At 43.8% G+C, this 71,882-nt stretch overlaps 2 protein-coding genes across 5 annotated transcripts in view; one reads left to right on the top strand and one right to left on the bottom strand.

The window, feature by feature from the left end:
* The first annotated feature begins 10,813 nt into the window (after window positions 1–10,813).
* Window positions 10,814–38,809, top strand: ARAF (A-Raf proto-oncogene, serine/threonine kinase). 3 transcript variants are annotated; one of them, XM_042453348.1, is made up of 16 exons: window positions 10,814–10,876; window positions 22,687–22,919; window positions 23,623–23,729; window positions 24,599–24,701; window positions 26,256–26,410; window positions 26,524–26,628; window positions 28,603–28,753; window positions 28,979–29,006; window positions 31,902–32,056; window positions 32,349–32,554; window positions 32,692–32,868; window positions 35,190–35,267; window positions 35,474–35,675; window positions 35,850–35,981; window positions 36,462–36,596; window positions 38,235–38,809. In XM_042453348.1, exons 2-16 carry the CDS (start codon window positions 22,695–22,697, stop codon window positions 38,373–38,375), a joined length of 2,100 nt encoding a protein of 699 aa, XP_042309282.1. In that variant the 5' UTR covers window positions 10,814–10,876; window positions 22,687–22,694; the 3' UTR covers window positions 38,376–38,809. The 3 variants fall into 3 exon arrangements, with proteins under 3 accessions (XP_042309282.1, XP_042309284.1, XP_042309283.1); XM_042453350.1 differs by having other exon boundaries at window positions 35,190–35,236; window positions 35,557–35,675; XM_042453349.1 differs by having other exon boundaries at window positions 28,627–28,753.
* Window positions 38,810–48,649: 9,840 nt separating this feature from the next.
* SYN1 (synapsin I) overlaps window positions 48,650–71,882 on the bottom strand; it is an 83,949-nt gene continuing 60,716 nt past the window's right edge. Inside the window, exons 5-12 of one of the 2 annotated variants that reach the window (XM_042453279.1) lie at window positions 62,471–62,533; window positions 60,980–61,122; window positions 60,121–60,195; window positions 59,801–59,903; window positions 56,804–56,953; window positions 53,990–54,053; window positions 52,095–52,758; window positions 48,650–49,586 (exon numbers count right to left, since the gene is read on the bottom strand). In XM_042453279.1, the coding sequence (XP_042309213.1) occupies window positions 49,451–49,586; window positions 52,095–52,758; window positions 53,990–54,053; window positions 56,804–56,953; window positions 59,801–59,903; window positions 60,121–60,195; window positions 60,980–61,122; window positions 62,471–62,533 (1,398 nt within the window). In that variant the 3' untranslated portion in view covers window positions 48,650–49,450. The remainder of the gene's footprint in view (window positions 49,587–52,094; window positions 52,759–53,989; window positions 54,054–56,803; window positions 56,954–59,800; window positions 59,904–60,120; window positions 60,196–60,979; window positions 61,123–62,470; window positions 62,534–71,882) is intronic. The other variant, XM_042453280.1, reaches the window with a different exon arrangement.

Consider the following 71,882-nt stretch of genomic DNA (forward strand, 5'->3'; position numbering starts at 1 on the left):
TGGGAATTAATTTGTTTGAACTGCAAATTGTCTCTGAATTGAACCCACCACAGAAATTGTAGCATTAAGGTTTACCTACCTTCTTTTTCATGGATGACTGCCTGGTTAAGCCCACAGAGGTAGGGCAGTCCTCAGGGCATGGCCTGTATGTTCCATTTTCATGTGCATTCCAGGGGCAGATTGTCAATATCTTTGTGGCCTCAGCTCTGGACAAGAAAAAAGCACATGTGCAAGTATGCAGCTCAGCTTCCCACATGAATTTATCTTCTAAAACTAAAATGGCACTGCCCCATACCACCACCATTTCACAGATGAAACAAGACATGTGTGTGCTAAGCAAAATCGGAGCATGGTCAAGCTGGCAGAAATTATTAATGAGAAAACAAACCAAACTAGGAAGGTACACTAAGTTTGCTTTTGACTGACCCTACTTGGAATGGCAGATTCTTCTCCTCCCCTGCTGAGTTAACCGGGCAACTACTTTTGCACTTTCAGACTCAGTTTACAGCAAGTGAAGTAAGCTGAGACAAAGGGGGGAAAGTGCCAAGAAGCAGGACATTTAAAAACTGAAAGGGTAGGAATGGAAGGAAGATTGATCAGGAGGGGGGGTGATACCCAGTCAGCCCCCTCCCACAATCCCCCATGCTCTCCGCCACACAGACAGCCAGGCCCTCTGGACGTGAATGCCTCTCCCTGCACACAACTGTTTCTCTCCATGCACGCTCAAGCCTCCCTGTCTGTGTGTGCACCCACCGCTCCTCCCCCCCCCCCCATGCGAGAGAGGGAGTGTGCTCTGTCTACAGAAGTCCCAACCCCTGAACTGGGTGACACCCGGTGCAGGAACGCTATTGGTTGAAATGCATGCACCTCTCTGCTTCCCATCCACACCAAGAAGAAACAGAATGAAGATGCTTTTTAAAAAAAAATCCACAATTTTATTTGCAGTCTGTCAATTACACTGCTCACCCTCTTGCCATAAAAAGGTAACCATCACATTTTTCAGGCACCTGAGAAGTTAAAAAAGCAATAATCCCAGTGACATCTCTAGGGAGAGCCCTTACGTGTGTTGATCTAGAAAGAACCAGTCCTCAGAGCAGGTGAATCCTACTAGGGGCCAGTCCAACATAGACCCTTAACAATCCCATTTCTTCAGGACTGGACCATCAGCAAACTGGTCCACAACTGGATGTCCACTCTATCCACCACCATTCCCCATCGTTTTACATAGTTGTGCATGATTCACGGAGTTTTACATATGAACATTCCACCCAAAGGTCTTGATAAACCAGGCCCATCCAGGCCCCATTTTCATCTAAAATAGTCTCAGTTCCATCATGTGTTCTCTTACGGATGACAGCTGTGAAAGGCAGAGAGGCATTATATTTCCCGTGAATAAAAAGGAAAGCTACAGCTCTGGTTTCAGGGGGCACCTCTACCTCTTTTGTCACCTTCTCAGAAATCTCTCTCTCCACATTAATAAGATACTCATTGTGCCTGGTGTACATCACAAGGGGCATCGCTCTCTCGACAGTGAAAGGGCACAAAGAGGGCACGCCAAGCCCCCAGAGATGTTCCCAGATAACTTTGTCAAGGCAGTATGTCTTCCAAGTCATGGTGAAAGTGTGTCGCACCGGTACCTTAGTCCGATTGACATAGGCCTTTGTTGCCACAAGATGGCGGTAGAATTTCAATTGTGAGAGGTCTGTTGGCACCACATCCAGTATTTCCATGGTTGGAGGGATGAGGTCTCCGATCACAGGCTGGAACAAGCAGCTGTCATCTGTAAAAACCTTGGCTGCTTCCAACACATAGAACTGTCTGAGCACTCTTGCCAGGAAGAGGCCATTGTAGGCCTGGAATGCTACCTTATTGCCACTGTGGAAGACAGCAAAGTGGAAGGATTCATCTTCTACATAACGGGCAGGTAAGACAGGAAAGTTACTAGGCTCTTCTCCATCCTGCACCACTGCAAGATACAAACCCCTCCAGTCCTTCAGCTTAACTTTTCCTGAGGACAGATAAGTGACTGTGAATTTGCATGACAACTTCTTTGGATATATCCACACAACAGACCTTTCGTGCTGGTTTGTAAGCGAGGCACAGAACTGGCCACTGTCTGTCTGGAAAGCTACCCCTTCTTCTGCTTCAATGTAGGCTTCAAGCTGGCCCAAACCTTTGGAGACGTTTGGAAAGAGGGCCTGAAAAAAAAAAGGAAATGTGAGTGCAATTCAGGGGAGTCATTTCTACTCATGTGGATCAAACCGATCCAATCTTCCTATCTAAAAGGCTGTTCCAATTTTTTCCCTAGGCTTTAAATTACTGCTAACCTCTGCTGAGCCACAGAAGGGAGATGTGAGTGTAATTTTGGGAAGTCATGTGGGCAAAGAATTTAGCTTCATATTTAAAAGTTCCCAAAAATGTTTGTACTCTGAAAGGACCTGGGGACCAAAATACATTCTGGAATCACAGCAGACCATGAGGTCTACATTCCTTACCTCTGGCTATCTGGGCATAATTTCAACTGTATATAGTTGCAATTTCCATCTACAAGAGTGTAATTGCAATTGTACTGTGGGCAGTCACCAGATTCAAGCTTACCCAAGCCTTGGTCCAACATCTCTCCCCAACCTACTAACCCACTTGTATCCAGATGTCTCTGACACCCAGAGCCAAACAGCTCACCAGTCCTTTTTCTGGATTGAAAGAAGGGACACGGTTGTGGCTGCAAGTGAGAATGTTATATACTGGGACATCTCCATTTCCATCACCCTGGAAAATTTGCTATTTCCCCTACTATAGAGGCTTCAAATGAATTGATGAGAAAATAGGAAGTTTGAGTGTTACAGTTCGGCACTTTTCCATCACCACTGAAGTATCTGTCACTCACTTCCCAAGTTGTTTCCCAAGCTACACAAAGAGAGCCACAGGGATACACTGTTACAAGTAAGTACACTTTGCCTCCACTGATCGAGTCCCTCTGACTCACTCCTTAGAATCAAATATCTTTGAGCTTCTTAGCATTTTAAAAAGCTTCTGCAGGCCTCAAAGACAGGCCCCAGAATGCTGGAAAAGAGGAAGAAAAGAAGGGGTCAGGTTTATCTATTTATTGTTGTTGTTAAATGCCCTCAAGTCAACCTCATGGCAACCCTGTGGATGAGACATCTCCAGTTGCCTTCCTGTCTCCATCCTCCACTGCTCTGCCCAGGTCTTGCAAACTCAGACCCATGACCTGCCTATTTTGTCTAGCCATCTGGCATGCAGTCTTCCTCTCTTTCTACTGCTTTCTACCTTTCCTAGCATTGCTTTTTTCCTAATGAAAAGTTTGAAACCTCAGTTTGATCATCTTGGCTTCCAGGAAGAGTACAGGCTCGATCTGTTCATGGCCCCATTTTTTTGTCTTTTTGGCTGTCCATGGTATTTTCAGCAGTCTTCTCCAGCACCACATCTCGAATTTATTTTCTTTTTACCCACTTTCTTCACTGTCCAGCTGCCACATCCATACATGGTCATGGAGAATACAATAGCTTGGACTATCCCCTCCTTAGTGCTCAGTTGCATGTTTTTACACTTTAAGATCTTGTCTAGTTCTTTCATAGCAGCCCTTCCCATTTCTAGTTTTCCTGAGTGCACTCTCCATTCTGACCAATTTTTGATCTAAAATATAGGAAATATTTTAATATTTCAGTTTCTTGCACTACATTATTTAAGACCTTGACCTCAAATTGCATTCATGCTGTGCCATAATAGTGCTATTATTCCATTTTAAGTGGTATGAGCTGATCCTAAGAAATCCTGGGATTTGCAGTTCAAGGAGCAGCATTTAGAATTCTCAGCCAGAGAGCTCCACTGGTCAGCAGACTACAAATCCCAGGATTCTATAGAATGGAACCATGCCAGTTAATGTGAAAGAATAGTGCTTATTATAATTATATATTGTGAATGGGCCCATTGTGGGGGGGAAAAGAACAGAAACAGCATGGGGAAAGACAAAACTGCCTTAAGCTGATTCTCCTGGGACTCTGAGACCAAAAAAGCACTTACTGACCCGATCTAACAGTCTGCTTGGAGCACCTAGGAAAGAGTCAGCAGCCTCACAAGTAAGTCATATTTTTGTGCACCCCTCCCCACTTCACTGAATATGATTTCCTCAAGGGCCACAGGTTTATGGCTCAGCACATCCCTGGCATATGGAAGTAGTTAGTTCCAGGTTCAAACTATAGTTGAAAAACTGAAAAAGTTGTACAGTTCTCAGGAGGAGGTTGTTTCTGACTTATGGGTACACTAAGGTGAACCTATCATGGGGTTTCCCTGGACAGATTTGTTCAGAAGGGGTTTGCCTTTGCCTTCCTCTGAGGCTGAGAGTGTGTGACTTGTCCAAATTCACCTAGTAGGTTTCCATGGCCAAGTGGAGATTCGAACCCCGGTCTTCAGAGTCATAGCCCAGTGCTCAAATGATTACACCTCTCTGGCCCTCCAACAATCACAGATGAAAATCAGGACACATGTACCCAAGCAACATCAGAATGTGGTAAAGATGGCAAAAGCTATTAATGAGCAGAACACACAAGTGAAGAGAGGTGCAGCAGCATGCTTTTGCATGAACAAAAGATTTCCCCTCTCCTTTTTCCCTTGTTGAGTTAACTGAGTGCAAACTACTTTTGCACTTTCAACTCAGTTTACATTAATTGAAGTAAGTAGAAAACAAAAGAGGAGAGTGGGAGGAGGAAAGAGAAACTGGGACATTTTAAAAGCAGCTTAAGATGTGGGACAACAAAAGATGAATCAGGACTGTTCTTGCCTAACCCAGAACAACTGCTTACAGACTCTCAAAGTTGTCTGTTGTTCCTCATTAAAAAAAATTCACCATCTTAACTACATTCTGATATTGCCCATCCACATGCACCCAGGTTTTCATCTATGAAATGTTGCGCAGGTATGGTTTGCAGAGGTAGACAAGCACACCAACTGCACCAGGATATTATTTTTGTAATTGTTTCCAACATGTACAGGAGTCTCTAGCTTGGACATTTCAAGTCCATGACTCACATGAGCAAGCTTACTTCAGCTGATGTTGCTGGTTTCCTTAAAACAGACTAAGCCTAAGGTGTCCATTTTTAGAAACCTAAACCACATATAGAAACCTACAGGAGTGATAAACCACAAGGCAGAGAAAGAACACTTCCAGAGAAACCACCTAGAGCTGCTGTGAAGAAAGAAAAGTCATTCCTTTGTGATTTTAACAGCCCATACATTATCACTTAATAAAAATACTCACCATCAAATCAAGCAATTTACCACCAGGACCACCCCTGTGGATAAACACTCTCTTACAGAGGAACGAAAAGGAAAATCAGCTACATTTGGCCCCATTAAACTTTTTATGCTTCCCAGAGTTATGGGGTCAATCAAAGTCAAAGAGGTACAGCTGACTGTGAGCAAAGACTGCCTGCTGATTCTGATAAAATATGATTGAGAGATTTTAGGGCTGAATACGTATTTTAGGGCTGAATAAGTAACTGTTGGGGTCTTCTTCACAAGCATGAAATTTGCAGTGTGATGCCAGGTTCCCTGGTCCACGATCAGGCAGTCACCTTCTCTTTCTGGTTTGCTGTTTATGCCTACTCAGTTAGGGATTCCAAAAACAGCAGCTTTTTACCTTGCCTGTTGTAAGGAGGCACACATGGCTCTGGTTGGCTCCATAAGAGCAGAATCCTGCTCTTTCCCTACTCAACTGTTATTGGATTGTTTGCTACAGACCTGCTTCTGCAACTCTAAACTGAAAATCTGTCTTTTTCCAGCTCTCCTTCCGAATCCTCCCAGTGCCAATACTGCTAAAAACTTGTTAGCTAGCTAGAGGATGAGGAAGAAAGGGGCCTGGCCTTTGTAAAGAAGCTTCTTTCTCAGAGGCATGCCTGCACTGTAAATGTATGATCTGAAAGTCAAATAAGGATCCTTTATTTCAGCTTTGCTTACCAGAATGAGTAAAAAGGTAATCGACTCCCAGTTCCATTGGCAACCATTCAGTGACTCTCTTCTCATTCACCCCTCTGTGGCACCTACCCCATATGATAGTATGGGATTCTTGTGTTTTCGAAGTAAATAGTCCCATTAGGTTAGTTTCTCTGTATAAAATAAAATACAGTGCTGCAATAGAACTCTTCTGGTGTTGATTTATGCAGCTGCTAGCCTGGGAAATTTGGGTCTCTTTCTTACACACATGTGCACACACCTTTCTTTTTCTTTCTCCTCCTTTCCTTCTGATGTCACATAATAGTTATGCCCCGGTCTTGGTCTCGGACCTTACCTGGATTTGCTCCCTTATTTCTTGGCACTTTTGCAAGGAACAGATGTTCTGCCTCAGAGGTCAAAATCATAAACCCTCCAAGTGTTCTTGGACCTCAAATCCCAGCAGCCATAGCTAGTATTGCTAGCAATGAGGAGTTGCAATCCAATACCTGGAGAGCTGTATGAACCAACTACCTGAACCAGCTCAAAGGGAAAACTATCACCCTTGCACTAGAACCTGGGTGAATGTCCTTGCAACTCTTAACTTCCTTTTTGCTTTTAATTATTCCTTCTTCACATTCCTTACAGATCAAATGTCCTTGATGTTGGAACTGCAGAGTTCCCTTTTATGAGCCAACCCACCGTAACTGCACTTATTCTGGGCCAAAATCTGGCAGCTATGTACTCTTTGCAAGGTTTATGTTTCTACCTTTCAATTTCTGCCCTGTCAGGGCACAATCATGTGTTCCATGCAAACGGATAGCCTTTAGGGCTGAAGGGGGCAGGGTATAAATACCATAATAAAATAAATTTTAAAAACCGCATGGAACAAAACATGGCAGCTTATGCTAGACAAGGGTTGGAAGTTTATGGTCCATCTGATGTTATTGTATTGCAAACACCCATCATCCTTCCCCAGATTATTAAGGCTGTTAGGAGTTGTAGAGCAAGGACATCGTCAGAGGTACAAATTTCCCATTTAAGACAGTGATTCCCAAATGTTGCCCTTCTAGATGTTTTTCACATCAGCTCCCAGAATTTCTTTGTTGGCCAAAGTGGCTGGCGGTTCTGGGAGTTGACTAAAGTTTGGGAATCACTGGTTTATTGCAAATCAGCTTTCAAAGGTGGCAATATTGGGTGAAGCATCAGAAGGATACAGATATTTAACCTTTCCTGTACTCACTGCCATTTTGCTGCAATTTATCCCCTGCATGCCTCTGTGTGTGTGTATATGTACATGCCCCCATCTTCTGATGACTCTGGATTTCATAGTTTTCTTAGGCAAGGAATCCACAGGGGTGGTTTTGCCAGTTTGTTCCACTGAAATATATCCTACAGCACCTGGTATTCGTTGGTCTCCCATCCAAGTACTAACCAGGGCTGACCCTGCTTAACTTTCAAGATCAGACAGGATCTGATGCTTTTAGAGTAATTAGACCAGCTATTCCTGTTTCCCACCTGCAAGTTATAACACAAGGTACCTTTTCACATTACAGTTATCGCACTGTGATTCCACGTTAACTGCTACGGCCACATCCTTGGGAATCCTGAAGGTGTTGGCATTTTGTCAGAGGCACCAGACAGATTTGTCTGGCTGAGGATTCCCAAGGCCTCTCCCTCCACTGGCAATCCCAGGATTTCATAGAATGTTGCTATGACTATTAAAGAGGAATCATAGTGCTATAACTGTCTAGCATGAAAAGCCTTAGAAGGGAGGGACAGCAGCTGGAGCAGGAAGCGGCAGTACAAAAGCAATGGGCAAAGTGAGATGTAAGCATTCCCACCATCCTGTCTGCTTCAGATCCTCTCCTGAAACTGCTTTGCCCTCTTTCTTAATTTAGCTTGTGTTGTAGCATTACACTTTATCTAACAGTGTCTTCATAATGTAACTTATTGGCCTTTGAGGGAGGGACACCTGTAGTGCGCTGCTCTGAATGACAGATTTAGGAGAATGACAGAATAAATATCAATCAATCAACAGAAGTGATGGGTGGGTCTTATGATATGGATCGCTGCCTAACTTGTTATTCCATCCTTTATATATAGTAAAATCTCCTACCCGCCTGCCTCCCAGACATTGCAGCTTTGAAGTGTATACTTTGCTATAATGATGGTCTGCTTCTAAATGTAAGATATCACAGACAAATCAGATGTCCATCACTTTTATGAACTTCTTTTGTGCTTTTTCAGATGTTACTCAGTGGCCTTCAATGGAGACAGAATGCTGGGATACCTGGATCTTGGCCTTACTGGATCATACCATACTTATGTGGCCATGACAATGTGGCCAGAGCAATGTGACCATACTCATCTGGTCATGCAATGTGGCCATGGTAATGTGACTATACTTATGTGACCATACCTATGGCAGTGGCCATGGCAATGTGGCCAACCCCAGCTTGGCTGTCATGGTTTATTTTTCCATAGTCGGCACATGATGCTTTGTGCCAGTAACTGTATTGTACTGTGACTGATGTGATATCTTTTTACATTTTAGCTGGCCCTTAATAGCAGCCAACATGTGACCTGGAGCTTTTTGCTGTGCAGCCAGCAATGTTTCCTAGTACAGTAATGGGATTGTCTTGTCAGACAGATTCAGAAATATGGCACAATACAGAGTATGATGTATTAATGGCACAGGTGAAGCATGTGTGCCCTCCTCACATTGCTGAATTACAGTTCTCACATATTCTTTTTCTCCTATGGCTGGGTGGCAGGCAGGCTGATGGGAAATGGAGTTCATCAGCATTTGGAGAGTCCTGTTTTTGTTGTGTGCCTTCAAGTCGTTTCCAGCTTATGGCAACCATAAAGCAAAGCTATCATGGGATTTTCCTGGAAAGTTGATTCTTAGGAGGTTTGCCATTGCCATCCTCTGAGGCTGAGAAAGTGTGACTTGCTCAAGGTCACCCAGTGAGTTTACATGGCCTTCCCCTGTTAGGGAGTGTATCAAGCTGCTAGGCAGTTCCCTGGTCCTTTTCAAACTATTCTTTGGCAATTCTAGAACAGAAGCCATCCCCCAACTTGCCAGCTAAGATATATCGGTGGCTGCATCTGCATTGCCGAATTAATGCCGTTTGATACTACTTTCACTGCCATGGCGCAAGGTGATGAAATTTGGAGATTTTTAGTTTTGTGAGATATTTAGCCTTCTCTGTCAGAGAGCTCGAGTGCCAGAACAAACTACAAATCCCAGGACTCCATAGGATGGAGCCATGCCGGTTAAAGCTACGCCAAAGTGCATTAATTCTGCAGTGTGGCAGCAAGTGTAAGACACTCCAGTCCAGATCCCAAAGCTCACTGCCTTATCACATGGAACTCAAATTGTCTCTCAGTTTGAGATGAGATAAAGCTGTCTCTGGGCTGTCTCTTGTCTTGTGTGGAGGCAGGTAAGATCCAGCACATATCTGACATGAAACTGTCCAGAAATATGTGCTTGGTTTTATGTTTCTAGCCCCACTTTTCTTCAAGCTAGTACATGTGGCAGCTACAGTATATTTTCCACGCTACCCTCAAGACAACCTGGTGAGGTAGGTCAAATAAGCTGATAAGGAATGGCTGGCCCCAGGCCACCACTCAGTGAGTTTCATGGCTGGATAAAGAAGAGAACTCAGCTCCTTAATTGCTACACCACATTGGCTCTCCACTGCATCTTTTCCCTGGTAGAGCCAACTGTACAGTATAAGTGTTTCCTGACTGATCTTGGGAGTTAAGCAGGGTCAGCCCTGGTTAACACTTGGACGGGAGACCGCCATTCCATACCAAGTGCTGTAGGCTACATTTCAGGGGAAGAAGGAACTGGCAAAACCACCTCTGAGTATTGCTTGCCTAAGGGTATTTCCATACTGCAGAAATGAAGCTGGTTTGACACCACCTTAACGGTCAACACACTCTCTTCCAGTAGATCTTGGGATGTGTAGTTTGGTGAGGCGCCAGAGCTCTATGACAGACCAGGTTGAATACCTCACCAAACTACAAGTCCCAGGATTCCACGGGATAGGGCCATGACGGGATCTAGGGCCTTTTTTAGTATATTTAGGTGAATAGGGTTTCCTTAGACATGGAAGACTCAGAGGTGGTTCCTTCCCCTGAAATACAGCCCACAGCACCTAATGTTCATTGGTGGTCTCCCATCCATGGACTAACCAGGGATGGTCCTGCTTTAGCTACCAAGATCAGATGGGATTTTACTTCTTTTAGGGATTGAGGTGACTAGGGCTTTCTTGGACAAGGAAGACTCAGAGATGGTATTGCTAGTTTTTCCCTCTTAAATATAGCCTACAGCATTTGGCATTCACTGGCGGTCTCCCATCCAAATACAAACCAGGGCTGACCCTACTTAGCTTCCAAGATCAGATAGGATCTGCGTCCTTTAAAATATTAATGGCATAGGGTATGTTTCTGTAAGGAAGACACAGTTGGCTTTGCCAGCTCCTTCCTCAGAAGGCTCCAGATATTCATTGGCGGTCTCCCATCCAAACACTAACCAGGGCAGACCCTGCTTGGCAGCCAAGATCAGACAGGGATCTGGTGCCTTTATTTAGGTGAATAGGGCTTCCTTAGGCAAGGAATAATCAGAGGCGGCAGTGGCAGTTTCTTCCTCTGAAATACAGCCTACAACCCCTGTTTTTCGTTGGCGGCCTCCCATCCCAGTGCTAACCAGGGGCGGGCCCTACTTAGCTTCCAAGATCAGATGGGATCTTAACAAGTGATTTTAAAAAAAGCCTTTTCCCGCTTTGCTTGGGAGAGAAAGGGTTAAGTTCATCCCTCCTTCCTTTGCAAGAGTTTCCGCCCTCTTTATTGTGACGTCAGCGTTGGGCGCCCCGCCCCTTTGGAACGCTGATACAAGATGGTGGCTGAGTGGCGGCGAGAGGTAGGAAGTTCCCCCTTCCTTGGTTTTTCCTCGCATTCCGATGGACTCCTCCCTTTCCCGCAGTCCCTTCGCCGCCGCTACCAAAACCACCTCCATAGGGGCCAAGTTGAAGGATGAGATCCCCCCCCCTGTGCTTTCTTGGTATCTCCCATAGGGGACCGAACGCTGGAGGAGTGAAGATTCCATTCCCCCTGGCTCTCCTTTGCCACTCGCTTTCCCACGCGGTTCCTGCAGGGGAACCCACCCACCCACAGCCCTTTTTTGGGTGTGGGAGATCGCTGGGGAGGAGGAGCTTCTTTGGGGCTGGGGTGGGTCCCGCGTCTCCCCAGGGGCCCTTTGGTCCCCCCAAAGGGGGAGTGTCAGCTCCTGGGTTCAGCTGCAATTAGGCAGCAGGGATGTATAGTTAACCCCACTTGTGTCAGGGGGAAGCATTGCCTAGTGGTTAGAGCAGTTCTGCACAAGATATGGCCACAGGGGCCACATGTGGCCCACCAAAGTATTTAGGGAGGCCCACAAGGATGTGCTTGGCCTCCTTCTGAGGAGAGGGCCATGTGGAGGAAAAAGAGTCGGGCAGAGGAGGATGGAATAATTGATATTAATAATATTAATAATTGTTAATAATGAATAGTAATAATATTTATTATTAATAGTAATAATAAGTAATATGTATTATAAGTATTACAATTAATAATGTTTAATATTAATCTTAACATATTAATAATAATCAATATTAATTATACTAATTTTAATAATAATTAATATCAATTATATAGATTATTATTGATTAATATCAACAATTATTATAAATAATAATTAATATTAACCATAGTAATTATTATTGTTGATTAAAATTAATAAAATATTAATGTTTGATATTGATAATATTAATTATCATTGTTATTGATTAATCTTAGCATTAATTATTAATATTAATATTATAAATAATAATGATTAATAATAATTCATAAATTAATATTTAGTTAAAACTTGTTTGCAGCCCAAAGAAGTGTAGCCTATTTTAATTTTGACCCCTACCAAGTTGTGCAGGTCTGTGTTGGAGCAGTGGGCCTCACTAGGGTTGGTGTGGTAACTCATGGAGTCAGCCCCCCAACCCTTGATCTCTTCCCATCTCACACTATACAGAATCAGTAGTAATGGTCTTTTATATTAATGTTATTCATAAATAGTAATTCCCACATATCACACTGCATGCAATAGTGAGATCTTGCAGGGCTTTTGAGACTAACGGGGGGGGGGGGGGGTGTTGGCAGCATGAGCTTTCATAGGCTTCAGCCTACTTCCTCAGATGCACTGGGTGCATTTTCTCATAAATCATAATTCCCATATATCACATTGACTGTAACAGTACCATAGCTATGACATGAAACAACTAGCCAAATTAAAACGATACCTTTAAATTACAATGGCATATCCGCAGCCTAAATGTATTGAGATTTTGAATTTTTATTTCATAAATATAAAAAAACCTTGTTATTTCAATAGTAAATAGTACTGTTATACAAATATCCCCACTTACTTCCTATTAATATCATTGATGTCGATAAACAGTGTAATAAAATATACTGTATTCACGAAATGTATTGACGCAGAAATAGTTTCATGTGGCTGAAGTGAAAATTTGGTAACAGATGATGTTAAGAACGTTGGTGGTGTAGTGGTTAAATGCCTGTATTGGAGCCACTCACTCACAGGCCACAAGGTTGTGAATTCAATACCAGCCAGGAGCTCCATGTTAACTCAGCCTGGCATCGTTCCTTAGGTCCCTACAATGAGTGCCCGGCCTATTGGGGGCAGTTAGCTTTACGCATCGTAGGGAGTGTTTAAGTCTACTGATAAGCAGTATAGAAATTACTTGCTATTGCTAAAGAAAATTAATTAAAAAACAATTTTTAAAAATTAATTAAAACAAAACCTGGGGCCTGGCCTTTCTCCTCCCACCGACCTTCACCACACTCACACTATCTCTTCAGTGTTATTAATGGCACACGGGCAAATGCCTGTTTCTGCTAAAAGGCAGATGTTTGAAAAGCATTAGTGTCAGCCCCCCTTAGGGTGTCATCTAGTGTGGTCTGCACAACCCTAGTGACACCACTGGGTTAGAGCCGCTTCCAAAAATGTCCCCTTGACCTGGGAATGTGGTCAGACTGGCCCAGATTTTGCACCTAGCTCTGGTTTAAGTTGAGAGGTATGGACTTCTTGCCTATTTGGATTCCTTTCTCTCTCTCCCAACATCAGCCAGGTCAAGGGCCAGGGCAACCAGGTGTCCCAGTGGTTCCCAAACCAGTAGATTTCAGCCAAAGCATGTAGAGGGAGAAGAGTTCTTTCAACTATCAAGGTCTCAAGCTGCTTAAGGCATTGCTAGCACCTTGAATTCAACCTAGAAGTGCATTAGCAGCTGGTGAAACTCCTTTAAGATCAGCATTTACTGCATATACTCAGCTATAAGTGGACCTCATGTATAAATCAAGGGAGTTTATCACACGGAAGGAATTTCTCTTAATTTTGAATGAAAAGAAAGTGGGGCCAGAACGCATTCATGTGAATTCGCTAGTTCAGCAAATTTACGTGAATTCGAATTGTGTTCAAACTGACTTCCCATTGCTCAAAAATAGCTTGCCATTGCCCGAAGTTGCGTGTGGCAGTCTATCAGGATTGCATTCGGATTGCCATTGGATTATACTTCCAATTTCCCTTGTCTGATAAACTTCAAGGACAGGTTTTGGTGCCAAAATTAGGGATTTTACTATGACCCCATGGATAAGTCACCAGTAAAACTTAGGGGCACATAACAAAGGATGCAAAATTGTTTGTGCTCTCACTGAATGGATGGAGAGAGTTGGGGGGGGGATCATTGTTTCCAGAAGGTTACAGTCGTCCCTCCTAATTCGCGAACTTGGAATTCACAAATCTGATTATTCACGAGGTCTCTCCTGACCCCTCAAATGCCTAGAAGAGTTGATCGAGGCATCAGAGGTGTCAGGAAAGAGCTCCAGCATCTCCTTCTACCTACTCTGCCATACTTGAATCACCTGATCCAGGCATAGCCAGGGTGGAGAAAGACCTCTGCGGGTCCCCTCCGGACCCTTGTCATGCTTGGATTGGGTGATTCGGGCATGGCAGGGGGGAGAAAGACCAAGAATGATCCAAACATGGCAGAGGTCCAGAGGAGACCCACAGGGGTCTTTCTCCCCGCTGCCATGCCTAGATCGGGTGATCTAGGCATGGCAAGAGTCCGGAGGGGACTGACACAGGCCATTGTGTGGAGGGAGGGGTTATTTGCAATTTTTCCATATTTATGGGGGTCCTTCACCCCTAACCCCTGCGAATATGGAGGGACGACTATACACTCTTGTCTTTCATCAGAGAATGGTTTCTTTTTTGTATGGTACTTACATTGGCCAAAGAATTGGGGGTCAATCTTATGACTAAAATTTCTAGTTATACATGAGTACTTTATATGCAGTATATGGTATCAATGAGATGTCCCAGTCAACAATCTGCTGCATCTTGTACTTCATACAGTTTCCAAATGATCATCAAGGGCAGCCTGTTGCATTAGTCTAGTTGAGCAGTACTAGTACATGAACTTTAGAAAAGGACATAGTTAATGGATCAGCTGGTGCTGGCTTTCAGTACTCTGTTCATGATAGTTGATGTAGTGTGCTTTCAAGTAATTTCCAGCTATTACAGTGTTTTCTGGGGCTGAGTGTGTGTGATTCACTAGGGTCATTCAGTGGGTTTCTATGGCCAAGCATGGACTTGAACCATGAGCTCTAGAGTCATAGTCCAATGCTCAAGCCACTGTACTGCACTTGTTCATTAATGATACAAAGGTGGCTCACAGCGCACATAGTTCTCTTTCTGGACAGGGTGCTGAGGTCTATTCTTTAGTCCTTCGCACGCCTCTAGCAGGTGTCAGTGTGAGCAAGGGATGGAGGGAAGAGACAGATCAGACAATGAAAATACAGCTGCTTTGGGCTTCCTGGGGAAGGAAAATACACTATGATTTGAATACATCCTCATATTCCTCTCCCTCAAATCTGAGACCAGCTTCTGCTCCATCATCTTAATTGCCTCCCTGTCCCCATTGGTAAGCAACAGCACAGGGACACACACCCCTGGCATCTCACAGCTGCACAAGTGCGAGAGAGGGCATGGATGTGACCAGATAGAATGTTATACTATGCCTGTTATGTGTCAGATCCTGACTTGAGCCACAGAGTCCACCTGAGCTTCTGGAGACAGGTGGATTTGGGAATAATTCCAAGCTCTGCCCCATCTTCCTTTGGGGTAAGGGTGCAAAACAGTCCAGGAAAAGTTCCTTACCCCACTATGCACAATTAAGAACTGCCAATCCATAGACCCTCTAATTTACTGGGATTGATCTTCAGTTTACTGGCTCTCATCCAGCCCATTACACCATCTTGGCCCCAGACCAGCTGATTCTGACAACAAGGGAAAAGTAATGCTGAATGTCATCAGCATTTTGGTGGCACTCAAAACTAATGACCTCATCCATCAGCTTCGTATGGATACAGGACAGCAGAGATTAAAATAGAATGAGTTAGAAAAGAACTCTGAAATGCCCCATAGCTTGGCAACTGTGGAACTAAATGGACATCCTCTAATACTACTGTCTCGTCATCAGCATCATCGTCTCTTACCTGCCTCTCCTTAATAATTGAGGCAAGGAACAACAGACCAACAAATACACAATAACAATTAAAAACACATCAGTTTAAAAGAACAAACGAGACATACATATTAACACAATCCTCATTTAAAATTCATCATCATCATAAAACCAGATCTTTTGATAGATGTGGTGTTACCATAACACAGTGCCTCCTAGCATCATCCTTTAGAGCCTGTCACATGTCTGTGGTCTCCCCAAACTGCAGATCCCAGGATTCCATAAGATGTAGCTATAGTAGCTAAAGTGGAATTATAGTGCTATAATTGTGCAATGTGAAAAGTCGCAGATAGCTGAGGGTTTTGCTGCTGGTGTCTCTAAGACTTATCCCAATAGGCTCCTCACTTCCCAGAATAACATTGCTTAGCAAGAAAGTATGACCTTTTTGCCAAGTTCACTGCTGCATACTGCAACCTTTGATCATAGTTGTTTCATGTCCATTGTCATCTACTCTCTGGCATTTCGACTGGCCAAGAAATCACCTGCATGGAGCACATCCCTTAGCCTAAGGCAGGGATGGGGGCAAGTCTCTTCAGGTCATTAGACTGAATGTCCTAGCAGCCTTAGGAAGCAGTTTCAATGACAAGGAATGTTGAGTGTTGGAGCCCAATATCTTCTGGAGGGCAGCTTCCTTCCCACCTAATAAATCACAGCTACTGTTGGGTTCTGAGTGTTGGACTATGACTCTGGAGACCAGGGTTCGATTCCCAGCCCAGCCATAAAACCCATTGGGTGACCTTGAACAAGTTACACTCTCTCAGTCTCAGGGGAAGGCAAAGGCAAACCTCCTCTGAACAAATCTTGCCAAGAACACCCCAACAGCCTGCATTGCAACGCAGTGGAAAGTCTGGGCTGATTCTGTGGTTAGGGAAGAGGAGGACAAGAGAGTTATGTGGCCACATAGACTCCCATGCCAACCCCAGCTACTCTGCTGTCCTTTGGTCTGATGGAAGCTGCTCCCATATCACCAGTTTTAAAGAAAGATTCAAATGCCAATTCAGTCAGCTCTTGCACATTGAATGGATGGAGTACAGTTTGTTATATATCTCAGTCAGCACTGTTCGGCCAACCATGGGGGATGTGCTCTGCAACATTGGCACATGAGAGACTGTCTCTCCTATTCATCTTCCCAAACTGCAAATTTTGCCACCTGAATAAGCTGTGAAGTAGGGGTGACTGCAACCTTTAAGACTTTTTTTTAAAAAATCATCAAAATTCTAGCTCTATCTTATTTTAACTTGGTTGCAAGCCACCTTAGGTCCTGTGACAGGAGAAAGTCAGGATATGAAAGAAATACATGTCTCTTTCTTTCAGTAGTGGGCAAGCTGTGACCCTCCAAGGCCTTGTTAGATGGCAACTCCCTTGAGACCTAGCCACTATGGCTAATGGTGAACTCCATCTACATGCGGAGAGCCACAAGTAAATCACTCCTGAGTTGTTAGCTGCCAGTTCACAGTGACAGTCCATAAAAAACAAATAAAATACAAAATTCCTAATGATGATGAAAGTTAAATTTTCAGTATGATCTCAATATCAGTTGAATAAAGTAATAAATAAATAAATAATAAAGTAAGCAGTATAATAAAGTTAGCATGTATGGCCAGAGCAAAAGAAAACATAGTCAAAAGCCATGAAATTTTCAAACATTTGGTTTCCCCTTTATACAGTACCGTCTTCCCTTCCCTTACATGGACCACCCCCCCATGTAAGGGGAAAATCGTGTATGCTCGCTCCCCATTGAAAATAATGTGTGCACCATTCATAACATTGTACCGTGGCTTCAATGTTTACAGTGGTGCGGGCTCACTATATGAACATGCGTAAAGAAAATAGGGAGCCACCAAAGGTGGGTATTTTCTGAAAGTTGGGTTGAACACTAGAGGTGTCCCTTGTTCATGCAATGCAGGTAAGAATTTAGGTCCATTCTCTTCCCAACTGCAGAGCTTATCCGAATATATTATCATTTTTGAAGATGTTCTCCAACATATATGTGTAGTTCTGCATGGGAAAAGAAGGACAGCCTGACGTTTGTAAGGACAAGTTGCAGTTGCTTAGTTGGGAGAAAGAAAAGTAGGCTGGATGGGCTTGTAGATGCTGCATTACCTATTCATTAAGAAGGTGTGGAAATGCAACATATGTTGCTGAATGGCAATTCCCATCATCCCTAGCCACCATAATGAGTGCTATTACCCAGCAACATACATAAGGCACAGATTATCCAGACCTGAACAATAATATCAAGACCAAGAATTATTTGTCGATGAGACCTTTTCCTACTTGATATTTGCTGCCCAAGTTCCCAATTCTTGCATGTTACTATCGATAAAAAGTTTGTCTATTAAAATATTTCTATCCTGCACTATACAAGAGAATCTCAGAATGGTATACACAGATACAATCGATTTAGAAAAATTTAAATTTAAAACAGGAATATTTTGAGCAGTCTATAAACATTCAGAGACACAGTCACATTAGTTTGGATCATTATGCCATGAGTTGAAGTTGATGCAAAGGCACCTAACAACAGTGGCCTCTGGCAGACCTCAGTCCTCAGGCAGGCAGACTATCAAGATTCCAAGCCATTTGGATTTTGAACATCATTGCCCATACTCTGAATTCAGACTCCTGTTGAACACATTTCCAGTCTAAATTAATAATCAGATCACAGCAGTTTATACGCTGGTGACTTTCCAATTAGACTGATTTCCAAAGTCACCAGTGCATAAACTGCAGCAGTCCAAGCCATGTCATTCACCTGGACTGCCATTGACAGAAATGGATCCAGAAGCATCTCCAACCTACACACTTGCTCCTACAGGCAACCCAAACCAGTGTAGAGCAGGGCTATGTAGTCAGTACACCAAACCTTCAGTGCCTCTGTTTTTCTGTTGTCCGACTTAAGCTCCTTTATAAATGCAAATGTGTAATAATTAGTAATATCATGTTTCTTGTAACAAAATGGTAGCATAACACATTTTATCACATCACATGAATCAACAAGTTACTTAGGTTGTTAGAAAATCGAATATACTTGTTTGATTAAAATTTCTGAACAAGAAGACTTTCCTAAATGCCTATGAAAGTAAATATGCAACAAACTGTGTGCCTTCAAGTCACTTGTCAAGCTAAGGTAAACCCATGAATTTTCTAGGGTTTTCTTAGGCAATGAATAGCAAGTTCCTTCCTTTGAATTGATACTCGACAGCACCTGGCATTCATTGGTGGCCTCCCATCCAAGTCCTAATCAGAGCTGACCCTGCTTAACTTCTACTATCAGGCAGGATTTGGTGCCTATAGGGTATTTAGACAACAAACTAGACATTTAATATTGCAAGTTTTTGTTTTGTAGCTGGAGTCAGAGTCATCTTGACTTCATAGCCCTAATGTAGTTCATTTACCTGGTTCCCAGTATAATAGTTTCCCTCCTTTCAATATCAGCCCTATTTTAGTGCTAAACATGAGATGCCACTCTGGATGAGCAGAAGGCGAGCTTTATCAATAGTCAACTTTGTTTTTTTTCTACCATCAGACTGACTGATTTTTTGTCCTGATCTTGAATGTGAGCTTCCGTGGCTGTTCTTTATATAGAAAGGCGGGATGTGACTTTCAGCCTTCCAACAAAATTAGAGAAGGGTCGCAGTGTGTCGGCAGCTGCCCCCATTCCTACATTTTAGTGTTAAGGGAGTCCATCTTAGCTTAATCATAGCAGCCACATCCCTCAATTCATGGCATTTTTCACAATTACCATTCCCAGTAGCAAACCTATCTCAGTGTTTCTATTTTAGTGCTGACAAGGTAACAGTAGGATGCTATCGATACCCATGATTAATGGGCGCCTGAACGATGGCGGTGCTAATTTGTTTCTTTCAATAGAACAGCTTCTGGAGAATGTGCCTCCCACTCTAGTCTCTGGGATCTATTAGGGAACAGTTTGACAACAACCCATTACCCACACATTTTTCCCCTTGTTAAAGATGGCTGCTAGTGCTTTAGAATCAAAATACAGTTGTCCCTCCATATTCGCTAGGGTTAGGGGAACAAGACCCCCGTGAATATGGAAAAACCGCAAATAACAAAAACACTGTTTTTACCTGAGAGGACACCTCTCTAGGAATCTCTAGGTCCTCCAGTGCAACTCTGTGGTCAAGTTAGTTAAAGTTGACCACAGAGTTGCACAGGAGGACCTCGACAGTCCTAGAGAGAACATATTAATGAAATCCCTGAATAATCAAATCCGCAAATATCAAAGCCGCAAATATGGAGGGATGACTGTACAACCCAAAGCTAGGAAGTCTAAGAGAGGCTAACAATGGGGTGCTTGCAGAGGAGTTCCTGGCTACTGTCAACTCAGCAGAAAATAATGGTGATACTGGATTTTCTTTAGAGACCCCTGCGAACTCCAGATTCTATTCTACCACCAGTACCAGCAGTCCCAAGAACCAGTACAATGTAGTTGTTTAGGATTAGGATTCAGAGAGGCCAAGAGTTGATGCACAGCCATGGAAATCCACTAGATGCCCTTGGGCAAGTCACACTTTGCCTCAGAGGAAGGCAATGTCAAACCTCCTCTGATAAATCTTTCTGAGAAAACCCTCTAATGGGCTCTAATCTGTGGATGCTTGAGTCCCAGTATATACAGTGGCATAGTAAGTCAGGCCACTACATCCTAATTTGGCCCCAATAGGGACACAAGTGTTGTGTGTATGTGCCTTAAATTCATCTGTCAATTTATGGTAATCCCATGAATTTCATAGGGGTTTCTTAGGCAAGGAATACTAAAGAGGCAGTTTTGCCAGTTCCTTCCTCTGAAATATAGCCTGCTTAGCTTCCAAGATGAGGCCCTATACAGTGGGTCCTTGGGATCCACTGCAGTTTGGTTCCAAGATGCCCTCACGGATCCCAAAATCTGTGATACTTGAGTCCCATTATATACAATGGCATAATAAAATAGTATCCCTCATAGAAAATGGCAAAAGCAAGGTTTGCTTTTTGGAATTTATACTTTTCAAAAATATTTTCAAGCCACTCAGAAGCTGTTAGGGAGAGGGGAGCAGCAATGCTGATGGCTATCATTGGCCAACTTTGTGGCATTTTTCCCCATTTTCTCCTCACTTCACTAGTGGTATGTGATGGGTGGATGCATGGTTGGCAGTGAGAAGCTCCAGAGATCTCTGGCATCCTGCCTGCTCCAAGCCTCTGGGAATGAGAATCCATCATTCCATACACATAATTAATGTACTGTCAATCTGTGACATGCTCTTTTATGTTCCAGTGGCATGCTTGGGTGGAAAGTCACCTTCTCATTGAAAATAATAGCTATAATGAATAATTATTGGCCAGTATCCAGGCTACCATTTTTTGGGCAAGGTATTGGAATGTGTGGTGGCTTCCCAGCTGCAGGGGTTTCTGAATGAAATAGATTTATCTGGATCCATTTCAATCTGGTTTTAGGCCTAGCTATGGAATGGAGACAGCCTTGGTTGCCTTGGTGAATGACCTACGCAGGAAACTGGACAGGGGGAGTGTGTCCCTGTTAGTTCTGCTGGACTTCTCATTGGCTTTTGATACCACTGACCATGGTATCCTTCTGGGCCACCTCTCTGGGATGGGACTTGGAGATACTTGGAGAAACTGTTTTACAGTAGTTCTGTTCCTTCCTGGACAGGCAAACCCAGAAAGTGGACCTGGGAGACTCCTGCTCAACCTGGCAATTGGCCTGTAGGGTTCCTCAGGGTTCTGTGTTGTCCCCTGTGCTATTTAACATATACATGAAACCACTCAGAAAGGTTGTCCAGAGTTTTGGGATGTGATTCCATCAATATGCAGATGACACCCAACTCTATTACTCCTTCCCACTCCCATCCAAGGAGTCTGTCCTGGTCCTAAACCAGTGTCTGCCATCAGTAATGAACTCGATGAAGGCAAACAAATTGAAACTTAATCCAGACTCCTGGTCAGTCGGAAGGCAGAGCAAGGAACAGGGATCCAGCCTGTGTAGATGGTGTTATATTCCCCCTGAAGATGCAGGTTTGCAATTTAAGGGTACTCTGGACTCAGCTTTGAACCTGGAGGCCCAGGTCTCTGCAGTAACCAGGAGTGCTTTTACACATTTAAAGCTTGTGTGCCAACCGCACCTGTTGGATATGCCTTCAGTGGTGCATGCCTTGGTTACATCCTTTGTATGTGCCCCCATGTGCTTCTCATTAGCTGAGAATGCAATAAGAAAATATCCTCTGTCAGTTTATTTCACCTCCTCCTCCTCCTCCTCCTCATTATTATTATTAAGCTTTATTTATATAGCGCAGTAAATTTACACAGCGCTGTATATACAGTCTTTTTAATTAGACGGTCCTTCAGACAGCAAGGTATAAACCAGCCGATGTCTCCCTCTGTCTTCCTCATTACTGTTAAATGGACTCTTTGCCAGCCCTGCCAGATACAGTATTCTCCGGATATTTTGGCCTATAGACACCATCAAATGCAGTTACATAACCAGCGATCAAGGATAATGGGATCTGTAGGACAACGTGTTTGGAGAGTGCTGAGATGAATACACTTGCACAGACAGACTATATTGTTTTAAAATAAATTACTCAACAAGGTATTAGAGATAATCACCTGCTATTAGTGAGGTGTTTTTCTAGGAGATTATGCCAGGCTTTCCTTGCAAATTGTGAGGAGCTAGAAATTTCCTTTTAGTTTTCAGGTAAAATCTAAGGCACTTTTACACTATACAGTTATAGCATTCTGACTCCACTGTGATTGCTATGGTTGCATCCTGTGGAATCCTGGGATTTGTAATTTGGTCAGAAATACCAGTCGAGTTCCCTGACTGAGGATGCTAAAGGACCCTCACTCAACTATACATCCTAGCATTCCATAGGATGCAGTCAATAAAGTGGTATGATAGTGCTACAGTTGTGCAGTGTAGAAAAGACTAAAGTGCCCAAGGTACCAATTTTTAAATCTTTTTGTTAGAGTTCAGATTCTATCTTAGTATGAAAAATAAAAACTATGTGGGAACAGATGCAGCAATTTCTGTGGTAGCTGTAATCCTGTCTGTCTGATGAGTTGCTTTGCCTGTCTTTCCTTGCAGGCACTTGGATGAAGCGCAATCAGAATCCCTCTGGTTCTGTCACGAATGGCTTCACTGCCTCCTCTCCCAACTCTGGCCCTTCAACTGGGGACAGGAATGAAAGCTTTCTGCCATTTGGGAATAGCCTGACAACAATGCTAGCCACTCGGAGGAAAAAGCTGGTCAGGAGGCCCATGGCCGACACACGAGGGGGGACCATCAAAGTGGATCTCCCCAATCAACAAAGAACAGTGGTGAGTGAGTCATTCCGAGGGAGAAGGGAGTTGTCCCAAGGGTCTCGTGCAGGAGTCAGTCAGGACATGCTTGTAGCTCAGGCAAAGTTCCAGCCCAAATATCGTTGCACTTCTTGTCCATGAAGGTACAGTGGTCAGGCTGACTAGGGAGGACTAGTCCAAAGCCTTCTCTCACTGCTGGGCAAAAGGTCTTACACTACTTACAGTTCACCAGATAGGGCAGTTCTATGGAGAGCCAAATGATCCCACTTTGAGCCCAGATAGATCCTAACAGGAAGTGAATGGATGGAATTGAACCCAGAGCTAAATACTGTAGTTTTATCCATTTCCCAGTAGTGGCTCTTTCCCAGCATGAACAGACTAATAGAGATGATGTGTTTGGTAGAAAAGAGCAGATATTAAAGCCAAGTAGAAGCTGTTACAAGAACAGGAACTGGGGGTGCATCTAAACTGTAGAAATTATGCAGTTTGACACAGCCAACTGCCATGGCTCCGTCTTACAGAATGCTGGCATTTGTAGTTTTGTGTGGCACCAGCACTCAATGGAACCTAAAGACCTTGTCAAACTACAGATCCCAGGCTTCCATAGAGTGGAGCTACATCACTTAAAGTGGTTTCAAACTGCATTATTTCTGCAGTGTAGGTGCACCCTGGAAGGGCAGTTTGGCTGCTGCCTTGCCCACACAAATCTGCTTCCTCTCAGGTGACTGTCCGGCCAGGTACGACTGTCTACAGTTCCTTGGACAAGGCCCTGAAGGTGCGTGGCCTCAACCAGGACTGCTGCGTTGTCTACAGGAAAGCGGGCGATGGGTGAGTGTTGTCAGGGAGAAGGGCAGGGAGGGGTGCTGGGGACCATCAGGTGAGCTGGCTGTTTATCATCAGGTGAGAAGCAAATACTAAGGAGCAGCTCTACATCCTTGTCTTACTCTAAATTTTGCATTAGCGATAACCATATCTGGCTCCATTTGGCAGATCTTGTGCTTCTAAGTAAAAATAGAAAAACCCAGAGTATCTCTTGCAGGCTTGAAGTCTGTCCACCTCCATGTTTTTCCATCCTCATGGAGGTCATCTTCTCAGTTTCGAGCTCATTCCACAAAGCTGTGGCCTAGAGCACACATGAAATTTCAATCCCAGTCAATTTAACAGCCTTTCCTTTTCTCACAGAGCCTGGCTGTAAATATTTTGAGGATCTTGTTCCTTGAGCTGTTGGAATATTTGTGAACATCCCATCTCATTTCAGCCAAGTACCAGGGACTTCCCCATCTCAAGTATGATGGGGAAGGAGTTTGAGGGATCTTGACAAATGCAAAATGAAGAGAGAAAATACCCCCAGAACAAGACTAAAATGCAGAACTTACGTTGCCATCACCTGATGGAGAGTTTACTTGCTGCAGCAATTGGGACATGTTAAAGTATTTTGTGGCATGGGGTTGGAATTGTTTCCTGCAATCCCAGGGTCTGTAACCTAACACTGATGATCAACTTGAAACTCATCAGTGTATAGGGAAATCTGGACTTGTGGAAGGGCTTCTCTTCCTCCTGTATGCATTGCTTTGAGACTGAATATCAGCCATGGTGTTATTGTTGTCGTTAGAGCAAAGAAGTGTGGGTCTCCAGTGGTTAATGAGCTTTGGGTCTCACAGCTGAAGTAGCTTTCTTCACATCGATCCTGTGTGCAGGCGGAAGACCATCACGGATTGGGAAACAGACCTGGTGAATCTGGAAGGAGCTGAGCTCTCTGTGGAAGTCCTGGAAAATGTACCGCTTACGATGCACAATTTTGTGAGTCACTTGACATCCTCCACTTGCATGATATCTATAGCCCCCAAGAAATAACATGAAATGGCAGTGAAAAACCATTGGCCCTACAAAAGCCAATTGGATTACCATTCCCATCTACCTTGACCATTGACCATGCTGATGGGAAAGCTGGAAGTTGGAATCAAACATCAGGAGATTCCACACCTCTGCTGTGTAAGCACATTTGCTTCTTCCCTCCTCTTCCAAAATAGCCCATGACAGGGATGGGTCAAATGTGGCCCATTGGCGACATACAGTTATGTAGACCCCCTCCTGAGATGGAAAAAAAAATGAAACTGGATGTGGACCTCTGGCCTTTTGTTTTCTGGTTTTTGCATTTCTGGACCTGGTGTGGTTTGTGATAATTTCTAGGGTGAAAAATTGCCTCTGAATGGTTTCAAGTTACCCTTCCTTGGCCTACAGAAATATGCTGGTTCAATAAGGATGTCTGTGTATGCAACAAAATCAACTATAAAGCTGGTTTTAGTCAGCCTGGTGTAATGGTGTGAATGTTATACTAAGACTCTGGTAGATTAGAGTGCAAATCCCCACTGAGTCATGGAAACTCACTGTGTGACCTGGGGCAAGTCATACTTTCACAGCTTCAGAGGAAGGCAATGACAAACTCCCTCTGACTGAACAAATCTGGTCCAGAAAAACACATGTTAGTTTTTTCTTAGGATAGCCACAAGTTGAACAACAACTCCTGCACCAAAAACCACATGATGGAGACCATACCTGTTAATCTTACTAATTTGTTTCTGTACACCTCCATCCTTATGCTCTCTGGATATGTTAGACTATAACTCCTATCATCCTTGGCTATTGGTCTTGTCCACCAGGACTCATGTAGGGTATATTACATAAATATGTCAGGAAGGCTCTCCATTAAGAAAGGCTACTACAGGTTATGTGTTTATACAGAGCTGGGTTATTTAGGAAAATAGTTATTTATGAGTTATATAAAAGAGATGAAAAAAATGAAAGAAACATGGAAAGATGAACCCCAAATTCTAAAAAGCGACAATTAACAGAGGGCATCTTCTTGTTGAATTCTGAATCTAAGGAAAGCTGATCTGTCATGAGGGCTTGGGGGTAACTGAACTGTTGCCAATAGCTGTAGAGAGTGAGAATATTGGGAATTGTAGTCCAGCACCATCTAGAAGGTGTCATGCTGGGGAAGGCTCCTTCAAGACTGTTTTCCGTTATACAACTACAGCACTATGATTCTAGTTTAACTGCCATGGCAAGTTCCCAGGAATTTATAGTTTGGTAAAGCACTAGAGCACTGTGAATGAGAATTCCAAATAACCCTTCCCCAAACTTCCAGGATTCTACAGGAAGCAGTCATGGCAACTTAAGTAGAATGAAAGAGCTATAACTGTGTTGTGTGGAAGGACCCTTTGTTTGTTTGTTTGTTTTGCTCAGCTTCCCATGCGACTTACCAAAAGACAGAAAGATCCCAGCCCATCACTAACACAGCACTCAGGTGCTGCTTCTCCCTGTCTGACCTGAAATCTCATTTCTTTTGGGCAGGTCCGGAAGACCTACTTCCGCATGGTTTTTTGTGATTTTTGCCTTAAGTTCCTGTTTCATGGCTTCCGCTGCCAGACATGTGGCTACAAGTTCCATGAACACTGCAGCAGCAGAGTGCCTACAGTCTGTGTGGACCTAGCTACGACACATAAGCCGTGAGTGTCTCCCTAGGTGCTCCGCTTTTTGTTCTTCCATCAAGGGAAGAGTTCCAGAAATTGGTTCAGTCCTTGTTTCCCTTTGTGTTAAGTATCATTTTTCTTCCCTCTAGTGTGTATAGCCATGAACTATGGCAGTATCCTTCACTGTGGCCAGATAATGCCTCGGCTGCCCTAGTCCAGCCTATCCATGAACCTATGACCCCTCAACCTGTCAGGTAAGTGATGGGCTCACAACTGGACTTTACAGAACTAGAAATAACTAATGGAGCTCCAAGAGGACATGATGGTGTATAAAGGTATATCACAGAATATTAAGGTTAGGATTGTACATGCCATTATATTTCCCATTTGTCCGTATGGTTGTGGAAGCTGAATAGTGCAGAAAACCAAAAGGAAGAAAATCAATTCATTTGAGATGTGATGGCATATTGGCTTGAGCATTGAACTATGACTCTGGAGAGCAGGGTTTGATTCCCAGCTTGGCCATGAAACCCACAGGGTGACCTTGGGCAAGTCACACACTCTTAGCCTCAGGAAAAGGCATTGGCAACCTCCTCTGAACTAATCTTACCAAGAAAACCCCATGATAGATTCACCTTAGAATAGTCATAAGTCAAAAATGACTTGAAGGTACATAGCAACAACAACAATCTGGAGAAGAGTTCTGTGAATACTGTGGGGTGCTTTAAAAAGACCAATAAATGGATCATAGAACAAATCAGCCCAAATTCTACCTAGAAGCAAATATGACTAAAGTGAGGTTGCCATATTTTGACCATATCATGAGAAGAAAGGAGTCACTAGAAAAGATGATAATGGCCTGTTACAGACAGGCCAAAATAAAGCTGCTTCGAGTCACTTTGGAGGTATGCTATTTCAATGATGCATGCGTCCTAAGAGTCCAAAAGCCACACCAAAGGCACACTCCAGCTCTAAGGACTGGAGTGCAGCTTTGGTGCGGCTTTTGGACTTTTGGGACACATGCGTCATTGAAATACCATTCCTCCAAAGTGACTCGAAGCAGCTTTATTTTGGCCTGTCTGTAACAGGCCAATGCTTGGTAAAGTTGAAGACAGTAGGAAAAGAGGACTGCACTCCAGACATATAGATTTAATCAGTGAAGCCATTGGCATGAATCTGCAAGAGCCAGGCATTGCAGCTGAGAATAGACTTGGAAGTCTTTAATTCATAAGGTTGCTGTAGTTTGAAGTCTACTTGAAGACAGTTAACAACGAGAACAGGTTAGATTCACCCATCACAAAGAAGACATGTCTGAGCCCTAATGTTAGGTGGACCGAGGTCTTGGCTCCTGTAGCAGATGCTGGGGAGCCTCACTCTTGAACTCAGTTGAAGGACAGAGTTGTATATACTACATAGTCTACCTAGGTTGCTGAAACCAGCCTGTAGCTTTTGGTACAATAGAGGATGTTATCTCTTTGCCAGTAATGAAATGAGTTTCAGCTGCCAGTTCAGGTGGTTTCTGCACATGGAATGTGGAGAGGAGGTCCATCTTGGCCTTCACTTCAAGCAGTAAAATATCTTGAGTCTGCCCAGAATTTATGCCTCCTAAGCAGACACAGAGAATTGCAAACAAAATTGTAAGATTTTCTCTAAAACTTTATGGTATATGAGATGTTTCAACCATGATGTTATCACACTTCTGCAATATGGTAGGAAAATGTAGATACAGTACTTTATTGCAAAGGTGTAGCTCTCAACTGTTTGATTGGGTCAAGAAAAAAGCTTAGGTTTATTTTTATTTTTAAGAGTAATTTTCTAGGATATGGTATGCATACCATACCTTAGGAGGAGAATAACTGTAATAATGATAAACAAAGTTGTTACCAAGATTCATGTTTCATAAACTGAAGGAAAAGCCACAGTGCCTCCCTCTTTTTTTTTTAAATGTACTTTTAATGCTTTTCAAAGTAGAAGTGTGTAGCGCCACTCAGTGAGTGGAATAACAACAATTGTGACTGTTGTTGCATTGCTTAGCCCAAGAAGATACCATGATAGGTTTCACCTTGGTGTTGCCATGAGTCAGAAATGACTTGAAGGCATACAACAACAAAATTGTGTTGCTAGACCAGACGTAGCTTAGAGAAGTGGAACTGGGGAACCGCTGGGGGATTAGTATGGTCTATTCAGCTTAGATTTAAAGGGAGCCATCTTATCCTCCTTCCTTTCAGCTCACACAAGCAATCTTCCCTCAGCAAAGATGCCTTCAGCTTCCCCAATCTCTGTGGTGATGGGCAGCGCCTGCAGCGACACCGCTCAACTTCCACCCCTAATGTTCACATGGTCAGCACCACCAGCCCTGTGGACAGCAGCATCCTTGAGGTGAGGACACCACTCCAGCTGTGGGGTGCCCTGAGGTCCGCCCAGAAGTGCCTTATTCCTTCCCTCACTCCCAAAGGTGTCAAAGGAGGGGGGTAGAAGCTGGGAAGTTTTGCCCACTAGAGAATGCCTGGGTGTAATCCAATGCTTCCTTACCCCCCTTCCTGTGTCTTGTGCCTGTGTGTTCCCTCACAGTGCCACTCAGATGCTTGTTTTCTTCTCTTCCAGATTATAAGCAGGAGCCACAATGCAGAGGGTGAGTGAGTGTCATGCCAAAATGGAGTCTGGATGGAGTATGTGTTGGCAGTAATGCCAAGGGATGTAGACTTGGCAGAGAAGGCCCTGTCTCTCTGGTTGACAGGGCCAGTCACTCAGTGAGGGCAAAGGCTCTTTGTGAAATGCTGAATTGCTGCATTCTTGAGTCAAGAATCTGCAGCCCCTTGCATGTTTTTGTGGATACTCACTGCCATTGCTCTTGTCTGTCATGCTGGCTGGGGCTGATGCAAGTTGGACTCCAATAACAATTGAAAGGTCACAGGTTACCATCCATTGGAGTAGGCCAGTGGTTCCCAAACTTTTTTGGGCTCCTTCTCCTTTCCTCTTGGGTGACAACCCTAGTGCCCTCTCAACACCTTTTTCTTAATATTAGATGTATTGTTTGTCACGCAGCCATCAGTGCCTCAGCCATGCCCAGCTTGTCACCATCACCTTCTCTGGCTCTCGGGCAAATACAGCAGTGTCAGCAGACCAAACTCACCTACGCCAGCCTTACAGCAGAAGGAAGACCTTCTGGCTGGCTGCTTGGTACTGCTCCCAAGGTGACAAATGGAGTAGTTAGTGAGAAGCCTCTTGCCCACACTGGCCTCAAACCAAAAGGAAGACCTTCTGACTGGCTGCTTGGTTGCTGCTCCCAAGATGACTGGATCCAAATGGAGTAGTTACTGAGAAGCCTGTCACCTGTGCCAGCCTTGCAGCAAAGGCTGACGGGGGCGAGAGGTTTCTCGCTGCTTGATTGGCCACTTCTTCTCCCCTTGCACCTGGTCAGTCTGGGAGCAACTGTGGCAAAGGCTGGCAGGGGTAAGAGGCTTTTTGGTTTTTGCTCAATCAGCTGCTCACTTGCTGCGCCCAAGGTCACCTGATGCAAAGGAAGAAGCTTCTTCCCAGTGAAGAAGGACTCTCAATCCAAGGGAGGCAAGAGAAGCAAAAGAGTCAGCCCCGGATAACAGCCTCCCTCCCCCCACAAACATTGTTTCTTCTACTACCTTTCGCACTAATACAAGTTTCACTGAAGGGCCCCCTGCTGCCCCTTTGTTCCTCACTACTCCTCTGCTACCCCTTTTCCCTCACCATCCCCCTGCTGCCCCATTTCCCCTTACTGCTCCCCTGGATCTTTCTACTGCCCCCAAGGGGGTAGTGCCAATCACTTTGGGAATTGCTGGAGTAGATAAATGTCAGGCTATATCAAGGGGAGAGGGAGTAAATGGCCGTGGCCCCCCAGATGTTTTGACAAGGCAGCTCCCATCATCCCTTACTGTTGGCTATACTGGCTAGGTCTGATGGGATTTGTAGTCCAAAAACATATGGAAGGCTGCAATCTGCCCAGCCGTGGAGTAGAGATGGACTGGTGGCATGTGCCTGGATCCTGAAAGTGTGACAGTGCCACCCCTGTTCTTTATCACAGTTACCCCGTGGAATACCCACCCCTAATCCTAAAGCTGTTGAAACCACTAATCCATATAGACAGCAGTCAGTGAGCAGAGCTTTCTGGCATGATTTCTCTGTCATATGAAAATATTAGCCATCTTGACTTGGCCTGCTGTGTGCTTTGCAACATGTGAATTGCTTCTTTGGAGTAAACCATGACTAGGCAACATAAGGTCCTTCAGATGCTGCTAAATGTCTCCTCTCATAATCCCTTTCCTCTGGCCAGATTGGCAGAGGATGCTCACATTTGGCAATATCTGGAGGGCCACAGATTTACCTTTTTCTGAAGATTTTCCCTTCTGTCTGAAGCAGGGATTGCCAGATGGCTCTGAGAAGCATACTGGCAGGGCATGCATGGGATTGCTCTTATACTATTGCTTAGTATTCAAGGATAAATTGCTTCTCAGCTAACAGGTTCCATTCAGTGAGTATTACAGAGCACCAGAGCATCTCCAACTGAGGTCCTTCTCCAGATATCATTGGTCTCTTGGCCTACAGGTCCAATCAGCCTGGGCCAGTAAAGCTATTGTTTCTGGATGATGGGAGCTGCAAACCAAAATACATTGGAGAGACCCAAGTCAAAGGGGAATTGTCCTTTTTATAAGCCCTTTTAGGCCCATACTACGTCAGTGGTTCCCAGCCTTTGGTCCTCCATTTGTTTTTCGATTTCAGATCCCAGAAGCCTTAGCCAACTTGACCAACAGTCAGGAATTATGGGAGCTGAAGGCCAATACATCTGGAGGAACAAAGTTGACAACCACTGCTGTAAATTAAAGGAAGATCTCCCAACCTTGTCTATCAGTTTAGTCCAGTTGGTTCTTTGCAAATATGGGACTGAAAAGAATGTGTGACATAAGATCAGTATGTTGGTGCTTTCCTACTCAAGGCAAGCAGTAGCCAGTGAAGCAGAACAAGGGGTCACAGCATGATGCCAGCATAGCCAGTTGGACTGAGGCTTAAATCATACTTAGAATAAGTTCCCTGAAATCACTGAGGTAGACTCACTTCAGTCACATTGATTTCAGTGAGTCTGTTGTAAGCCTGATACAATCTGGATCCAACCCAGTGATGTCACATCCCACTGTTCTCAGTAACACATTATTTGAGATATGTCACATTGGTAGCATCTCTATGTCTCCTGATAATATATGTAGTTTGTACTGTGCTTAAGATGGTACTACCTTGTGGCAGAGAGTTCCATGAGTTAGTCGTGTATTACTTGAAGGTGGCATTTTTTGTTGGTTTTGAAGCTAGTGCCAGTTCATTTTGCTGAATCACATTACATTCCATCACAATGAGCAAGGGAGCAATCTCTCTCTGTCTGCACTTTCCACACCATTTTGTTAGACATTATTAAAACCACCGCCACTTAATAAGGAAGTATGTTTCAAACTAGGGTTTTGTGGGGGGAACCAGTAAGATAAAGCCATCTTCCTTTTTCCTCCAGCCTTAGGTGGGCCTGAGCTGCCTCCTCGCACGCCACCAGCTACCCCAGTTTCCAGCATGCCTGCTGTTTCTCCAGGCCGACGCTCCCCACACCCTAAATCCCCTGGCGAGTCCCCAAGAGAGCGCAAGGCCCCTTCAGAAGACAAGAAGAAACCTGTGAGTACTGAGCAGGGAGAGAGAGAGAGAGTTTAATCAAGGCCATTTCAAGATGGTGGCCAAAACTAAAAAATGACAGCCCTGTTCAAGGCCTCTTCAAAATGGGAGATATCGTGGCTGAGCAAAAGTTCGGGAGGAAGACCATGTGGCTGGGCTGTGGCAGGTGGCAGGGAATACTGTGGTGACTCTTGAAAGAGCAGTGCTTCATGTGAGAATGGATGGTCCCAAGACCCCACACATTTTCCTTTTCTCTGTGGTTCCTCCTCATCCTTTGCTTTACCTGTACTTTCAGCCAAAATTCTTGGGCTACCGAGACTCAAGTTATTACTGGGAAGTGTCTTCCAAAGAGGTGACCATGCAGAAGCGGATTGGCACTGGATCCTTTGGTACTGTTTTTAAGGGCCGCTGGCATGGGGATGTGGCAATAAAGATCCTCAAGGTCACTAACCCTACCAGTGAACAGGTGCAGGCCTTCAAGAATGAGATGCAAGTGCTAAGGTAAAGCCAGGGAGCTCTGGTGTCTGAAGGGGAGAGGCAGGTGGCCATCTTTGGGGGGTGATGTCTGGCTGGGGTAAAAAGAGCCCTTGATGCTGGATGCTTCCCTTCATCTCCTCTATCCCTACCCCCTCTTACAGGAAGACGCGACATGTGAACATTTTGCTCTTCATGGGGTTTATGACCCACCCCAGCTTTGCCATCATAACCCAGTGGTGTGACGGTAGTAGCCTCTACCAGCACCTCCATGTGCAGGAGACACCCCTGGAGATGGTGCAGCGAATCGATGTGGCCCGGCAGACAGCACAGGGCATGGAGTGAGTGTACTAGGGGAGGAGTCCTCAATGGAAGGGGGGTTGGCTAGAGATCTGGTGCATCCAGGTCCATAACAACCTACAGTTTGTTGTGTGTCTTCAAACCATTTTTTATTTATCGAGACCCTAAGGTGAACCTATTACAGGGTTTTCTTGGATGATTTGTTCAGAAGATGCTTGCCATTGCCTTCCCCTGAGCCTGAGTGTGACTTGCCCAAGATCATATAGGGGGTTTCTGTGGCTGAGTAGGGATTCAAACCCTGGTCTCCCAGTGTCCTAGTCCAACATTCAAATCACTGCACAAGAACCTAAGAGATATGGTGGTCAGGTAAAAGGGTTTGACTATGTAGTCCAGCTTTCTACCCCCACAGTGGCTGTGCAGTTACCCTAATGAGAAGCCTACAAGTGGGACATGTCTTTTGTGTTCTTCAGGGGCTGAGACATAGAGATGTGGTACCACTGTTACCAGAGGTATGATCCCTCTGCTACAGACATGTGGTACCTCTGTTACTAGAATTACTTAGCAAGCAGGAAGACTTAGTCCAGAACAGATTGACAGAGTACTTCTAGGTTAGACCAAAGGCTTATCTGGTCCAATATTTTGTTCACACCCTGGTCAACTAGTTGCTTCTGGAATGCCCTTGAGTAGGACATGAGAACAATAGCACCTTGTTGCTCATGTTCCCAAGGAACAGAGGTTGGGGGGCTCTGAATTTTTTCCCCAGTACTGACAAGATGGGAGCCACTACAACTCTGGAGACCATGGTTCACATCCCTGGTTGACTTCGGGCAAATCACACTCTCTCAGCCTCAGAGGAAGACAAGGGCAATCAACCATCTAAACAAGCAACTCTCCTAGCCCCAGAAAACACTGTAATAGGTTTGTCTTAGGATCACTGTAAGTGAGAAATGCTGTGAAGACACACAGCAACACAAGTGGCAAAAACCAGTTCCAGCAGCAGGAGATGTGTCTAATACCTTGAGCAGAGGATGCCAAAGAAGTAGATAGATGGAAGTCCAGTGAGGCTTTCCACAGCTTAAAGGGGCTTAAAGTGAGATAATATGGCACACTTAGGAGCCCTGTAGCAGCAGGTAGTGGTATGGGATTGGACTTTTGGAATTTCATGACTCCCAGGACCATGTATTGGGCTCTTTCACACCACACAATGATAATGCATCCGGTGTAATCCCAGAATTTTCAGTTTAGAGAGAAATATTTAGAGTTCTCAGCTGGAGAGCTCTAGTGCAGTGGTTCCCAAACTTTGGACCTCCAGGTGTTTTGGACTTCATCTCCCAGAAGCCTAACCAGTTTGGCTAACAGTCAGGACCTCTGGGAAGTGAAGTCCAAAACATCTGGATGACCAAAGTTTGGGAAACACTGCATAATGTCTTACCAAACTAAAATTCCAGCATTCCATAGGATGCAAGACAGTTACAGTGCTATATTTTTTATATATAGCTCTGTCCCAAAGCCAAGAAAGCGTGTGTGTGTGTGTGTGTGTGTGTGTGTGTGTGTGTGTGGCATGAGAGAGAACAGATTATGCCACAGCAGGAATGGCTACTCAATGAATTCTGAGCCACACACCATTCCTGGGCAACTTAATAAGGGGAAAGAATTTGAGAAGTAGTGGGGTGCGAATGGTTCAAGTACAAATGGACTGGAGATATCTGGGTTCAGGTCCCCACTTGTGCTATGAAATGATATCACACTCACCCCTAACTTACATCACAAAGTGGGGATTATAAGGATAAAGTGGGGAAAGAGGAGTAGAACCTTGTCTGCCACTTTAAGACAGGGTATAAAGGTAACTAAAAAGTAGATGAACAAAGTGTAATTTAAAGGAGATGCCATTACTGAATGGCAACTGCATGGAAAGCAGGGGATAGTTTCCGCCCATAGACCTCTAACAAGCCAAACACACACTGAAATGCCTGTTTTCTTCTGCAGTCCCTCTCAAAATGGTGACAAGAAGTGACATTGCATCACTTCCTATTGCCATTTTAAGAGGAACTTCAGTGAAAACCAGGAGTTAGTATGAAGTTCTAAGGTCCTTGTGTGGATGAGCTGGATGTATTTTCATGTGTTTGGGTGGCTTTCTGCATGATTTTTGGACAAAAATGGGTAATTAAAAAGAAGATTGATGGATTAGGGACTGGAGGATTCAGGTACTGCAGAAGGAGTGTACAGGGGTCCCATATGGTCCCTGGGTTGCCCAATGCCCACCCTTGCTTTACTCAATAGTTCTCACTCTGCAGGATGTTTAGATGTATCCTAATGATGGCAGAAGCTCCCAGTGCTGATCATCTTTCTCTGTTTCCCTCAGTTACCTTCATGCTAAGAACATAATCCACCGGGATCTCAAATCCAACAGTATCCTTCCCTTCCAGCTCTTCAGTGTCAGGTGGGGATTTCATAGGCCCTTTACTGTGGGAACTTGAGTTGCGTGACCTTCATTGACCGGTGCAACTGGATAAGTTGGACCAGGATATTGCAGTGGAAAGGAGAGGGTTACACTCTTTGACCTCCAAGACCAAGAGACCAATTCCAAAAATTGTGAAAGCACCAATAATAAAAACCAGTTTTTCTGTCTGGTGTTTGGGGATATAGCAGTTACTCTGGTGCAGAGCAAAGTGGCAGGTCACCATCTTGGGCCAAGACCTACTTGATGCTCCTTCACCTATCGTCCTCAGACATTTTCCTACATGAAGGACTGACAGTGAAGATCGGTGACTTTGGCCTGGCCACAGTGAAGACCCGCTGGAGTGGTTCACAGCAGGTGGAACAGCCCAGTGGTTCCATACTCTGGATGGTGAGTGACATGTGAGGTTACTCTCAGGGAAGCCTCAGACAGTTGGAGGCTGGTGGATGTGGAAAGAAGGCCAGCAGAAACAAGCAGGGCTTTCCAGAGGAGAGGGGGGGGAAAAGGCAAATCTGTTCCTTCACCCCACCCAATCCTGAACATCTTTCCTCTGGACCTCCTTAGGCACCAGAAGTGATCCGAATGCAGGATCCTAACCCTTACAGCTTCCAGTCAGATGTCTACTCCTATGGAGTTGTTCTCTATGAGCTGCTCTCTGGGAGCCTTCCCTACAGCCACATCAATAACCGGGACCAGGTAAGGAAGGAAGGAAAGATAAGATGGGACAAGAGGGGACCCAAGCTTCCAGAGTATTTATGTATGTATGTATGTATGTATGTGTACAGTGGGTCCTTGGTATCCTCTGGAGTTTGGTTACAGAACCCCCCATGGATACCAAAATCTGTGAAGTCCCATTAGATAAAGTCAAGGCTTGCTTTTTAGAATTTTTTTTTTTTTTTAATTTTTCAAGCTGTAGATGGTTGAATCCATGCACGCAGAATCCGTGGATTTGGAGGGCTGACTGTATAAGGATACACAATAAATATCTCCATTACATACTATAATATTCTGGTTCTAGAACAGATCAAGCCTGAACTAACCCTGGAAGCCAGGATGACTAAATTGAGGCTGTCGTGCTTGAAGAGGCAGAAGGGAAGGGGCTGTGTCAGCCAGAAATTAATCCATTTAAAAAAAAAAACTTTGTGGTAATGATGCATCTTCCACACCTCCTTCCAGATTATATTCATGGTGGGCAGGGGGTACCTGTTCCCTGACGTTAGCAAAGTGCCCAGCAATTGTCCCAGAGCCATGCGCAGGCTGATGGGTGACTGTTTAAAATTCAAGCGTGAAGAGAGACCCCTCTTCCCTCAGGTGAGTCCAATGGCAAAGGTGGAGAGGGGGGATTGGCATCTGTCTGTACATGCATGGCAAGCTCCTAATTGTCTCCTAAGAACATCAGGCCTGCTCTCGTAATGAATTTTAATTTATGGTTAAGGTATAAATGTGGTATATACATGCTGCAGTGTATAAACAGTTGAGGGCCACCTCCTCCCATAGGAGTTTGTCCAGAATTTGAGATCTTCAGTGGAGGCCCTCTTGCAACTCCTATCTAACCCAAGTGGGGAGGTTGGTGAGTACAAGAGATAGGGCATTCTCTATCATGGCACCTTGGGAATTCTTTTGCTAGGGAAGTAAGGCTGGCTCCATCCCTGACTTGGGCTTCTACAGGTTGCCAAAAGTGTATTATTTTGCATGATATGGGGTAAGGTTTTTTTTATAAAGTTATTAAAGTTTCAATTCTGTTTTTAATAATGTTTGTAATATCTTTCATTTGTGCTACTTTGGGGGATCCTACTGGGCAGAAAAGCAGTCAGTACTTTTACTAATGAAAAGAAGAATGGATGAATAAAAAGGAAAATGGTATAATGGAGTTGCATTTTGGGTTGCATTTTGAGGGAAAATAATAAAAAGAACAAAAAAGTTGCTATATTAAGCTAAAGTTCAACTGGTATCTTTCTTCTCACAAGGACTGCCCAGCGACCTCTGAGAAACTCAAAAGCAGGGCATTGAGGGAAACAGCCTTCACCTTTCTTTGACCACTCCATGTTGTCAGTCAATTTTTGGAGGTCTACTGCTTCTACACATGGAAGCTCCATTCATAGCTCTTGATAGATCTCCTCTATCTCCATGGATGTCGCTGGACTTAACTTTTAAAGCCAAATGAGGCAGACCAGCAATGCATCTTGTGGAGTGATGGTTCAACTTTGAGGGCTTTTAAAAGAGGATTTGACTAAAACAACCTATGAATGGGTCCTAATCAAGATATTATCTTGAGGAGCTACAAAATGGCCCATGGGAGGAATTTTGCCCACCCCTGATGTGGGATGAAAAGATGCTGGGCTAGAATGGGGCCTCTGGTCAGACAAAGCAGGTCTCTTCTCATGTTCCCATGTATATGACCATGCATTCCATAAACTTCATTGTATGGCAGGCGAAACACTTCTATTTTGTCTTCCCCAATCTGCAGATGATTAATGGCACTGGCAGGTCTAGTATTTTGAAAAGGCCAGAAAAATCATTCCGCATATAATTCATAATTTTATAAACTTTTCTCATGTCCTTTGTTCCCATCCCCATACACTGGTGCCTCGGGATACGAAATGATCAGGTTATGAAATTTCCGGGATACGAAAAAGTTGGATTGGCAAAAACTGTTTCGGGTTACGAAATATTTTTCGGGTTACGAAATTCATTTCGGCGCGAAATTCAAATGCTGCAAAGTGCAGCTATAGGCTTTCCAGTGCTAACGGAAAGCCTTTTCGGGTTACGAAATTTTCGGGTTACGAAAGGAATGGCGGAACGAATTAATTTCGTAACCCGAGGCACCAGTGTATTTTCTGTTATTGGAGAATCCAACAAGACACTGGTTTGGAGAAGGTGGGGGATTTTTTTTTTTTTACAGTGTAGGAGGCAGCTTCTGTCTGATGATTCCTTCTTTGCTTCTTCCAGGTTTTAGCATCAATTGAGTCACTGCAGCACTCCTTGCCCAAGATTGAGCGCAGTGCCTCGGAGCCCGCGCTCCACCGGGTGGCCTATGATGAAGAAATGACCTTCTTTGGCCTGCCGTCAGCCCTACAGCTTCGCAGCTAACACAATGCTTTTGGAGCTACAACCAGATGCCCCCTTTTAGGGAGAGACAGGCCATCATCCCCTCCTTGTTACCCTTCCTGCAGAGGGCAGCAGAGGAATCCCTCTTAAGAGGGCAGCAATGGGGCACAGCCACTTGTTGACTCCTCCTCCCCCCACTTCTCTGCATATGGAGGGACTCTTTGGCTTTGCAGGGAGGCTCCCATGTGACTCGCTATCCCAAACATGCAGAGTCAGGAGGTGTTCCCCAAGCCAAGAAGACAAGGTTAAGTCCCTACTGCAAGGTGACTTCTGTTCCATCTTCCCCAGGTGATTTTTTTTTTAAAGCTCTCATCCTGCTTCAGTTTTTTTGGAGGGACAGGAACAGGAAAGAGTGGAAAGTTCAATAGAAGAGAAAGAATGAGGTGTAAAAACAATAAAAAGGAAAAATAACCAAACTTGTTTTTGGATTTGATATTCATGTCGACTAGACAAAGATTGATGAGGAACATGTGATTCTTGAGATGTGTTTGGGCTGCAACTCCCATCAGTCCTAGCTGACAGAATCGATGGTGAGAGATGATGGGAGTTGCAGACCAATAACTTGATGAAGGCAAGCGGCCCGTCCCTTCACTTATTAGTGAAGTACAGTCACCCCTCCTTTTTTACAGGAGATTGTTCTGGAACCCACCCACCCCACCCCTCGCAAAAATGAAAAAATGTGTATATTCAAGCCCTATTGGCTCGAATGGAGGTGCACTCTTGCAGGGGCATGCAGGTGCACGTCCCATTTTAACTTCCTCTGTTCACCCCCCACAGATAATCGAGGGGCGTGGATACCAAGTCCATGAAAACAGAGGGAGAACTGTAGAAAATGTGTAGGAAATGGAACAGCAGAAGGTTAAATCCTGTGCCATCTTTGTACCTATTTCTTCATGTATTCTCCTCCCTCTCTGAGTCACTGGCCTGTTACAGACTGCCAAAATAAAGCTGCTTCGGGTCTCTTTGGAGGTATGCTGTTTAAATGATGCATGCATCCTAAGAATCCGGAAGTTGCACCAAAGCTGCACTCCAGCGCTTAGGAATGGAGTGTGGCTTTGGTGCGACCTCCGGACTCTTAGGACCCATGCATCATTTAAATAGCATACCTCCAAAGAGACCTGAAGCAGCTTTATTTTGGCAATCTGTAACAAGCCACTGTGTTCATATCCAAATCACACTGCAGAGACATTGCTGATGAGTCTTCACTCAGATAGCTTCCAGAAAATTCCAGTTGGTATTACATAAATGTTTCTAGACCTCAGGAATTCTTAAGGTTCCAGAATATTAAGGCAAGTGATGGTTTGGTTTTGTAACAGTCAGAAGAACAGACCTTCTTTGCTCCCTTGCATCATTCCCGAGAGTTCCAGCTCTCTCCCTTTTGTGTGCAGAGGTCATTTTTCACCTCCACACACACATAGACACACACACTCCAGGTTGCACAAGCATGCTTAGCACAAGAAGAAGTGTGACAACATTTCTGGTTCCATTTCCAGTTAAGTTTTGGTCAATTGGGGGGGGGGGGTAGATTTTGAGGTATGTCAGGGAGGAAAACTGTTATGTCTTGTGGTGGCTTTGACCCATTTTCAGCTTGTTTGGTGGGGGAAAAAATGCCAAAATTTTGTTCTTCATTATGGACATTTGGGGACGAGACTCCTGTTGCCCCTGTAAGAGGTAATGTAGCCCTTGCCATTGTTTCACAGGCTTGTTCACTGGTGACATTTGGTGGTTTCTAGACATTTGGTGCGTTCAAAATGGCCACCAGGAACACTTTTCCCTATGGGAGCATTGCCATTTCAGAACCTTAGAGGTTGATCCTACAAACAAGGCTGTCTGTGGTGACAGATTTGTAGTTTTGTTGAAGCAAATATCCCCGACCCACATCCCTCTGGAAGTTGTTGGTTTACAATTCGATCGTTCCTACCTGTTGTCCATGTTGGCAGACAGAAGCTATGTCTGCCAGCCTCTACAGAAGCGGTTTTCAATCTGGCTGCAGACTGAGGTAATAAAATGGCAGGCAGGTGGTCCTCCTGACACGACTGCAGCTCCCAGCATTACTCAGCTTTGGCTGAGTTGGATGTTGTAGTCTAAAAGTATCTGGATGGCCAGTCTTCCCTCCTCTGTGCTAAAAGGCTTGAGTTGAAGCAGAATGAAGCACTATCATGAGTGAGCTGTAACAATGGGACCAGTGAATCGTGAAAGCAGGGGGAATGAATGATGTTACTTGACAGTTTCTAGGTGGGAGGGAGTGCTTGCAAGAGTTAATCTTTTAGGTGGTGAATGCAGGAGTTTTGCTGGATCAGACCAAAGGCCAGTTTGGTCCAGAAATCTGTTCCTTCTGGACCAGTTGCTTCTGGGAAACCCACCAGCAGAACATGAGCATAACAGCATCCTCTTGTTTGTATTTCCCAACAACTAGTATGGAGAGCTAAAGTGGCATAGTGGTTTGAGGGCCAGACTATTACTCTGGAGACCAGGATTCGAATCCCCACTCAGACATGTAAACCCACTCGGCAAGTCACACTCTCAACCTCAGGAAGGCAATGGCCTTCCTGAACAAATCTTGCCAAGAAAACCCTATGATAGACCTGTCTAAGGGTTGCAATAAGTTAGAAATTACTTGAAGGCACACAACAACAGTATCAAGTATTGTACTAGAGGCAGTTGTAGCAAGAGGCATATCTGTTCTGAATTTGTCTAACCCCCTTTTAAAAGTTCAAGGGATATTCACATCTTGTGAAAGTGAATTATTTAATTTCACAACATGACTATGAACAAGTACTTCCTTCTGTCTGCCCCACTATTCCGCTTCTGGTCTAATACTTTTCAGAAGAACTTGCTTATCAACTTTCTTCAAAATGACATTTCTTTTTCTGTACCTCAGTCAACCTTCCTTTGTTTTCCCGTTTAAAGTAAATAGCCCCAACTGTTGTAATTTTTCCTTGAAGTGCGGGGGGGGGGGGGGGGTATTCCAAGCCTCCAGTTATTTTGGCTGCCCTTTTCTGCACCCTTTCTAGCTCTGCAATAATATTTTTGTGATGTGGCAGCCAGAACACTGGATTTTGAGTGTACTGCGTCATATATTTTTATAAATGCATAACAATAGGGCCTCTTTTTCTTTTTCTTTAATTTCTTTCTTTCTCTTATCACTTTCCTAATCCCTCCTTATCATAGAATCTGTCATTTTCACAGAAGCCATTCATTGGGTTAACATTTTTTACAAACTAATCTGCTATGATCCCAGGTGGAGCCCTTTTCTGGTGAGTGCCAATTCAGACCCAGTCACTGTATGTGTCAGTTTAGGATTTGTAGCCCAGCATAACTTTATCATTGCTTGTGTTGAATGAACTTTGCTGTGTGGATACTGTTTTCTCCAGTTTAGAGAGATTGCTTTAGAACTTTGCCACCCCTTTGCCCTTTAACCCACCCAAAATAATTTGGCATCATCCACTGGGATGGCCTTTCTGCCCACTAATCCAGAAGATACAGTTAAAAACAAATGGTCCCCTTAGAACAGTGCTACTCAAAGTGGTAGTCTACGAGCTATTGGCTGTTGTGAGTCCATGGCAAGTTTCCAGGAAAGAAAGAAACAGTTGTAGTGAATGGGTACAGATAGTATATTAGTTGATTGTGGTTCTTAATACTGTTTTTCTGTGCTTTCAAGTTAACTTCATCTTATGACAACCCTACAAAAGAGAGACCTCAAGGACCACAGTCAATGGTACTGCTCAGGTCCTACAAACTCAGAGCCATGGTTTCCTCAATTGAATCTATTATTATTATTATTATTATATCCACTTATAACATGGTTTCCCTCTTTTCCTGCTGTCTGCCACTTTACCAAGCATTTCATCTTTCCTAATGAGTCACACTGCCTCATAAGTCCAAAAAGTATGACAGTCTCAGTTTAGTTGTATTCACGCCTAGTGAGAGTTTAGGCTTGACTTGCTATTAGACGTATTTATTTGTCTTTTTAGCAGTCTCTGGTACTGCAGAACTCTCCTCCAGCACCACATTTCAAATGATTTTCTTCCTGGCTGCTTTCTCTGCTGCCCAGTTTTCACAAACATACTTAGAAATGCTGGTATATTGAGCAAAAACATTCTCCGAGTACCTCGTAGCAGATAGCTTAAGAAATGCTGTGCTGGTGGTGCTTTCCTCAACCTCCCCATTGATCTGGTTCCTCAGCTGATCATGTCCCTTCACTGTAAGAGCTGTTTATTCCTCCTCTCTGCTCTTTAGGCAGGTGCCAGCAGGGATATCCTCGTAAATTTTGAAGTGCAGGAATTCACCCTCAACAGCAAGGGGGATTTTAAAAACGTAGATAGTAATGTTGAGCAATGCCAAAAAAACCCTTCCAGCTCTAGCTATTTTCATATCTGAATTACCCATTCCAGTCCAAGCCATTGCAAAATGCTTTGTATTATTACAGCATTAGCTCACAACGATACATTGTGGCTGGGAAAATCCCTCCTCCATCCCTCATAACTACTGTGTGCCTTTGCAGCGTAACCAAGAGGTACAAGAAAAAAAGGGGGTGGCAGCACATGGACTGAATCCTACTGCTTAATCTCAGATGTTGAAGACATATTGAATCTATTCTTTCATTGTGAGTCAATATGTAGGGTAAGTCCCACTGATGTCTACTCTAACCATAGGATTCAGGCTGGCATGGTCATGGTCCCTGCTAATCAGAAAGTCATGGTGCTCCTCTTTTCCTGTTCCATGACTGAGAAGTTTACTCTGGAGATTTTGGAGAAGGTTTTTTGATACTCTTAAGTACCACGAGGCCTCAACCCTGTGGGTGACTTATACGGAGGCTGATTCACACTACAGTTACAGCGCTATGATGCCACTTTAACTGCCATGACAACATTCTGGGGAATTCTGGGATTTGCAGTTGAGGAAGGGACCTTTAGAACAGAGATTTCCTTTGGTGCAGCTGATCAGGTGACAAACCCCAGGATTCTAGAATATCACAGGATGCAACCACAGCAGTGAAAGTGGAATCATGGTATAATTAAATAACGTGAATAGTCCGGAAATAAGAAAGATTAGAAATGGGAAGGGCAGCTATGAAGGAACTAGACAAGCTACTAAAGAGTAAAGGCGTACAGCTGAGCGCTAAAATCAGAATCATCTAAACCATAGTATTCCCCATCATCATGTACAGATAGAGCTGGACAGTGAAAAAAGCAGGCATGATGAAAATCAATTCGTTTGAGATGTGATGGAGAAGAGTGCTGAGGATACTGTGGATGGCCAAAAAGACAAATGAGTCCTTGAATACATCAAGCCAGAACTCTCCCTGGAAGCCATGACGAAACATGAGAAGGCATGACTCAGTAGAAAAGATGATAATGCTATGAAAGATAGAATGTAGTAGAAAGAGGAAAACTGCACACCAGATGGCTAGATTCAATTAAGGAAATCATGTATTTTATATGTATTATCCTACTAGAGAGGCCCCTTCCCCACCACCACTCCCTTTGTGTCGTGTCTTTTTAGATTGTAAGCCTGAGGGCAGGGAACCGTCCAATTAAAAAGATTGTATGTACAGCGCTTTATAAATAAAGGTTAATAATAATAATAATAATAATAATGGGCATGAATCTACAAGACTTGAGCAGAGCAACGGTGAATAGGTGCGCTTGGTGATGTTTCATCCACAGGATTGCCATGAGTCAGGGTCGAGAGAAGTTAACAACAACAATGTGAATGGGTCTCTGGTGTAATGGCCCACTGTGTTGGAGGAAGACCTGTTTTCAAGTAGAGCTAAAGCTCTGGTTCCCGAGCTACTCAAAAGCCAGCAAGGGAGCTTTCTCTCATCACAGACTTTTCTCTGCCACTCTACTGCTACAGTCCTTACCATCTCCTCTGAACTTTGCACTGCCATACAGCCTTGTATGTCCACCACACACCCATCTCTCTGTTTTCCTAAGAAGCAGACTGTCCACTGATAAGAGTTTCCCCCAACGTGTCTCTGTGGGGTTTGTTGGTGCATCTTACCATGAGAATGAATTCTATGGTACCAGTTTCCTCTTGTCCAGAGTGATGCCCTTCTCTCCCAAGACTGTCATTCCCTGTGACAGCACAGACACTGTCACCTTGGAAGTGCAATGCCTCTATTAGGGCCTCAAAATCATGATACAAGGCTCACTTAGCTTCTCCAAACATCTTCCACAGCTACCAGGGGCTCATTCCACTAAGTACACACCCACAGCTCTTGTCCTGCAGACAAAGCACCTATACATGGGACGTTGCAAAATGCACTGAATAACACCCCCCACTCCTGCTTTCTAGAGCAATAGCTTTTGAGGAGGGGAGTCAGGTTAAATTATGAATGACCAAAGGAACTGGATGATTGCCTATCATCATATCCTTGCCCTTCTGCTAAACTCACACAGGTGCTTCACTTACCTTTTTCTTTAACTATTTCCCTTGATGTTTTGTCAGTGGGAGGTATTAAGCAAATATGCTTCTTCAAGCAGTGAACGTTAATGTTTGTCATAGCATGTCCTTTTCCTCATTTACACATCTTGAATTCACCCTGATTATTGGCTGATTGATCACTGGATAGAAGACATAATTTGCAAGTCTGATTGCCAAAGCATTGCTCTCTGAGGAAATCCAGTTGCTGAAGGAAAATACATTAATCACAGGGAATAGGCATTTCCCATCTTCTGGTGAATTTTCTTTTTTCTCCTTTCTTTCTCCTTTCTTTCTTTATTCTTTTTCTTTGTTTTGTTCTACTATTAGAAGACTTAACAACAGAGAATAGAGAAGTGGGAAAGACTGCAGTTCCATAGTATGCAAGGACCACAAAAGGCCCTCATAATAATGAGGCATCCCTAAAAGTGTGATTTATTTCCCTTCCATTTCCCCCAATGAAAATAAGGTGCTATTAAATTTAAAATTAATGATGAAAGGCCATTTAAAAAATAAGTCTGCATCACTCACCTTCCATATTTCATTCACTTCAGTTTCTCCTTTGACAGAAAGATTGCTTTGCCTATCACACATTTCATTTAGGACTATCGCACATTTCATTTAGAACTGTCATCATTGTGGATGCTAGGATCCAAGAAATAACTGAAACACTAAGCTCATCTGTAAAATCCATGCAGGGGATTCCTGGACTTCTGCTTTACAGCCTGCAGCAACCTGAGCTCATGCTCAAAGCTGCGTTACCGTAACTTATCGTTATGGCTGGGCACAACCTTTTGGTTAATGCGCCAATGCAGCTCATCATGGTTCTGTTTTAGAAGGCGGTACGATTTCACTATGTTCACTTGTATTCAAATTTCATTTGAAGCAGGTAGGGCTTGAGATAATAGCATTTTTCTTTAAAAAACAGTTTCTTTCAAAATACGTTCATCTAAAAACAAATTGATTCTTATGTGAAGTCGAAGGCTTTCATGGCTGGCATCCATAGTTTTTTGTGGGTTTTTCGGGCTATGTGGCCATGTTCTAGAAGATTTTCTTCCTGATGTTTCACCAGCATCTGTGGCTGGCATCTTCAGAGAATGCTTGGCTGGAAAAAGTGGGTGTATATACAGTCGGCCCTTCTTATACACGGATTTTTTATACACGGATTCAAGCATACACGGTTTGAAAATGTTCCAAAAAAGTATAAATTTACCTTGATTTTCCATTTTTGATAAGGGACACCATTTTGCTATGTCATTATATTTAATGGGACTTGAGCATACATGGATTTTGTTATACACGGGGGATCTTGGAACCAAACCCCAGCGTATAACAAGGGTCCACTGTATACTGTGTGAGCCTGGGAATGCAGGAGTGATTTGCATGTGTATTGTTCTGTGCTGATTGCAGGCCTCAGGCTGGGAGGATTAGTGTCTGCTAATTGGTGATCATTATCTGCTGGGAAAGCCCCTGACTCTGAATGGTTTTCCATTTGCATTTGCTGAGTCCTCATTTTGCTATGCTTCAGGACTGGTAGCCAAATTTTGTTCACTTTAAGGGTTTCTTCTTTCCAGTTGAAATTGTCCAGGTGTTCGTGGATTTCAATGACTTCCCTGTGCATCCTGACATGGTAGTGGTTGGCATGGTCCAGAATTTCAGTGTTTTCAAACAGTATTTTATGCCCAGGATGGTCGGTGGCATGTTCTGCTACTGCTGATTTTTACTATACATCAAAGGAGACACAGACAGAATAGGCAAAGTGCTGAGGAAGCACAACCTACAAATGGTTTACAAACCAATGAAGAAAATCCAGCAAATGCTTCGCTCAGCCAAGGACCAGAGAGACCCTCTCACAGCCGCAGGAGTTTACCGCATACCATGCAGCTGCGGACAAGTCTACCACCAAACACAGTGTGCAAACAAGAATCAAGGAACACGAGGGACACTGCAGACTGGGTCAACCAGAAAAATCAGCAGTAGCAGAACATACCACAAACCATCCTGGGCATAAAATACTGTTTGAAAACACTGAAATTCTGGACCATGCCAACCACTACCATGTCAGGATGCACAGGGAAGCCAGAGGACATGGCCACATTAGCCCGCAAAAACCCACAAAAAACTAAAACTTGATTTTATTTGTTTCTGGACAAACAGACAGGTGTATGGGACATTCTTGCAGTTCTATGAGACATTCTTATTTGTGCCGCTTGAGGGCAGTACTTGCATTTTCCACATCAGAATCAAAGCATGTTGAATTGGACATAAGGAACAACCTGTGATTCCAGAACTCCACCCTCAGCCCCTCTCATCCCATCCAGTAACATACAAACTCATTTTTCTCTCTTCACTTCTCCAGTTTAATATCTTGGTACATATATATATATCTCTCTCTGCACATATATATATATATATATTATATATATAACTCTCTATTGATTTTGTTCCAGCCACATAATGTGTGTATTCTTCCAGAAGGTTTTGAGGTTTGCTCCTTTTTTAAATATATATATATATATATAATATATATGTAATTTTTTTTGTCTTTTACACCACTGATCCATTGAAACTTTGATCCACACAGAGACAGAATTCACAGCAAAAGGAAAGGCCTCCAATCCCGCAAGAAGAGTGTGGGAGCGGGAAGCACTTTCCGGACAAGAATAAATAACAAAGATACCAAGTTAGCACTTTAAATTGCCCTCCCCAGGTCCCTTGGTGGCGGGAGGAGTATATCTCTGGGGAGAAGAGGTTGAAGGGAAAGGAGTTGTATAATACAGGGTTCGAGCCCCCTGTGGTATCCCCCTCCCCAACCTGACAATAAGTTGCAAACACAGCTCAAAGCGTCATGTCACAACACGGCTACGACACGCGACTTTGCAGCTACCAGACCATCACGTGTTTAAGTGGCGTTTCACCCCCCGCCCCAGTGGTTTTGGTTTTCTTCAAAGGGGTGGAGGAGTGAGGGTAGGCGACATAGCTTTGGGGATCAAGGGAATCACAAAAATAGAGTGGGAGGTTTCTCTCTTGTGTTATATACAAGGGGGAATAGGAAGAGGGGCCAAGCCCTGGGATCAGAAGGCAAGCCCCTCTTCCAGAATGTCTGTGGGCATTAGCAGTGTTTAGTTTATCACCCACCGACCAAGATGGCGGAAGTATCCCTTGGCTACAGTGGCAGTAGTATGGCTGTTCTCTGTGAGGACTGAACGCCCAAGTGGGGCAATGGCTAAGTCCAGTGGACAGAGCAGGAGGGAGAGGGGAGAACGGGGTCAAGGGAAGCCATCTTGTCCCAGCATGGAGTCAATCTCTGTTGGCCTGTTGGTCCTCCATCCAAAGGGCAGTAAGAGGTTGGAGGGTTGGGGCACAAGGTCTAACTGCTAACCCAGGGGAGAAAAGGAGCAGTTTGCTCTTGGACCATCTTGGCCATCAGAGGGGATGTGCTTGGAAATTTTTAGAATGAACACAATAAAGCCTGTAAAGGTAGTTTTAGGGTGCGTGTGTGCCAGGATTAAGGCTTTGCCAACTAGCCGGTTGCCAAGAGGTGAGGAGAAAGAAGTTGCCAATTGACAGTGGAAAAGGTGGAACCTGTAGCCAAGTAAATGGTTGGTGGGGAAGGGAGAGCTACCAAGAGGGAAACGGGTGACTGCAGAGGGGGAGTGGCAATCGATTGGCTTATTCACAAACAGCGACCCAGCACCTTTGTGGCCACAAACACAGACATGGCCGCAGGAGGGTCCCCTCCCTCGTGCTATATACAGAGATCCCCAGAGACCCCTCTCCTCTCCCTGTCCCTTTCCCTGGGGATCCCCCAGCCCCCGGGCTGGGAAGAGAGCCGGGCACAGAGTTTTGCATATTCGTGTAGAAGAGACTTGGACTTGAAAAACCTGCAGCCTCAAATTCAAGAGGAGGACTTCGGTGAAAGTACAGGCAGAGGGGGACTCTTGACTAGTATGGATGTTGGAAGTGGGGTGGGCTGGGGGGTTTTTTGTTTTGTTTTTTTTTGGGGGGGGAGGAGGGCAGTGTTCTGAAAAAGTGGGTTACAAAGGGTAAGGAGAATTAACTTTCTGAAACAGCGAAGAAGGAGAGAACTGGGAACCATAGGATTTAGGGGGAGGGAGGAGAGGGGGGTTTAGTGGACATTTCAGTGGAAATGAGTGGGTTCCCTTCTTCAGAAATGTATCCCAATACATGATGGAAGGCCTGAAGGGGACAGAGGCGGGACATGGATAAATATTTTAGAAGTTTGAACAACAAACCTTCCCATTCATCAGCATCCCATTTCTGGACCTGGCTGGGCCCATGTTTAGGCCTGTGGACTCTCTGTAGGTGCAGGTGCTTTCACCCATGGACATCAAAAGGTCCCTCCCCCTTACCTGGGACTGCTGTTGGCTAGATCTAGAGGAGATGATGGGATTAGGAGAAAGTTCTGAGAAGGACCTCAACAGACACTGTGGAAAGGGGCCACCCTTCTGGTTCAGACAGGAAGTTTGGGGTGGGCTGAAGCATTACTGTGCAAGGTGGGATATGAAGTATGGGGGGGGGAAGAGTCCCAGTAGATACAGAAGGAGTCCTAGATTGTGAAGCAGGGAAAGGAGGAGGTCAAGGATCGCGGTGTGAAGGTGGGAAGTCTCTCAGTCGGAGAAGAGGCTGGCGAAGCTCTGTCGGAGGCTGCGGATGCTCTCGGCACGCACTTCATCCTGACTAAGGCTGCCCCGTGGCACCGGCGCCTCTGCAAGGGGGAAGGTATTGGTCAGAGACTGGGATTTGCTAAGGAACAGTGGGGGAGGGATGGAGGGCAGGAAAGAGGGGAAGGGGTGGTGAAGAGGAGAGATGAGAAACACACTATTAATATCAGGTCAGGCAAGGTAGCTCCTTCCCAGGAAAGTGATAGGGAACAAGCACAGGGCAGTGAAGGGGGCAAGGCAAGTGAGGGTAGAAAATGAAGTGCCCAAACTCTCACCCTCTAACTTAGAGCTGCAGTGGATGGTGGTTCCAGCAGAGGGAAGCAAAGAGCAAAGAATCTGCCCTGCTGCAGTCAAAATGGTTGGAAAAGTTTTGGGGAAAGGCATTCTTGGGCATACTGTTCTAATTATTGGAATCCAACACTTCTTTATATTTAATTAATATAATATGTCCTGAAGTAATTATTAATATTTGGAGGAAGCAAATTCTCAGGCACATCCAACTTAAGATGCAAATTCTCCTATTCAAGTTCTTTTTGGTGCCTCCAGTTAGGAATTCCAATTGGATTTAGGATAGGGCGAGCAAAGTGCAGCCCTAGGACTGTCTGAAGGCCATGAACACATACGCTCCCTATCAATTGAGCTGAATGAAATTGGACAGACTATTCCAAGGGAGGGAAACAATGACTCATGGGCCCCCAAAAGCTGCTCATCCTTGCATTAGCAGCTCAAGGTGGTGCTAAGAACCTCAAAATATACTATCTTGAGCACTTTGGTGTTAAATATTTTCAGATGAATATTTTTAGCATGTTAAGGGAAATTTTTACTTCCCTCCCACGCACATCAAAAAATGGAGATTATCACATGGGGGCAATTCAGCAATAATTGTGGTAGGGAAAACAAAAAAGGAATGTTAGCTCTATAGCAATCAATATTTTCACAGAGTCACGCTCTCACGTGACAGTGCACAACAAAACCCATAGAACTGTGTGATTGCACAATTCAGTGAATGAATCAATATTACATTGGAATGAATCGTTGTGCACATGCGCCATTTCAGTTTTAAAGTTCCCAGGCTGCTGCCTGCAGCCCCTTTAAAATTTAAAGATCCTTGCTGGTGTTGCCCGCACAGCCTGTAAAATGCCCAGGTTGCTTCCTCAATACCACAATTGAAGCACGATTTGTTTTCTCATCCTTGCAATCGTGTTTCAATCACGGTATTGAGAAGCTTATTCCTGGGATTTCCCATGAATAGTTTGTTCCCAGATAATTGCTGGCTCTTCCCAGGAGAACTCCTGATTCAGCGGGATGTCATCTGAAAATCTCCTGACCAATCACGCAATTATCCTTTATCTTCCCCCTTTTTAATCCTGTCTGATAATCTCCAATGTTTCACGAAGTTTGGAATGTTTTCTGAAGTGTTTTTTTGTCTAGTTGCTGTCATTCCAACCAGCACTCAGCTGGAGGAAAATCCTACATCATCAGTTATCCCAGTCAACCAGAACCAAGAAACCAGCATATGACATCAAGATGACATCATATTTGAATTCACAACACCAATTCAGAGTGAGAGTAATAGTTCCTGCTCTCTCTTTGAATTGGTATTTGACTTTAACCTCTGTGCTGCAGACCTGAAAAATCACTTATTTAGTTTTAATGCTAACAATGTCCACCCAACAAGCATGAATGAGAATGACTGAGGTGAGGGTGTTGAAATAAAGATTTAGGCAATGTGTCAGGTTTACACTTTGAGAAGGCCCTTGTCTGTGGGTTGCTTTTATTTTCCCTCTTTATTCATGCGCACAGATTTTAGCGACTCATCTTTGTTTTGGGGATGGTTTTCTGAACAAAAGCCCTAACTTCCTTGCCCATATGACTGTAGAGTTGGCTGGAAAAAGAACAGACTATATTTCCCAAGGGTGACTGAATGGCTTCCTGTGGGCAAGTGAGTTTTAATTCTCTGTCCTACAGCCCTGTCCTGCCCTACCCAATACTCCACCATGTCTGTGCAATTCCTTCCCTCCACCCACCTCTATCACTGTACTTTGGCCTGGTAATTCCAAATTCATTAAAAAGTTGGTAAAAGCACACATTAAAACCAAGTAGCCCTCTGCAAATGCACTTACTTTGTACTACTCCCTCTGATTTGGGGAAGGAGTGTGGAGTGAAAGAAATGCCCAATGCACTGCGTTAGCCTTTACCAACTGAGTGGGCCCTGGCACTATCGCCAGCCTAAAAAAAATGCTGTCATGAACCATGAAGGGAACCCATGGTTTGTCATTCTATTGCTATAGTCAAGAGCTAGTGTGGCATAATGGTCTGAATGCCGGAAAACAAACTCTGCAGACCAGGGTTCAATTCTCCACTCTCTCATCCTCAGTCACACTCTCTCATCCTCAGGGGAAAGCAATAGCAAGCCTTCTCTGATCAAATCTTGCCAAGAAAACCCCATGACAGGATCATCTTAGGGTCACCAAAAGTTGGAAACAACCTGAAGATGCACACATCCCACTATGGACACCCATCCTCACAAATGCCAAGTCCTAGAGCCTGCTAAATCCCTCCCAAGAGCACCCCCAAGTCCAACGCTTACTTCAGCTGGGGCTGAGGCGGAGGCAGGTCCTGGCTGGGTTTCTGGGCCACTTGTGGTTTTCCTTGACTTGGTGGAGGGCGGCTGCCTTGTTGCCCTGGGCCCCCTGGCCCCTGCCCCTGAGTGCTGGGCCTTGGCTGCTGGGTTGTGGGTGGGACTGGGCGTTGCTGCTGTGCTCCTGCCCCTGGCGGGCGCTGCTGAGACACCCCTCCCTGGCTGCCCTGCCGCGGATGTTGCCGGGGTTGTCCTCCTGCAGCCGGTGGGCGCTGCTGCTGCTGTGGCAGTTGTGGCGGTTGCTGCTGTTGCCCACTCTTAAGGGGACCTGCTCCTGCAGGACGTTGCTGCTGTTGGGGAGTGGCCCCTTGTTGCCACTGCTGCTGTTGCCCTCCGCCACCAGGGCTTGGCCCTCTCTGGGGCTGTGGGGACTGCGGGGCAGATGGGGGCCCCTGCTGGCGAGACTGCTGGGCTCCTGGGCCGGGCTGCCGCTGCCCTATGGGACGCTGCTGTCCCTGTGGCGGAGGCTGCTGGGTGGTGGGGCTCGGCAGGCGCTGACCCCCGGCAGGACCCCCTGGTTGTGGGGAGAGGCCGGAGAGCTGCTGGCCTTGGGGAGGGGGGCGCTGTTGAGATGGAGGCCTCTGGGATCCTGTAGGTGGCTGCTGTGGTCCTCCTGGAAGACCAAGAATCAGACAAAAGGGAAGAGTGACTAAAGCATATTTCTCCTCGCCACCCAACCAGCCTAGTCAAATGCCAACCCATGCAGCCAAGCATCTCTTCTAAGCCTCTTCCCCTGCTTTCAAAAGGGCAGCCTCACTAGTAGGGTTGCCCATTTGGATCTGGAATGTGGCTCCTGTCACTCTAAAACAGTGGTTCCCAAAGTCTGTATCTCCAGATGTTAGGGATTTAGCTTCCAGAATTCCCGACTGTTGGTCAAGGTGGCTGGGGCTTCTGGGAGTCGAAGTCCAAAACATCTGGAAGACCCAAGTTTGGGACCCCCTGCTTTGAATCTTCACAAATCTCAGAGTATGATATGGTATTCATGCCACAAAGCTCTTTCAAGTAAGACAAAGGTACCTGTCCTCCAGCATCTTCCAAACCCCAAGTTTCAATTACAGTTATCCCCTCCCAACATGGCTGCCCCTCCACCACGGAGAGTGGGTGAATGAGACACAATGGAGTACCCAGCCCTGTTCTTGGCATCAGCTTCTCCACTCACCTCCTCCCCACCCCGGTCCTCCACTGGCATTAGGAGGGCATGGCTGTGGTTGGGAGACAGGTTTTGAAAGTGAGGAAAGAAAGGGTTATGCAGATGTTGAAAACAATCTGGGTTGAATCTGAATTGAATCTTTGTTGTTCAGTTGCATTTTGAATGGATCCAATTAAATTGGGGGTGGGGGGCTGCGAAACCCCCCCCCCCCCACTTAACCTTGGATAAAAGATAATGGGAGTTTTCCTGAGTTTTTAAAAAAAGATTTGCATTGTCAGCAGTGTAAATAATTAAGGTGAATAGACCTGGGATAAACCAAGATAGAACTCTGCATGAGTTGCATGTGTTTCATGCCATTCACATCACCGACTCTGTCTTTATTTGAGTGCTGGCATGTGTGAGCACCCAAACTTGCAGAGATATACATGGATGCAGTTCCATAGTGTGAATAACAAACCCAGAATGTATGAGTGAGATTATCTGCATAGTTGCACTAAAAAGAATGAAGTCTGAATGACCCCTTTGTTCTACTCAATGAACTCATCTTGCTCCAAAATTCCGCAGGTTTAAAGTTAGCAGAGCCTTGTCCTGTATACAAGCTGGTAACCCTCTTTGTTGGTCATGATTTCCCTCCAGTCAAAGGTCCCTATTCCCCCCAATGAATCCTCTCCCTAACTTGAAGTCTGGTATTTACCCTGGGGCGGTGGTCTCTGTTGGGCAGGAGGGCCTTGTCTTGGTCCAGCTTGAGCCGACTGAGCCTGAGGACAAAAGGAAACAATACAAACCAGAAAAATAGTTGGAAAAAAACATTCCCACCTCCCTGCATCCCAGAGGCAACATCCCCTAATCTCTAGCCGTCCCAGGTCCATCTGTACTATTCTTCACATCAATGCTGCTGTATTTTGCCAAACTTCTTGTTAAGTAGAATGATAACAACAATAATAATAAAGGGCTTAAAACCAAATCAATAAATGCTGTAATGTCTGGTTTAAATTTAGCCCAGTCCCTGGATGGGGGGGGGGCAGTGTGCCTCCTCTTTGAGGCTGTCTGTACAGCCCCTAAGGTACCTGCCCCCTCTCCTACATCTTGGCTCAGTATATGCATCTGTCTTCTGCTGGATCTGGTAAAAAAACCATCAGCTGGGTCACTTAAAATTCAAGTGTGAATGTCCAAAAAGAAGGGAGGGTCTCCACCTCTCAAAACACTCAAATGTGACTAATAAAAAGCAAAAATTAACTGGCAGCCGATTCTGGGCAAGAAAATGAAACTACTTTCAAAAAACCACGCAACATGTCATTAACATCAGACATTTTGGGTTTCAGGATGTAGGGATACCAGTTCGGCTTAGACGGATTTAAACTGTGGAGTGACTCAAAGGAGACAAAAGGAAACATTTCTTCACATAGCTAAACTGGGGAATTCACTAATGCAAGATGGAGTTATGAGACCACCAACGTAGATGGTTTTAACGGGATTAGAAAAATTCTCAGAGGATTTGGCTCTCAGCATCAGTAGCTAGTCACAATGACTGTATGGTGGAGTGAGGAAATATGTGGCCCTCCAAATGCTGAGGACTGCAGCTCCCATCAGCCCCAGCCAGCATGGTCAGTGGTAAAAAATAATATGGTCTGTGTAGGTAGGAAGTTGGCACAGTATTTGATCATGACACTGCACTAGATGTGCCTTCAATCTGATTCAGCAGTGCTCTTTTTATGTTCTTCAAAGGCAAGATTAGACAAATTCAGGGAGGATACATCTCTCAGCACCCATAAGCCACAATAACTAAACAAAGCCTCTCCCACCACCCGTGCAGTATTATCTCTGAATACCAAAAGCTGGGAATATAGAGTAGAGGAAGGATGTTGCTGCAAGAAAGGAACAAGACAGAGAGGAAGCTAACCTGAGCCAAGCTGGACCATTTTAAAACAATGTCTGGAATTCAGTTGGAGACTTACATCTTTGTCAGTGGACATATTTCTGTGGGAAATAGAATTAAGTAATTTCACAATGTCCATGGGGACTGCTATGATGCTACTTCATAGGGAAAGCCAGCTAACTGACCATTGTGTAAAGGAACAATTCTTATTGGGACCATGTCAGGATGCTCTTGCCGGTGGCCTGATACCCATCTTCACAGTTCCCTAAGAGAGTTCTTTAGCACCTCTAGTACATAGCTAAGAATGCATAAAGTTATGTAGCACGGACCATAACAGAGAATTCTGGCTCATGGGTTCTTCCTAAGAATGTACATCGGTGTTTATTTTGTTTGTGTGTACAAGAACAAAAAAATTCAAAACATATGTTTTTATGAATTTTCTGATTATTTTTTGTTTGTTTGTTTGTTCGTTTGTTTTGGGGAGGCTGCAAAAAAAAAATCATTTGTGGAAAAAATTATTTCTCCCATAAGAACCCCTATTTTTTTTGTTCTGGCTGCAGGGCCAGTGTGGAGCACTGGTTTGAATGCTGGACTAGGACACTGGGAGAACAGAGTTCAAATTACTGCTCAGCCACGGAAATCCAATGTGTAACTTTGAACAAATCAGAGAAAATGAAAGGCAAACTCCCTCTGAACAAATTTTGGCCAAAAAATAGTGTGATAGGTTTGCTCTAGGATCACCATCTGTCAGAAATGATTTGAAGGCTTACAGCAACAGTTTTTGTGTACATGCACATACATGCACACACATACACATAAACACACACACACACCATCTTCACACAAATGAACTTTTCACCAAAAGGCCTGAAGTGAAGAAAAATCTGCTATTGAACCATTTGTCAACAGGACATCTCAATCTGTTGGAACACCTCTCTTATCAAGGATTTGCAAGTTTTATTTCCTGCCCATACTTGGGTTTCAACAGGTATAACCCACTATATGGATTCCTCCCCCAATTCACCCAGCAAAGGACACTCACTGGATGCAGTAAGTAGTTCCCACCTTAACACAAACTAGACAATGGGCCCCCAGGGTCTCTCATGCTAAGATCTTCTACATCCTCCGGACTGAACAGTCTTTAACTAGAGCAAGGACAAAGACCATGCCCCCCTTCAGATCCTGTTCGACTGCAACACCCAGCATTTTTTTCCATGTGGTAAGCTGCCTAGGGCCAAATGGGGTTGCAATCCAATAGTATCTAGAGGTGCCCACCTCGATCTTAACAGCTGCAGACAGTACTTGTTTTGTTCCATAGCTACAGGCCCTCTAGGGTGCATCTACACTGTAGAAATAACACAGTTTAACTCTACTGTTTGTGCTGTAGCTCCATCCCATGAATTTCTGGGATTTTTAGATTTACAAGGCCTTTAGATATCTCTGCCAGAGTGCTGATGCCTCAGAATTCTGTAGGATAGAGCCATGGTAGTTAAAGTGGTGTCAACACTGCATTATTTCAACAGTGTAGATGCAGTATCAAAAGGGAGAGAGGAAAAGGAATGACCACAGCAGACACTATGAACTTAAAAGTGTCATTGTAAGAGGTTTAAGAGAAGATGAAAGGAGTGTTACCTGGGCATGCTGTCCTGAGGCAGAGCGCACAGGTGAGGGCACAGGCGTGCGAGGAATAGCCTGGGCCATGCGGGTCACGACCAGCTCCACAATCAGGTGCTTGTCTTCATCTTGGTGGTCTCCAATCAGAGGCATGGATGATCCCACTACCTGGAGGTGGAGAGAGAGCACAGGGAAGATGAGAAAGGAGAAAGAACTGAGCTCCTTTCCCCCAAATCAGGTGGAAGCATATGAACTGGTCTGAATGCTGAAATAAAACTAGAGATCATGATGATGGTGGTGGTAAGTTTTTAAAAGATCATTAAAATATAGACAGCAAATAGACAGTTGGGTATTTCTAAGCCTGCAACTCAGGATGAAGAGGAACAGGGAAATAAAGAACAGGAGTGTGTTCAAAGAAGGGCAACTAAAATGGTGAAGGGTCTGGAAACCATGCCCTATGAGAAACGACTTAGGAAGCTGGGGATGTTTAGCTTGGAGAAGAGAATAATAATAATAATAATAATAATAATAATAATAATAGATTATATATATATATATATATATATATATATATGCGTATCGAGGAGGAAGAACAACACAAATATAAAATTACAAGTAGTTAAAATACATTCTCATTATGCAAAAGACAAAAAACAAAAAACAAACAAAAAACCTAAAAACACAGTAAAAAACCTGTACATGTGCAATATCATATCCAATTCCTCATCGATGTTCCAAGTGGAGTATCATCTTACACTGTTATAGCAGGTCTGAGGGATAGGCTCACTGGAAGAGATCCATTTTAATTGCCTTCTTAAAGGCATCTAAGGTGGTAATAAGATGGATCTCCTCTGGCAAGCCATTCCACAGTTTGGGAGCCATCACAGTGAATGCCCTGTGGGAAGGTTAAGAGGTGACATGATATAGCCCTGTTTAAATATTTGAAGGGATATCATATTGAGGAGGGAGCAAACTTGTTTTCTGCTGCTCCAGAGACTAGGACCTGGAGCAATGGATGCAAGCTGCAGGAAAAGAGATTCCACCTCAACATTAGGAGGAACTTCCTGACAGTAAGGGCTATTTGACAGTGGAAGACACTCTCTCAATGGAAAATGGTGGAGTTTCCCTCCTTGGAGGTCTTTAAACAGAGGCTGGATGGCCATCTGTCAGGGATGCTTTGACAGAGTTCCTGCATGGCAGGGGATTGGACTGGATGGCCCTTGTGGTCCCTTCCAACTCTATGATTCTATGAATTCTATGAGAATGGCAAACCCAGGAAGAGACAATGTAGCACTGAGCAGAATTTCTCAAACAGTTCCCTGGAGCCCTAGGGCTTCACGAGAAGCTGGTAGGGGTTCTGCAAGAAATCGTGTTATGAGGGGAGCATTTTTTTGGAGCTGTAGATACTATGACTTGAATTCTATTGTTACTCCTGACCAGAGTATAACCACGGAATAAATGGGATTATCTTTATGTTGACTCACCACTCAGTCACCAGTTCAATGAGTCTATTCTAGTTGGCACTAACCAACAAAATTCTAGCCAATAACTTTTATGCGGTGGTTCCCTGAGAGGTGGAAATTGTTCAAAGGGTTTCTCCAGGTTAAAAAAGGTTGAGAAAAGCTGGCTTCGAGACAGGAGAGAAAACCAGGAAGTCCCCAGTTCAAGTCTCTCCGTTACCATTACCTAACAAGGCAGCCTTGACATCCTCTTTCCCCAGCTCAACTCCCTCCACCCCAAATCTGTAGCATGAAAATAACAGCAGATGATCTACACTACAGGATATTTGCTGAAAGGATTACTGGGAAAATATGTGTACTCTGTGTGTAAATGTTAAACAGCAGTATTAACAAAACCACATGGGGCAACCAATGGTGACTCAAAAATGTAGTCTGATCCAAAGAGCCAGGAAGTAAGCCAAATCTGCTCTGCTACCATGTTTTAACAGGAGCAAGACCCCCTTCCCACGTCAACTTTAGTGGACACAAGTCATATCCGCACACGCATCTGAAGATATAGTATGGATGGGAGATCAAAAAGGACATGTGTAGCACAAAACTTTGTCAACAGTTTGGACAGCTTGAAAATGTTTTTTCCCAGTTTTTGATCAGAAAGCCACCACAACATCAGCTTCCTGGGATAGACTAAGCGGCAGTCTCAGCCTGGCTCAGAGTTATTCCAGGACCACTTCACTGTAAGAAAATTTTAAGTGGAAAATTTTATCCTGGAGGATCCCTTGAATTAATTTTCAAATCCCAGGAAACCCTTGCATAAAAATTATTATACAATCAGCCCTCCTTATCCACAGATTCTACATCCACAGATAGCAATAGCAATAGTAATTTCATTTCTATACCACTTATCAGCGAACTCCGCACTCTCTAAGTGGTTTACAATCTGGAAGCCAATTGCCCCAACAAGCTGGACATTCATTTTACCCACCTACAAAAGAATGGAAGGCTAAACCAACTTTGGAGCCCTGGGATTGAACTCACAACCTTGTGGCTGCAGTACTGGCATTTAACCATTGAACCACCAGGGCTCTTTCAACCATTCAACCACCCATGGCTTGAAAATATTTACACACACACATTCCCAAAAGCAAACCTTGATACTGCCATTTTATAGCTGGGACACCATTTTACTATACCATTGTATATAATGAGACATGAGCACTCACAGATTTGGGTATCCATGGGGGGTCCTGGAACCAAATTTTAGCAAATATCAAGGGCCCAATGTACAGCCCCAAAATTTTTATTTTTTCAATCACAATCTCTTGCAGGACCTTTCATGGAACCCTAACTGAGAAATCTTGGACTAGAGAATAGCCCCTTGTGCCCCATCCAAAAATAAATAAATAAAGGCATATGTGGGGAATGGGAATAGAACTCTGTGGGTGAAGGATCACTGCTTGGTGTAAGATCTCAGCTTTGGTTACCCTGATATTTGGGTAAAGTAGAGACTAGAAACATGCAAGGACACCCATATGCACCCTTGGGCCCAGCACCTCACCTCAATGATGTGGTCTCGTCCATCCTTGCCATGCAGAGCTTCCACTGCACAGATATCCAAACCACCAAATATTTCTGAACAAGTGTCCACCCAAAGCTTGTACCTGCCGGCCAGAGGAGATGGGGAGGGGAAGAATAAGGGGAAGGTTATGACTGAGATACCACTAGCAAATCCTTCCAAGCCTCCCTGTCATTTGCATAGATATTTTTTGTCAGGAGAAGTAAAGGAGAAATCATAGATGGGTCTGCTTCCCTTTGTCAGCCATCCAGGTGTAATATCCCTCCCACACCAGTTCACCCTCCCCAACCCTTACCACTCACCTGTCAGACATGGCTATTTGCTCCAACATGGCAGATCCAGTGTTGGTCTTCCAGTTGCCCGAAACAGAAGTCCTCCTGCCAGAGGAAAGAGGACACTGTTAAATGTTGTGAGGCTTCAAGGGGAAGACCACCAAGCAAGCTCTTCCTTGCATAAAGGGCCTGAGAGCATTGAAAGTTGAGAGAGCAAACATGAAAGAGATTTCTTAGAGGTTTAGGAGAGATAACCTAGGCACATGCCAGAATTCCATAGGATGGAGCTACAGCACTTAAAGTGGTGTCAAACTGAATTATTTCTACCAAACTGAATTATTTCTACCCATAAGTCCCACTTATGTGGGGAGATACATTTTTGGCTTGCATAGGATCAATCAGAAGTGAGCCTTCAAAAATAATTATTTTTCCAACCCTCTGCCACGCGGGTTATACTGTTGCTGTTGCTGCTCTTGTTGTTAATATATTGATTGAATCACCCATCATGTCTTGGTCTCAATGGCTGTGAGAGGCCCTCCCTTTGTTCCAAGTTCCAGTTGCCAGTACTGTAGACTCAGAGGGAGAAGCATTACTGAACTGCAAAGATACAGGGCCAATTCACACTAAAGAATTACAGCTATGATTCCACTTCAGCTGCCATGGCTTCATCCTATGGCATCCTGGGATTTGTAGTTTGGTCAGAGGTGCCCCGTGGTTACGGATTCTGAGTGTCCCTGCAAAACACAGGATTTTGTAAGACAGAAGCATGGAATTAAAGTGGAATCATAGCACTCTAATTCTGTAGTGTGAATGAGTCCCAAGTCAGAAAGTTGGAGTAGAGTAGGCTGAAAAGCAAGCAGCTCCATAGAGGGCACTGCCCCATACTCACATGTAGGCCTTGTAATTGTTGCCAATCTTCTGGATACGGACATCATATTTGGCATCAATAAAGGGCTCTGAAGTGGCATAGGTTTTGGTGAGGGCCACCACACTGGCAATGTCCTGGAAATCATATTGGTTCTCCACCTTGACCTGCAAAACAAGCAGACAAGAGCTTTCCCTTGCACAGTGCCCATAGCAAGCGAAACCCCACTGCCTACTCCGCCCTGCCAAATGCTCAACAATTTACGTGGCTTCTGGCTCTTTGAAACTTGCTGAAATCTTAACAACTCCAGCTCAGGGACACTGTTTTCCCCATTTTCCCTCTACCTAAAGAGCCGGTGAGAATCAAAAGATAGAAGCACAGAGAGTGTTTAGACAGGAGAAAGAATTATTTGGGAGAAGGGCAGAATAACCAGAAGTGGTTTCACACATAGGATCTACCATGTTCAACCTATTTCTATCACAGACTCAAAACATTTTGCAGGGTTTTCTACTGCTTTTAAAAAAACTAAAAAAAAAAAAAACCCCAAAAAAAACCAGGGGTGACAACATGGTGAAGGGAAAAAGTCTATGTGTATGCCATCGGGCCTGAAGCCGCTCTTTATAGCTATAGTGTATTCCTAGACTTTAAAAACAAAACACTGGCGTTCCCTGTGAATTACATCTGTCATGGTGGGCCAATGAGTTTGAAAGTGATAGAGCTTCATCTGCATGTGACTGAGTAGCCTGATATGTCATGGAATAGATATGAAAGAAGGGCTGATTTTTCCTCCAAGTGCAGTTTTTTCTACTAACTGGCATCCTAGCCAGAGAGGAAACTAGATAACCACCAGAAATACTACAATTTCACAGATACCTGCCACAGAGAGAGGGGAGTGGAGAGACCGAAGTCTACACATTAGGAAGATGTACAAAGAAAGAGTTTAGCATCTCTGTTGTCTCTAGGTGATAGCTTTTGTATTCCAGGTAAGAGAAGACCAGTCTAATAGGGAGTTGTGTTGTTGTTGTGTGCCTTCAAGTCATTTCCGACTGACGGTGATCCTAAGGCAAACCTATCAAGGGGATTTCTTGGCAAGATTAATTCAGAGGGAGATTGGCTTTGCCTCCCTCTGAGGCTTAGAGAATGTGATTTGCCTACGGTAACACAGTCGGTTTCCATGGCTGAGCAGGGATTTGAATCCTGGTCTCCAGAGTTGTAATCAAACACTTCAAAGTTGTAGTCCATGCTGTCTCTCTCAATCGGTAATAGGCCATCAGAATTCAAAGGGTACTCAGACTAATAGGTGAGGGAGGCAAACTTATTCCATCTACAGCTTCCCCATACCCCACAAAATAATCCTTGGGCTGCCTCCAAAACTGCCTTTCACAAAGAGGCATTTGATGAATCAGTGTTCTGGGAGTATTCCACATGAGGGCATTATGGGCATAGTTCCTAACTCCACTTTGGAGTAGAAAGAAGTATTGTCTTCAATGTCCCAGAAAGAACAGTACTACTCACCTTGCCCATTCCGGAATGAGCATGCCCCATCTTCACCACCACCGGGTACTTGGAGGTTGTGAGCTGAAAAAAGGAAAGAGAAAAATGGAATCAGGAAAGGGCCATTTTCAGTGTGACCCAACACATAACTGCCAGTCTGCTGCAGGAGCCATTGCAGTGTCCAGTCCTGTTCAATGTGTCTGTACAAAAGAATAAGTTGTCACAAAATGACGAGTTGCAGTCACTGCAGAAAACAAGCTAAGTATTCATTTCCTCAATTTGAGGCTAGGAATACAGCAACAAAGTTCAATTTAATAAGAATGAATATATCTGTTATACATAAGAAAACAGAACCAAATCTGCAAACTTAGGATCTGGTTTCCACATCAGCATCAAATAGTTTCTCACTGCTCGACAGCTGAGAAGCTGAACACATGAACTAACTCCATTGAAAAGTATGACCTCAGGTGGTACGAGACATAAATTCTGTAATGGCTCTTTTTTATAACCACAAGCAACCCACTACTTGATTTAATAGCTGTCTAGTAACAAATGTTAATATCTTAACAGGTCTATCTCAGGGATAACATTTTAGGCAACAATCAACACCAGACAGATTTACTAGGTCTATATAGTGATGCAACAAAAGTATTACTTGCTCTTCTACATGGCTGTATCTTGCAAGCTGCTGCCTGCGAAGAGCAGGTACATGTCCTTAAATAACGAACAGGGTCCATAACTCAGTGGAATAATGCATATGGGTAGCATACAAAAATCTCAGGTCTAATCCCCATGTAGTTTAAAAATACTAGGCTGCAAGTAGTGGGACAATGTCTTTAACTGAGATCTCACTGCCAATCAGAGTACATGGAGTTCAGTTTGTATCTTCACTTAGGTAACCCTGACTGGGATATATTTCCCCCAGTGTGTTTCATGAATGTTTTGGGAACATATTCATTATTTGCTCTTGATGTGGGAAATGCTGGCACAACACTTCTTTAAAATTCACACTAAAATACAGAATGGAATCCCTGTCATGGAAGCTCCTTGCTACTAGGAAGACTTCATTCAAAGTCTGGTTTCATGTAATTCAGGAAGGAGGCTGACACTGGGCATAAATTCCCATGATTGTTAATGGTATTTAATTTTAGTAATAACCTCATGGATTGTAAAAATTTAAATTGGCAGAAATCACACACAGAGAAACATATACAAACACAAAGTGATAGTACAGGTTGAGTCTCCCTTATCTTGGGAGCAGAAGTGTTTTGGGTGATTTCACATTTATTTATTTTTTGGATTTTGGAATATTTGCATATATATATAGTGAGATATTTTGGAGATCGGACCCAATCCAAACACAAAATTAATTTATGTTTCATATACACATAGCCTGAAGGTAATTTTATACAAAAATTTTTAAATATTTTTGTGTATGAAGCACAGTTTGTGTTTAATGAACCATCAGAAAGCAAAGATGTCACTATCTCAGCTACTCATGTGGGCAATCTGTGGTAGTTTCAGGTTTTGGAGTACTTCAGAGTTCAGATTTCCCAATAAGGGATGCTCAGCCTGTACTAGAGAACAGAGGTTCACTAGCACCAGTGACAGCTTTCTCCTAATGCTGATTTCTGTGCTGGGGGACAGAATGTTCACTAATAAGGTGACTTTACACACCGTGTTCCTGAGAATAACTGCCTCCATCACCTACCTTGTATGTCATTTTCAAAAAGGACAGCATGGCTTCTAATCACAGAATTAATGCTAATATGTCAGTGGCGGCAGAGAAGATGATAAGAAACAGCCCCTCTATTCTAAACACCATTACAAGAGTAAGACAGACAATGATAACAAAGAGGAAGATACTTGATATTGTTCAGAAAATGTAAAAGAATGAGGGTGTATCTGTACTAGATGTTCTTTGTACCAAATCATAATAATCCATCAAGCACTTTTTGACATCTTGCTTGTACTGGACTAAAATGGACATAAATGTGTGATGCAACATGCTGTTTAATGCACAGAGTGCATTTGAATTATTGGAGGTAACGGTGGGAGACTGGGTGCTTCCTTATCTTATCAGAGTTTGTATATACAAGGCTGATTCTCGCAGAGGGCTGTCTCAGCTGTACCAGCACCAAGACCTGGCAAAAGGTTCACTGTCTTGTCAGCACTGTTATTCCTCTTTAGAAATCAGTAAGGTCAGATGTTGCATGGGAAAGTCCTGATTTGGGTAATATTACCAATGATATTAGATAATTATTTATTATTCATTTTATTTATTAGATTATTATTACGTACTTATTAGAAAATACAATAATGCTTGGAAAGATGGAGGCAGTAAGAAAAGGGAAAGACCACGTTACTGGTGAACAGAGTCAATCAAGAAAGCCATGGTCCTGAATTTGCAAGACTTGAGTAGAGGTGTTGGTGACAAGGTGACTTGGAGGTCTCCCATTCATGGGGTCACCATAAGTTAAAGTCAGTTTGAGGGCAATTGGCAACCAATACAGGTTGAATAACCTTTATCTGAAATGCTTGAGACCAGAAGCACTTCAAAGCTGGGATTTTTTCAAACAAAAACAGCATAGTACGTGCCTGTACCATATGGGGGATCCTTGGCATCCACTGGGGTTTACTTCCAGGAAGCCCTGTGGAGACCAAAATCCATCGCTACTGAAGTCCCATTATATTCAATAGCGTAGTAAAATGGTGTCCTTTATATAAAATAGCAAAATCAAGGTTTGCTTTTTGGATTTTTTGCAAGGAAGGGGAATATTTTCAAGCTGTGAATGTTGGAATCCAGGTGCAAAATATATGGATACGTAGGGCTGACTGTATTTGCAAGGCTGGGGACGCATGGATCTATGAAATGGCAGAAAGTGTGGATTCACGCTTTGCTTGAATTTCTGCCATGTCACAGATTCTCAGTCTCTCTCTCTAGCCTCATGTCTTTTTGCTGACAGCTGCCCACTTCTACCTTCAAGGTGGCAGCTGTGGTGTTCCTGCTTGTTCATCTTTCTCCCGCCTCTCCTCTCTCTCTCCAGCCTTGTTTCTCATTTGTTCACTACTTATGTTGTGTATGGGGTGTGAGGCTGGAGAGAGAGTGAGGATCTGAGAGAAGAACAAGCAGGAATGTCACAGCCATTGCTTTGAAGGTAGAAGTGGAAAACTGCTGGTAAAAAGTTTTGGGGTTTTGGAGGTTTTTAAATTTTAGCTTTCTGGACTAGAGGTACTCCACTTGTAATGATGATAACAACAGTCGTCATCATCATCATCTTGATTTATATCCTACATTTCCCCCAAGACTAGGACTCAAGGTGGCTTACAAATTAACATGATTACCATATAATTAAAACATACAAAATGCCAACATTAAAGCAAAACATACACTTAAAAAGGAGGAAAAGCACATAAAACAGTACAGTTAAAAAACAATGCAGCACCCTCTTACAATCACTTTCCTTAAAAGACTTCAGTTTTAAAAGCCTGCCTGAATCCAAAAGTCTTTGCCTGCTGACAGAAGGACAGCAAAGAGGGGCTATTTTAGTTTCAAACCCTTGGGGCAGCCACTAAGAATACCATCCACCCAAAACACATATACACTTACCTACAGAAACTGCCCCTCTGACACACACACTCACACTTCTAGATTATGGGACCTGCTGCAGTGGATTGATGCTTTTGCCCACCAACCTGCAAAATCCAGCCCCAGGCATTGCTAGTATTTACACAGAACGAAACTGCTGAAATTGCTCAAATAGGACATCTTTGTCCTTTGCCCATAGTCTGATAGAACCAAATGAGCTGCACCAGCTATGGAACAGTGAGTCAAGACCTATGTATTTCCCTTGATCCAGTAAGTCTACTCCAATTGAGGCTACCAAATGGATTCAATGTTGATGTTGCATGTTAAGCATCTCTGCATACCCTGTGCTGTGTTTTAGAATCTTCATATTTCTATATCTCATATTTGGAGATAACATGTTTTGGAGAGATCAATGACATTTCAGGTCAAGTTTCTAGGGAAAAAAGATCCCCCCCCCCAGGCATGTGCACATCCAGGTAAACAAAACCATCAAATCTAAAGTGCTTTGTCCTTTGCCCAAGTAATCTGCATTTCCTCTCAAACTCTGAAACAAAAGATCAATTCACATCCAAAACTGTAAGTCAACCTATCCCTACCTCCCCCCCCCCTTGTGTCCTCAACCAGACTTCTCCATCCATCCATTTTAGGGATATCCCAATCCAATCACTGTTTTTGTTTTACTAAAGTTAAAACCATCAACCTGTTTGGAATCCTATTCTCAATTTCTGGGACAAGTCATTCAAGCCTTTGTTACCTGGCCTAGGGCTAGTTTTAAGGTATAAATATGGTTTCAAAAACTAACTTCTGCACACACAGCCAAACCTGCATACACACCCACACTGTGTGTATGTTATGTGTCACCCTTAGACCTCCCAGTTGGAGTAACTCAGCTTTCCATTGTCTTCTCCTCGGACAGGTAATTATAACCGCACTGCAACGCCTAAAAACTCCACTGTCTCCTTTCCATATTTCCATTTCGGCTAGCTTGTATGCTGTATTTGTTTGAATTACTATCTTGTGTGTAACTGCACTCTGCATGTTTCTAAATAAAACTCTATTAATCCACCCAAGACCAGGAGTCCTCCCAGTTAGTACTGGTATACACTGGAGCACATGGTCCAAAGGTTACCCAAGCCTTTTGCAAAGCTAATTTCCCCCACCTTTGAAGTAACACTGACAGTTGTTGGGGACCTCCCAGTCCTTCCACCTGTTATTTGGGTAACATGTAGGACTGAGATACAACACCAGGATCAGGAACCCCTGATGATGTATAATGACCAAATTTTGCTCCAAGCTGTTACATAGCTTGGCAACAAAAAGTGCTTGCTTGGAAGGCTGTTAGTTATTCAATCTGCCACAAAAAGAACCACTTGATGTTTCCAATGTGACCAGGAAAAGGTTTGCAGCTGGCTGGCAGGAAGCACACCTTGGGGAGACACAAAGGTGGACTATTTGCTTTTGATGAAGTGATGGTTTCCCCATTACTATTGTCTCTCCAGATGCCCGCTTGCACCCCCCAGTCTGAACACACACTCCACGTGTGCATTTGTAAATAAATCAATATTACCCCCCCCCAAAAAAAAAACCACAAACCAACCCCCCCACACAAAAAAACCCACAAGTCGTCAGTATAAGGAAACAGACAGGGGAAAACCTGCCCTTGAAAAACGTTTCAGGAAGTAAAGAATGCAAAGCAATTGTCTCTTGACGGTTGTTTGTTCATTTGTGCAAATTCAGTCTCAAACACTCATTCTGACTCATGGAAAACTGCAAAGTCACTTTAAAAATTGGGTTGTTTTTTTAAAAAAAATCATTATTAAAGGAAGTGCAACAGCTCCTTACAAATACGCAAAGCATTTTAAAGCAGAAGATTACAAGAAACCACATTACGCACATACCCCTAAGGCAACCTGAAACATCCCCCCTATCAATAAATGCTGACAATAGCTTGTGTGTGAAAACTGCAGCATAAACACTGTCAGTTTGGAGGTTAGTGAACGTGAGCAAAGTGATCTGGGCAGGGCTGCAGTTTCACAGAATTATTTGCAATGCTGAAATGGCATTTGTTGTTAGGATAGAGATGCACAAAGATAGAGCAAAATGGTACTCAGGCTCCCAAGGAGAGATTTGAAATTATGACAGCATCACGAACATTCAAAATGCAATCTAGAAATGCCATATGAGATAGTCCCCTTATGCTTTGTACCATTTATTTATTTATTTATTTATTTATTTTCTATTTATATGAATATTGTATTTATATAAACATAATAAACAAACAAACAAACAAACAAATGGTACAAGACAGCCCACAGATAAAATTGGTTAAAAAGTTACCATTATAAAGACAATTAAAACGATTTCATTTAAACAATATAAAATTACATGAAAAATACGTAAGTTAAAACTATAAATAAACTCTGGGTGCACTCCAATAAGAAACCTCCCTGTGAGTGATTATATATTAAAAGTCTGCTTGGACAAAAATGTCTTTGCTTGCCAGCGAAAGGAAAGCAGGGAAGAAGCCAGGCTAGACTCCCATAGAAGGAGGTTCCAGAAGGTGGAAGCAACCATTGCGGAGGCTCTCTCTTGCATGCTCACCAAGCAAGCCTGTGATGGTTGTGGGACCAAGAGAAAGACCTCCCCTGAGGATCTTGATATTTTGGCATGTTCGTATTTATTGCTGTGTGCCTTCAAATTGTTTCTGACTTATGGCAACCCCAAGGCAAACCTATCACGGGGTTGTCTTGGCACGTTTCTTCACAAAGGGGTTGCCATTGCCATCCTTTGAGACAGAGAGTGTGACTTGCTCAAGGTCACCCAATGGGTTTACATGGCCAATTCAGGATTTGAACCCTGGTCTCCAGAGTAATCCAACGCTTAAACTTGGCTGTTAGGAGGGTTTAAAAAAGCCAACATGGCACATTAAAATGCATTTCTGCCAATTTAAAACTGAATAGATTGGATTTAAGAGCAGCATTTCATCTTTCTATGAGCATCTCTCCCACCTGATGGACCCACATTAATGGAAAACTGGAAGAAAAACATGTGAAGAAACTTGTCATGACAAGTTTAAGAGCCTTACAGCAAAATCCTCTGTGAGTTTATTCAAAAGTAAATCCCATTCTGTTCATTAAGACTTATTCCTAGGTATGTATGAATAGGATTGCAGCCTTAGTCAAGATATACTAGAATGTTTTTCCCACAGTTTCACTACTTTAGGGGCGGGGGGAGATAACTTACAAATGCAGTAAGGAAAGGTGATATTGAACACTATTTTGCTACATAAAAGAGGACCCCAGTTTTGCCTGCATTGGTGGACAATAATTAACAAGGATCCTTACAACAACCTGTAACAGTTCAGATCTGTTACTCTCATATGTGGAATATGGAGTGGAGGAGGCAGCTTGTCTTAAATACATACAGCTTAAATACATGCCACAGCTATAGTGATATTTGAGCTGGGGATTTCCTGCTCTGCAACATACCTCCTGAGGCCAGTCTCAAAGTTCTAGGCAACGCAGCTCCTGGAAGCCATCCAGTGCCTTAGTGACTTCACCTGTTACCAAATTCCTGAAGAGAAGGCTCATGACCAGCATGGAGCCTGCTTTACGTCGGATGGTTTTACGTCATGCTGTTCTTCCAGTGTGATGTATACAGTGAGAACTGAGAAGCCATGCTTGGCTGCAACACCTCCTTGGAATATTCACTTATTGCAAATATACATTAGCAACTATCCCCACTGAGGGCATTATATGTGACTATCTAACATGGGAGGTTCCTGCTTCTATGCAGACATTCTGCAACATATGCGGCACGCCTGAGGCAATGATGACAGTGGCCAGAAGAATCTTGGGGCATTATGCTGATGTAACATCTGGTTACACAGGAGGTTGTATATTTAGATGCTTGCCTAAAGAGATACCCATGCCAGGTCTCTTTTCTTTACACATGCCAGTTCTCTTTTTGGCACAGAACACCAAGTACAGTAGATCCTTGGTATCCACTGGGGTTTGGTTCCAGGATCCCCTGTGGATACCAAAATCTGTGGATACCAAGCTAAACCTAGCTGTGCATCTTGCTTATTACACTCAGTAATATGTGAAAAATCCCAAGAAGCTGTCAAAAGCAATCACAGCTGAGTCATACAGCATGTGTTTTATGTTCAGATGTTTTAGGTTCAGTCCCTGATTTTTCTAAAAGCCACTTCAGACAATAAAAAAGATTCTGAAAGCCCCAGATTTGCTCTTGTATTCATCAATTTTATTTTGGAGAGCTATATTATGTTTTTCCCCTACTAAAGTATCCCCAGGGAGCTCCTGGCATTTCCAAGTACAGTGGGCCCTTGGTATCTACTGGGGTTTGGTTCCAGGAACACCCATGGATAACAAAATCCATGGATGTTCAAGTCCCATTATATTCAATGCCATAGTAAAATGATGTCATATAACATGGCAAAATTAAGATTTGCTTTTTGGAATGTATATATATATACACACACGCACACATACACATACACATATTCAGATATACAGTGTGACAGCATTTTACACGGGAGCACATACATGCTCAAGCCACACATGAGCCCCATTCACTTGAATGGGGCTCAAGCATAGGCGGAATTCGCCTTACACAGGAGGGTCTGGAACAGATCCCCCACATAAGGCAAGGTTCCACTGTATAAACCAAGCCATGGATAACTGAATCTGTGGATAAAGAATCTGTGGATATGGAAGGCTGACTGTATTTTTCATTCCCACTAAGTTTAAATTAACCCGCTATTTTCTGAAATGGATGCAAAACCATAAATATGCAGGTAAAAATCAAAACAAAATGAGCTGGATAGTTTTGATGCTTCCAGGAAGTTTACCCCCTTTCTAGGTATGCCCTAAGTAGTGCTGTGAAAGACTGCATCTGCACTGCAGTCTTTCCAGTTTGACACCACTTTAACTGCCATGGCTCAATGCCTATGGAATTTTGGGAACTGTAGTTTTGTGAGATATTTAGCCTTCTCTGTCAGAGAGCGCTGGTGCCAAAAAACCTACAATTCCAAAAATTCAATAGCACTGAGCCATGGTTGGTAAAATGAGGTCAAACTGAATTATTTCTGCAGGGCGGATGCAGAGAAAAACTTTCTTCTGTGGCCCCATTCCCACTTGCTCATTTGTGCTGGATGTAACTGGGCAGATCCAGGTCTCCGCCTCCCGAATCTGTCCAGAAGCAAGTGCCCACTTTCATTTACCTTATTCGGGGTAATTTACCCCTGAATTCCATTGTAGCTCTTTGCAGAGAGTTCACATCTGCAGTACCAATTTAAAATGAAGGCTCCTTTGCTGTCAATCAAATTCAGTTCTGCTTTCGTCAAGGTGACATTTCCTACAGCAATTGGCCAAGCGGATGTGTGCTCCCCCCTCCTTTTTTAAAAAAACTGGTGGCAGTGTGCACATATTTTGTCAAATTTAAAAAACCTCCAGGTGTGTGTATTGTGTGTATTGTGTGTATTTGGGTCACTACAGATTATGGATCTTCCTCTGCCTCCGTTTTCAACTCCAAAATGCAATCTAATGCCATCTCTGCATCCTCCCTCCTTGCGACCCCAGAATGCCTCATACACGTACAATAATAATAATAATTCCTCACCCCAAATGCCATCTCTGCATCCTCTTGCTTTGCCAACCTGAATGCCTCACATACACTAATAATAATAATAATAATAATAATAATAATAATTCCTCACTCCAAATGCCATCTCTGCATCCTTTGCTTTCCCTCAGCCACCCCAGAATTCCTTACAGACACATACAGTAGCAAAAGCATTCTGTATCAATTTGCCAAATTGAAAGA

The sequence above is a fragment of the Sceloporus undulatus genome, chromosome 2 (genome assembly GCF_019175285.1).
Source record: "Sceloporus undulatus isolate JIND9_A2432 ecotype Alabama chromosome 2, SceUnd_v1.1, whole genome shotgun sequence".
Lineage (NCBI taxonomy): Eukaryota > Metazoa > Chordata > Lepidosauria > Squamata > Phrynosomatidae > Sceloporus > Sceloporus undulatus.

Bases quoted from the DNA above. Each gene is read 5' to 3' on its own strand.
- ARAF (XM_042453348.1), top strand. From the start codon at position 22,695: ATGAAGCGCAATCAGAATCCCTCTGGTTCTGTCACGAATGGCTTCACT. The intron at 26,629-28,602 runs GTAAGTGATGGG...CCTTCCTTTCAG, and splicing joins ATGACCCCTCAACCTGTCAG to CTCACACAAGCAATCTTCCC. The intron at 35,676-35,849 runs GTGAGTGACATG...GGACCTCCTTAG, and splicing joins GTGGTTCCATACTCTGGATG to GCACCAGAAGTGATCCGAAT.